Raw genomic sequence first — 69,569 nt, forward strand, 5'->3', positions numbered from 1 at the left:
CTGCAGTGCAGTAGTTTTAGGGGCTTAAAATCAAAACTTTGAAAAATATTTTACCAAACAACTTTTAACTTAAAAGTAGCTTTTAAGCTATTAAAAAATGAAAACTGACAAACAACTTATGTCTTTTTTTTAAATATCTTATTGTAAAGTTTAAACTTAAAAGTAATTTAAAAGCTGCGAAAAAGCAGGGCCAAACGATACCTTAAGCTCAAACTCTTCTATTGCCCAGAAATTTCCTTCTTCATTGCTCAGAAAATTCTGTTTTTATTAAATTCCTTCCCTCGATTGATTTTCATTAGTGGGGGATTGAGAGATAATGAAAATCAGACATATTTAATATGAATTAAAAACTAATTTAGTAGAGGAAATAACATATCTTCATTTACGTAAGAATTTCCTAAGACATAAATCTTAATAATAACTATTCAATCACCATGATTTTCATCGGTTTCATTTGCCAAATTCAAGTGGGCATTATGGCTGTTAATTGCCATTGATTCTCCTTGTCCCTGTGCAAATGAATTGGCTGTAATGGAACACGAATATAAAAAGAACCCAGCCATTGTTTTTCCAGTGTGGGTTAACATTATTCACTTTTCATTTCCTTTGCCCTATTCCTATTCTTCTAGGCAATATTTTGTGAAGGCTCCAAGGCTTTCTACTCCGAGTGCATGAGTTAGATTGCTGGCTGTATTAACCATGGGAAGCAAAACCGGCAGTTCGGATTTGCACCGGAGTCCGCCGGAATTTTTGCGTTAGGGCAGTGGCTTGCCACGACACATGAATTCCTCTCCTATTTCCAACATACTCCTGATCTCTCACAATAGTGCATGGTCTTGAAAGATCTTCTGACATCGTGGTGAGGTGCTGACACAACAGAGAGAGGTACCAGTAAAGTCACTCTGATGCTCAAGTCAATTTATGAGAGCGTTGAGAGCGAAGTTCAAAGTCATATATAGCAAAATGAAGATCAAACTTGTATTAATTATAGGCGTCGTAAGGGTTGTACCCAAAGCATTGAACTTTTGAAGAAGTCTTTAGGTCCACTCGGATGTAAAGTGGACGAGGCAAAACTCGTTTCTGGTCATCTTGGCTGGCCAACATAATGTCCATACCTAATAAATCTTTTAAACCGACCAAAACACTCGTGATGAAAAAAAGTGAAATATAAAAGAATGAGAAGAAAATGAGCTACATAGAGTTTAATTGAATTTGGAGACAGGTCAAGGGCTTTGGGGCCACATGACAAGCACTGCTAATCGCTTCTCAACTTAAAGCACTACTACATGTAAAATTCATTTGCTTGAAGAAAATCTTCTCTTTTTATTTATCTTTGGCAGCTTGTGTCTTCTTCACAAAGCTTGTGTAGTCCAAGAGGGAGACATTAGAACTACATATATCACACTCGAAGACAATTTGTACACTCTTTTGTCCAAAAATTCTATCTCACCTAGGACCCCATCTCCGTGTACAATTTCAATTCGACATGACATTGCATTAGAAAATTTCAAGTCCATGTACCCTTATATTTAAGAAAAACGATGACAGAAAAACCACACATATTATTGCCACTAAGTTACGACAATTGTTGGGGTCTAGTTGAACACTTATGAGTTTCTACTGACCTAAATTATTTATTGCACTTGGTACTTTTCTTTGATAATTGATTTGTGTTGGTCATCTGCTATTTATGATTTACTGTGATATAGGCTTCATGGATTGAAAATGATTGAAGAAAATGGTCTTGCGTGACAGTGTACATGTACGCCTATAGCTATCTTATTCTGAAATTTTGCTTTCTTCATTAGAATAATGGAGGAAATAAGAATAAAACTCTAGAATCTTTGATTATAAAGATTCTCAGACCACTGTAAAAAAAAGAAGAATATTCTGAAACCTTGTAACTTTGAAACTGTTAGTTGTGGACCTGAATAATTTTATACTATCTAACAGTTTGAGTAATAGTAAAAGGGTCTACTCAATTCAATAATGACCCTTGGAAAATATCAAAAAATAGAGTAATGTAAGTTTTTGTGAATTTCATTTGTGGGTTAAATCCATAAAGGAAAAAGATGCTTGAAACACTGAATGGTGGTGATATCCATTGACAATAACTTTTAATTGCAGCTGTTTTCATCTGTCAAAATCTAGAAGGTAAAGTGTTTTTCTACTTTGTAGAAGTTAAAATTGTCACAAAAGTGAGCGTAGAGATGCTCTCAGTGGTTGATGTATCTCTACTCTATGCTGATGCAACTTTACATAACTGAAAAAGGTTCCGCATTAAACACTACACATACCACATTTTTTCTCACATCATATATTTGATATACTTCTCTCTCTTCTTTTCCTTCCTATCCTCACTCTGGGCATGCACTATGAATATACTTTTATTATGGTTGCCGCGCGGCCCGAAGTCAAATTACATGTTCACAAAACATATTTAACATATTCAAGAAAATAATTTTGAAACCATCAGACAATGTTGACATTCAATCGACATATGCAAATTCTAGTGGATAAAAACAAAATGAAATGTGTTAAGTTAAAAAAACACTACAAAGAACTAATTTTTGGAATGCATTTCTAAATTCTAGGTTATATACTTATATAGTTTCCAAAATGTCATTTTAAGAAATACATTTCTCACTTTAGTTTTTTATAGTCTTTGTTACAGTACACATTATTGATTGTCAAAAATGGCCAAAAAAATTCAAATGTTAATTGAGTGTCAAACTCACCATATTCAAAAATCCGGGACCTTAGTAAAAATTGTGCATATAAACAATATTCTTCTTGATAAGATATTGACATAATAGATCGCAAAACAAGAGGGAACACCTTCATAAATATTTGTACTCATAACTTGCCTTCCCTACATTTAGATTAGTGTAAAATTCTTTTGTCGTTTAGGGGCAAATGAAACCAGCTCATTCTTTAACAAGAGTGGGGTTTGGGGGTTGGAACCATGTGATGAAGAAAAGTTTGGTATGGGCTTAACCTTAATTAGAACGTTGGGAATCATGTGCTAAGAATAAGGACGTAAAACAGAAAAAATTAAAGACCGCGCGTTTTATTTCAATTAAAGATAAGCAATGTTAGAAAACTTCAATTTTGAAAGTCTTCAATTTGCACATGCGTTGATTTCGTTACAAGAAGTGAGTCTCGGCGCAACAGTAAAATTATTATCGTAAGTCTTTGCAGTAATATATATAATCACAGGTTCAAAACGTGGAGTCAGTCACTTGTAATGAAAGATAATGTAACCTAAACTCTAAAGTACTAAATCCACAAAATGGATCCGACTGATCTCTAAACCTTGCACATAATGAGAGTTTTCTAGTATCATGTTTTTCTTTTATATGTATGATTCCATTACCTATAGAACACCCTGTGTGACGCTCAAAAGTGATGTAAAGAACTTCCTAAATAAAGAGAACACCTTTCACTGCCTTGGATTCTAATTCAGGTCCAAAAGAGGCACGTGTGTTTTGGAGTACAATTGACTCTAAACTCAATGGTTTTAAATTGCCAGGCCACATGCTAGCTATACTTCAATTGAAGCTACACTGTTGTGGTTTAGGACTCCCATTTAATTGTGATTTCAGTTACATTTTCATGCAATTTCTATCAATACAACTACAATAGTAATTGCAAAACACAAGGCATGTCCCCCAACAGTAACTACAATTTACAAGTGTATTAGTTAAGATCTTCTGTCTTAATTTTCTGTCCCATTTTTATGTCTAACCAATGAAATTTTACCGTGTCAAGTTTAAAGTATTTTTGTAATTAGTTTGTAACCAACGCATCCAGAATTTTTAAGTGACTGTTAAAATTTCACTCGTAAAATAGGAAATGAGATAATCCGTCATAAAAATGTTGTGACTGTGTAACGAAGTAAAGATGGAGTCAATTCCAGCACTCTTATAGCAATGCAGAACTGTTTGGTTCAGAAGATCATGTACATGACAACTCAAGTGTGGTCAGAAAACTATGAGTGTTCAATGGGTGGGGGAAAAATGCTTTATCAAAAGGTGAAATTAATTTTGTTGAATACATGTCATGATCAAAATTAAAAAAAAAAACTTTCCAAATGAGGTAGAAGTGATTTTTGGCCAAGTTAAAAATGCATGTACTCAGTACTGTTTTATTCATAGTACTGATAAATTACTAGCTAGCTTGCTTCCACTGTACATTTTACCTAATTATGATTCTTTATTTTTGCAACAGTGACATCCATCTTCAACTTGTAAAGAACAAGAATATGCGGATTTGTATAGCTTTTGGGTGAGGTTACTTTCTTTCCTTCCTTTAATTTCTAAACCAGTAATGATATACATACATATTATTTTTATGTGACATTCAATAGCCGTACATTTTACTGGCGGTTTTATTCCTTACAAACATTAATTATTTTCTACAAACATTAGTGACGGTTAAAAACTAGCACAAATCTGTGTGTTGGAAACTGATCGACCGAAATCGTATATCCATAGATCATTTCCATTTCTAGATCCCATAAAAATTTAAGTTACTTGATTAAAATTAGGAAATTAGCTTACATACTGAGGATGAAAAAAATTCTTAATTATCCACATAAAATTGCATATTAGTGTTTCCTTCAATCTATACCAAACTTCTTTAATTTTTTTTGTCAAATATACCAAACTTCTTGAAAGCACATAATAGAAACACTGAACAGATTATAATTTGAAAATCTTAATGCAACAGCTGCAAAAGAGAGTCTTCATGTAAGTATTTCACCTACTTCAAGTAGGCATTTAACTTGCATGTTGAAGCAATTCTGTACTATATTGAGTGGCCATCACTGGAGGACTCTAAAGTTTTGAATAACAAAATTCTATTTACACCCAAATACACTCACAGATCCAAAGAGAAATAGAAAATATAGGAGAATGAACTGAAACAAATGATAAATGATATAACAAGAAAAGAAAAAAGAGTAAACATAAATGAAATGAAAGAAAAAGTTTATGTGAATCAAAAAGTTTATAGGTGAGGTGAGTACTGTACATACACTGATCACTGACAGTTTTTTGACATTCATGAAAAAGCACACTGCTAAATTATATTATACAGCAGCCATAGGATGAAAGGCACTTGGTTCCAGAATAACAATCATATTACTATAGTAGCATCCAGTCCCTCTTGACTGAAGAATTGGATCTGTGTGGAGATTTCAGATTTGAGATACTAATTCAACCATGTTCATCAGTCATCAGCAAAGCATGAATATTGCAGTCATCAAGATAAAGCCTATTTTTGCAAAAATTAAGGGTATATATTGGACTCTGGAAGAAAAGAAAGAAAGCTAAGTTGTATCTAATTGTATGTTTGGATCAATCTCTCTTACTTCATAATTAATTATGTTACCCGGAAGTTTTCCCAAAATTCATTTTAATTTTAGAATTAATTGTAGAAAAATTTCCAATCTCGAACGATAAGTTGAAAAGAAAAAAAGGAAACAGGAAGAAAAAAAAAAGACTAAACTAAATTGTCTTGCCCTTGGTTAGTGCAAGAGTATAACAAGGCAAATAATATAAACTTACATGAATTATGCCACTCTCTTTCATCTCCATAATGCAGTTTTGCCATGGGAAATGCTTTGAAGTAAATGGAGTCAGAGTTTGTCCACCAGAACGATCATAGTAGAAGCCACCAGAGGATGAATCCAAAGGGATAGCATGATCTCAAATATTGTAAAAATGGAAAAATAGATCAAGATTTGGGATCAATGCGATCCCTTTGGATGCCTCCTCCAGTTGCAGTTGAATTGATCACCAAAACTTCACCTCTTTCACACCTTCTTCTCAATTCTTCAACAGGGTTCACAACTATATATACACAGGCAAGCTCTGGCTTTTGTGTGTGAAGGAAAGAAAGAAAGTGTATGGCTCTGAGTTTTAGGCTTTTTTGAAGGAGAGGCTTTCAATGTAAAAGAGAGTTGGTGCTTATATTAACAACAACAACAACAAAGACTCTCTTTCCATCCATCATCATTTCTTTTCTTTCTTTCTTTTTTTCATTCAGAATTTCCATAAATTGGTTATATTCATTATGATTTGCAGAATAATCTGCAAAATGCTTACACAAAATTATGATATTTATTGAGATGTAGACCCCATTCCATAACAATTCAGACACACGGAAAGAAAATTTACACGACAATGGGTCACCATCCATTATTGGAAATTCTCCACATCTTGGGCCAGCAATGTATATTAGAATTTTATTCTCTGTCTTAACAAAATTATAAAAAGTGATTTTATTCTCTCTCTATTTTTTTTTGTTTCCTCTTTATTTAAATGAAAGGGTTTGTGGTCCAATCCATGTTCTCTCTTCCCACTCACACACACATCGAACACTTTATTAATACTTTTTTCACAAGGTATACATTATAAAATTTAGGTCACATTATTTATACGCATAAATATACTTTAGCAATGATATGAATGATCATATGATAAGAGATACTTGAAGAAATCGGTTAGAAGTCCCACATTGGCTAGAGATAGAGCCAAGATAAGCTTTATAAGGGTAGTGCAAACCTCAACTCTTGAGCTAGCTTTTGTGGTTGAGTATAGGCCTCCCAATTTCTAATATGGTATCAGAGCCTATCCTAGATCCATTTGTTGTGGAGACCACCCATATTTGGGTCACCCGTTCCATTTGTTGTGGAGACCACCCATATTTGGGCCACCCGTTGTTGATCCCACGTTCCAGTCTGTTCAATCCTGGACGTGAGGGGGTGTGTTAGAAGTCCCACATTGGCTAGAGATAGAGCCAAGATAAGCTTTATAAGGGTAGTGCAAACCTCAACTCTTGAGCTAGCTTTTGTGGTTGAGTATAGGCCTCCCAATTTCTAATAAAATCCAAGTTGTATACAGGTCAAAGATGCTTAGTTAAAATAAAGCATATGACTAATCACTTAATTAAATGTTACAATATTATAATTCATTAGGCTGTATATTTATTTTCTATGGCTAATGATCACCTTATGTTGTATACAGGTCAAAGATGCTTAATTGAAATAATACATTATGACTAATCACTAATTAGATGATACATTATAATTTGTTAGGCTGTATATTATTTTTCACTATTGCTAATGACCTTATGATTTTGTGCTGCCTAACTTCTTTTTAAAAGTATTTGATACCATGTTCCATTTCTAGTAAGTTCCAATGTCCACACTCAACTATCTTTTTCTCATCCACTTACATCAAAATCTAAGATCTCATTATTTTTAACAGAAAAAAATATACTTTATTAATTGATTTCCTCTGTTTTTCTTACTTTAAATTCACTTGTGTATTTGTTTTTTTTGGGGGGGGGGGGGGGGTGTAATATCCACTAGAGATCAGAGAACATATGGGAAAAGGTTTGAACCAAATTATTGTTATTAATTACTTTCAACAATATTGAGGCATATATAATAATTAATATATAAATAATTGCACATCTTGTTATATTATCACTTGTGTTTTCTTCAACTTATATTGATTGTTTTTCATGGATACAGTAACAAAGCTATACTTGTAGGCATTGGGAGCTTAGGCCCTGAAATAGGTTCTTTCTATGGATGAGTCCAGAGTTCAATATGGCTATCACATGTCTAAGACAAAAAAATTAATCATAAGCTAATATTGGAATTTCCTATTTTTATAGGGAATTTTTTTTTTTAAAAACATAAATAGTTAAAGAATCACTTCAAATAACCATAATGCATGTGATTAGTTCAAATGGTATAAATTAGATTTAAGTAAATTCTTGAGGTCCTCATAGAATAGCTCAACTGGTAAGAGGTAGGGACATAAGGGTTGAGTGCGATAAAAGGTGCATGATCCATGGTTCGAACCCTGAGGAAGACTAATTTACTAACATTACTAACAACTAACATTTCCTTATAAGAAAAGTAAATTCTTGAGGTGCGGATCAGTTAGTAACACAGGTCAAGCTTGTGGGAAGAGTTCTCAAGCTCGATCCTTGCACAATACAGAATCTGTACCGGATAATTTTACAAAATAATAAAAATTAAGAAAATGTATTAAGTTCAAGTACACTTTTAATGGAAAGAAATCACACTAGAAGAGTTAGCCTCATGAGAATTATGTGAATGTTCTAGACTGAAATAAGATTGCATCATGCGGAGAATATGTGTGTTAGATGAAAAAACACTTAAAAAATATTATTCATAAGGAAAAAGAATATTTTTTTTCTTAGATCTCTCCCTTTTAATGGGCAGACAAATACAAGGGGCACCCCAAAAAGAAGCATTTGTTTCCTTCCAATTCAATACTGTAAATTTGCACATGGGTAGGCACCATTATGTGTATATTAATCTAGGTGTGTAGATCCTTGCATATCTTTTCCTTTCTTTCTTTATATCTTCTGTAAATATTTTCTTGCACATGATCAAGGCTAATAATCAATAGGTCTTAAAAGAATTCAATTTCTTCAGCCAACAGTCTCATCATACATGCTTGTCAAATGTTCCTTTCATTCGTAAAGTTTGAGGTCTAAATTTGTCTTCCTTTATTGTGCAAACAATGAAATCAACGACTTCAACTTTTATCAAATTAATCTTCACGTGAAACTGTCCTGTGAGTCTATACTATTACCCATGTTTAATTCTGCAAAATTATGAACACTTTTTTTTTCTTAAACTCTCAGTGTGATTTTCATTCATGTCTTGCGTGATCTTCCTTTTGTTAGAGGAAGATATAGATTATCATTTGCACAAGACGGGTAGAGCAGACGTATGCAAATCTTCAACATGTAAAGGCAGAAGCCAGAAAGGACACAGATTGAGATTGGGGCATACAAGGTATATAATATATATCCAGCTGAATGTTGAGAACAATGGTTTGCAAATGATTTTAATGCCTACTTATATAGTTGGCACTCAAAAATGGTTATTTCATAACGGCTACAAACGCCTAAGTCGAAAAGACACGCTAGCCGATTCACGAGTAGCATGTCTCGCACACAGTTTGCTAAGTCAGAGCAAATAGTCGAATGAAAAAGAATCTCGCACATGAATGAGGTTTATGAGCGAATGAGCAGTGGCGGAACCAGAAACTTTAGGAAGCCTAGGCAAATTTTTAAACCGCAAATTCACACACACCACAATATATAAATAGTTATAAACCCAAATAAAAAAGACTCGTCATTTTACCAATAAAAATATAGCTAATTTTGGTTCCATTTCGTTAGACAATACAAGATAAGAAAAAGACACGTCCAAGAAGACAATACAAGAAAAAATAGAACATACCAATAGTGTGCTAAGTTTTTAGAAAACTATGAGGCAAATGCTCTCTTCGAGTCTTCTTTGCGGCAAAAGTTCGAAGAATATCAAGATCACTAACTGACTTGAATATCTCCCGCTCGGTGTAACATATCATCAAGTCATTGAACCACTCATTGTTGATCTTGTTGCGCAATTTAGACTTGATAATCTTCATTGCTGAAAAAGCTCTTTCAACAGATGCTGTCGACACCGGCAATATCAAAGCCAACTCAATAAGTTTGTAGACCAATGGAAATAGCAAATGTTTCTCAGTTTGAACCATCTTCATAGCCAAACTTGCAATATCATCACAAGTAGAAAAGGAAGCATGCCTTTTCACTTGAAGTATATAAGTGGCAAGTTGCTCCTTTATTGTTCCACGGTCATCATCAGAAAAGTCAGCATGATAAATAGTAGCAAGACGAGCAAGCTTATCAACATTAAACTTGGAGAAAGAGTTATTGGGGTCAAGACATGAGAAGCAATCAAGCACAATATTAGTTCCTTCACTAAAACGGTGATCCATCTCCACACATATTTTGTCAATAGCAACATAAAAAATCTCTGCACGATAATAGTGAAGATTAGTGATAGTCCTCCCTTCTTTCCTTGAACGACCCCGAACCGGTATTTCTTCATCCATATTTGGCACCGGAATACATTGATCACCACAAAATTCTTGGACATCACCAAATAAATCATCCCAACCACTATCTCTCAATGTCTTCAACCTAGCTTTGACATCATGAACTAATTCTATGGCAAGCACAATATTAAGATCTTTTTGTTGCAAGATTTTTGAAAGCTCATTTGTGATACCAAACAACTTTAACATAAGCTTCAAAATGAAAGCAAATTCAAAGCTCTCCATTTTTAATATCAAACCTGCTGCTTGAGATGGTCCACGTGCATCTTCATCAACCATATTAAGCACCGTTAACACAGAAGACCACATTTGATCCAAACGAACCAAGGTAATATGATGTGAACCCCATCTAGTATCGCCGGGTCTAGCGAGATTAGATGATTGGTGCAAGCCCCTTCCTGTAGATATGTCACCTTTCTCAAGACGAGTCAAAATATCTTGGTGTTGTGACTCCCTCAATTCATCCCTTCTCTTACAAGATGCACTTGTTGTGTTCACAATCAAGGAAATGTACTCAAAGAAATCATGAATAGCTGAACAACTACTAGCAACAGACACAACCACCAATTGCAAACGGTGAGCATAGCAATGAACATAGAAAGCATAAGGGTTTTCATCTAGAATTTTTCTTTGCAAACCATTAAATTCACCTCTCATATTTGAAGCTCCATCATATCCTTGTCCTCGTATCCTTGAAACAGATAACTTGAAACGATCAAGAATACGATAAAGAGCAACTTTTAGTGCCTCGGATGTAGTATATTTGACATATTGTAGAGCAAGAAATCGTTCCACAATCTCCCCTTTGTCGTTCAAAAACCTAAAACAAAAATACAACAAGGTTAGTTGGCGACATGGAGAACAATGAGTGTAATAGAAAGTACAACTACTAACCTCAACATCACCGCCATTTGCTCTTTGACGGATATATCACGTGACTCATCAATAAGCACAGAGAATTTTCTATCACCAAGCTCTCCCATAATCTTAGTGGTAACTTCATTTGCACAACACATTGCAAGCTCCTTTTGAATGGCACCGGAAGTCATTGTACAATTTTTTTCACCACGGTCATAAGCATCTCTCACTTTTTCCAAAATAATTTCTCTCCATCTACTGATCCATTCCCAATTCCCTTTTCCCAATCTCCAAACAATTTTCCTTTTCCCAATTGACAATTCTCTTCTACTGATCCATTCCCAATTTCTCTCCATCTTCTCAAGTAAACACAATAGCAACCCTCACGGCCTCACTCACTCTCTGTCTCATCTACTCTTCACTCACAACCCTCTCTCACACAGCCACCCACCCACCGCCTCACTCCCTCACCTCACCCACACGGCCACCCATGACCCACCGTCCCACCGCCTCACCCCTCCCTCACGAGTCACGGCCTCACTCACAGCTTCAGCGACACACACAAACACAACCCTCTTCACTTACAAGTCACAAATCACAGATTCATAGACAGAGTCAAAGAGGTTTTACCTCTCAAAGAGAAAGAGACTTGCCACAAAGAAGGGAGCAAGCCACCAATCGATCAACAGCAGTCCACAGACAGAGGTGAAGGAAGCAAGCAATGAAGCAGTCAATGGAGAGTGAAGGAGCAGTAAGCATCGATTGATTAGGGATTTAGGGTTACTTTTTCCCCTTTCTATTTCTGAAGAGTATAGTTTTATGATTAGGTCCCTGAATTTTGCTCCTACCTTTCAAATTTTGCCTAATTACTCTTTTTTTTTTGGCCCAAAAGCCTACCTGGTCCAAAGAAAATTTTTTTTTTTTTAATGGAGCCCAGGCACAGGCCCGAGCACGCCAGGTGGTAGTTCCGCCTCTGCAAATGAGTAATGCTTGTTGTTATAGGAAGTCTGAGCCACGACGGAACGTAAGAAGTACAATGTGGCACTGTTAGAGTGATTTGGATTTCATGTATTCTTATATGCTTAATTATTTTGTGATTGGTTGTTTTATCATTCTTTTGTTTTGTTTCCTAATGTTTACCACTACTATGAGCAAACACTACTAGAAATTCGCTGTTTAGCGACGGATTTAGCGACCGAAATATTTCAGTCACTAATAGCGACCGACTTTGCGACGGAATCCATGATATTTTGGTCAAACTCCAAGTTTGACTTACTAGCGACCGATTTAGCGATCGAAATATTAGCGACCGAAATTTCCGTCACTAAAAAGTAAAATAAACATAATAAAGTAAAGTAGCGACTGAATTAGCGACGGATTATTTAGTGACCGACATATCCGTCGCTAGTAGCGACCGATTTACCAACGGAAATATTAGCGACTGAAATTTCCATCGCTAAAGTAGTAGAATAAAAATAACAATGCAAAGTTGAGACCGATTTAGCGACCGAAATTTTCATCGATAAAACGTAGAATAAAAATACCAATGCAAAGTAGCGACCGAAATTTCCGTCGCTATGAAGTAGAATTAAAATAACAAAGCAAAATAGCGACCGATTTAGCGACGGATATGTTAGCGACCGCTATATCCGTCGCTATTCTATGAAAAACATATACTTAAGTGTGTTAAAACTCTGAAACCCAATCTAATTCCCAAACACCTCTCGATTCTCTCTCTCACGAAACCCTACCGCCGCTGCAACGAGCTCGACCTTGTGGAGGAGATCGTCGTCGCTCCTACCGATCTCGCACTCACTCCTCTCTTTGATTTCGCACCTCCGTCGAGACGTCTCTGTTCGCGACCACCATACTCTCTGTGGCATCGTCCTTCGTCTTGCCGTTCTCCGTGGCGTCGTCTTCCATCGTACCACTGCTCTACATCACGTCGTTCTCTATCATGCTGTTACCGTTCTCCGTCGTTGTATCTTGTATGCATTTTTTGCTCTTTCTCTATCTCTCGCTCTCTGACAGGTTCTCTTTATTTCTTTGTTAGGGTTTCAAGTGAGCAATGTTGAAGATGCTCCGAGTGAGGGCAAGTTTGGCACGTCCCCTTCAATCTGGGTCTTTACTACTTTATTTGTCTGATCATATTCTTTTTTTGAGAGGTAATTTTTCACTTTCAGCAATGTTTTATATACTTATTTACACAAGATCTGTTGTTAAATGTTTGAGTTTGTTGAATGGGCTTCTAATTGAATTTAGTGATTAAAGTAATTGAGGCTTTGGCTTACTATTTTCCAACTGGTTAAGACTCAAGTTTGTTTTTTCAGCTTTGTTGTAATCTTTTCAAGGTTAATGAAAATGGCATCCCTGGAATAATACATGAACCCCTGCCTTTCATTTTTTTTTTAGTTTTCATGTAAAAAGAGAAGAAGAAAAAAGCATGACGTGGATTCATGCATAGACTATTGTCCTCTACAAGTTTTCAGGAGGAATATGCTTCTGATTCGAGGCCCCAGAGTAAGAGAGCTGCCCAACTAAGATAAGTTGGGATATGCGGTTATGAGAAGTTTGTATTAGCTTTAACTTATGGTAGTATTGCAACTGATATAAGTACTTAATTTAGCTCGGCATTTGTCTCTTGAAACTTTTGTTTCGGTGCATGGGATATCTCGAGTTTCCATAAGATTGCGTTATAAACACTTCCCGAGGTGACTGATTGCTACTAGCTAGTCTCTAATATCTCCAAGTGCAAGTAGTACCGGTTCACTTTTGAGTTTTTATTTGTCTATCCCATAGTTTTAGATATTTTCTCAATCTCCTTTAACCACAATTATGTTGCTTTAGGATCAGATGGTTATGCACTCTTCCGATGGCTTGAGTGGTGGCAGTAGCCATGTCCCTTGCAATAATTAATGAAGCATATATACTTGTTTTTATATTCAGGTTCAGGGAATGGGACATTGGGCTGGGATTTGAGGGTTCATATAGCTCTTTAGGTGTAGCAAGAGACATTGAGTATCTTCATGATGGGGTAAGGTACAATGTGATCTGCACTGAGATAATTCTGTTGTCTTCATCTAGTAATGATTGTATATGTTGTCAATTCAGGAAGTTCCTCCTTTAATCCATCGACATATCAAATCTTCCAATATTCTTTTGGATCAGTCCATACGAGCTGGTAAGCTCTCTACCTCTACTAGCCTTACTAAAGATATTGGATTTGATAATATTTTATTTGGGTGATATTTCATATGGAGTGGTATCTCATTAATTACAAGGGACAAGCAAGATCTGTTGGAAAGGAAGATATCAGAGCAATTACAAGGGACGTTCTTCGGTAATTGATTGAAACTTCAATGATTAGTTTCAGTGTGCTCATACTTGAAATTATACTGGAAATAACTTTTTTTAGCAGTATATAAAATTTGTTCTTCTGCCATGTATCAGTCGCTGAAGCTTCTATTAGATTTGTTGTTTCAGTATCTTCACAATATACAAGTAGAGAAACTTCTGCCATTTCTGTAGTAGTGTTTCTAATTTCTAGTTTCTTGTAAACTTAAGGTGAACCTACCCTGCCACCCACTAATTTTGGACTTAAACTACTTATCTGTTTCTAGTTTCTAATTATTTTGATAAGCACTAACTTAGTGAGTTTGGTTAAAAGGAAAAATAGGGGACCATGCATATAGTCTTCAATGTTGAGATAAGTTCTATTTTTCCTCTAAACTATGCCTCTTTTTTGATATAATACTGCTTGTGTTTACAGGTTTTGGGTGGATGAGAGTATGAATGCAACAACCACCAAGGCCAACCACAAATCAAGAGGAGTTAGAGACTTGGGAGGATCTTGAAGAATTATTAAAACTTTGCCACACTTTGTTTCTATGTTTAATGTAATAGACTATTTTGCAACTACTAGACTAGTTTAAGTAGTGCATGGTATATTTTTTGTGATGATTCGGTGATAAAGGTGGATAAATTAAAATTGAGTGTTTTATTGTTTCCAAACATTTTGATGATTTTGGTTATTACAGGTTTGATGTGAAATTCATATTTCTGTAAAAAAAATCCGTCGCAAAACTAATCAATTATTATTGTTAATTTTATATTTATTTCCGTCACTGAACTCATCACTAACTTCCTGAATCCGTCGCTAAATCTGTCGCTATATTATCGTTGAAACCGTCGCTAAATCGGTCGCTAAATCAGTCGCTACTTTCCATCGCTAAATCGGTTGCTAATTTCCGTCGCTAAATCGGTCGCTAATTTCCGTCGCTAAATTGGTCGCTACAAATCGGTCGCTACGTCGGTCGCTAAATCAGTCGCTAATTCGGTCGCTAAATTTAACGACGAGGGTTATACCAACCATCAAATTTCGGTCGCTAACAGGTTTAGCGACCGATTTAGCCCATTTAGCGACCGATTTGGTCGGTCGCTACAAGACTGTTTTCTAGTAGTGAAATACAGAGCCTATGTCTGAGGATGTGAAGATATTTTCAAGTATGAGATCAGGATTTACGTTTAGACACAAGGAAATGTGATATGGTAGTATGGTACCACCATCTATATATGTAGGAATAATTGTTACAAACTTAAGACCAACCAATACAAGGAAGATCAGTCTTCCAAACTAATTAATTAGGAGTGAGAGGCGCCAATACTCTACAATTTATAGTGGGGTGCGTGGAAATAGGACGTGAATTAGCTAGTGGTTATAGATATGAATAACAACTAGTCTTCTAAGCTGACTAGATAAATAATTATTTGTACCAACACAAAATCAAGCTATGAATCAAAATACAAATTTCTTGAATACTCTGTTTTTTCCGGTTACCTAAATTTATCTCAGCCTTTATTTATTTCCTCCCTTCTTTACTTTAAGTTTTGTGTTGATTTATTTAGCTGTTGTAGTTATTTACTAGTCGCTTTTCTCCATTACTTTAGTTAGTATTCAACTACCTTATTCATCATCTCTCAATAGCAATGATTAAGAGTTTTTTTTAACATCTTAGGAACCTGCATTGAGAAACACAATCATTTCCTTAAGAAATCGCTTGTTTTAAAAATTATTGCGTTGATTTCAAAGTCGACTCACAATAGTCCGTCTCTATACCTAAACTTATTTGAACCCACATACATACTATTGTTGCGTAAATCGCGATGATGTAAAATAAAATAGGGATCTATATTATGTTAAATGATTCATTAAAACATAAAAAACTTGGTTAAAAGGAATGCAACTTCTTTTTTGGGCATCATCTATTAGAACTATTTAATTATTTTGATGGTTCTTTTTGAATTTTTTTTGTTAAATTTGTGATTTAAATAGCTAGAGTGCATAAGTAAGCAATTTCAAGTAAAAAGTGTGTCTAGTTTCTAACCCCTTATCTCAAACACTATTCCTCATCTAATATTGAATCAAATAATCTCATAGAATATGTTAGACAACCCCTTATAAATCTTACGCGAAAGTAAACATGTACACTAAAAAGAACACTAACGATTTAGGGTCATCGTCGGGGTTCACGTTAAATGGTTAGGCTAATGTCGTGGCATGGGCGATAAATGCGGTGAGCACTAGGTGCGAAGATGTGGCAGCACAAGGTCTTGACGAAGCGGCGGAGGAGAAAGGTTGGGATGAGGCATTTAATGTGTGAGGGTTTGAAGGGGAGAGGTGGGGGTGGTTGGGAAGGTGAGGGTAGGAGGCGACGTGGTCGGGCAGAGACGGAGAGGCGAGAGTAAGAGTGTGAGGGAGGAGAGGGTTTGAACAATCGAAAAAGAAAGATTGAGTGGAAAAATCATCGAATGTTAGCGTCGACTAAACCAATACTAACTTTTGGCATAAGAGATGGCCTAATTCACTTTTCAAATTAGTGTTGGCCTTAGCAACACCATCGTTAAGTGAAACATAATTTGAAATCGACATTTTGTGTTGGTTATGCATCAGCTAAGTCTACCGAGTTAGAAAAACAGTAAATTAAGAACCACCCAACTAATAAAATTCTTACATAAAACTACTCCGCCATTGTTTTTGGGTTTAATGACATAAAACCTACATACTCTCACCCAATAAGGATAGGCCACCTCGTATGAAATCTACTGCTTGTATCCATCAGTTGATGGCTACAGATTATGATGGATGGTGTTAGATTTTGTCCACACTAATGAAGCAAAGAAACGACCGCATACCATAATGGACTGCATCGACCCATTTATGGTGCTCAATAGACCCTACCACCATATATAAACATCTTACTATGCTCCCTGCACTAGCTGCTGCTCTTTCATCTCCTGTGTAACTGGTGCGCCCGCGTGTATATTTTGGTTGGATCAGGTATTTTCACATTTGACAATCATGCGATTAATCACCTCAAAATTTTGATATCACATTAAGTTAATAAGTCAACTAGTCAAGTAGAATCAATTAATTGTAAACACCTTGTGTGTATTTTTTTTACAATTTTTGAAAAAACAGTATTAAGGTGTTATTTACTAATTAGTATGAATTTTTTAAAGACTTGTATTATATGTGAAAGTCTATCTCACACATACATATATACACACTCAAACAGCTGGGAAAATTTAATTAACACCATACAGTACATGCCTATGTGATATAAAAGTAGTGGGGTTTTGGTTCAGGTGTTACTTAAAGCATAGGACAATACATGTCTACTATTGAAGGACACATACATTAGTTCCAACCTATCTTTGTAAGCTATTGAGTGGAGCACAAAGGGCCTTCAATCACAAACCCAGTTCCACTGCTGCCTCTGCCCTCTATGTTTCTTTCTCGTACCTTACATCAATCCAACACAAACAACTTTTGTTTGGTGCCAAATTCCACTCAAAGATGCTTTTTTTGCATGCTTTCCACCATCCATATATGAAATTGATTGTCGAAAATACCATTTTGACACACACCTTTCAGACATATATCTCTTAGTATTGTATAATTTTCTAGCCACCGTAAAATTTTATGGAGGTTAAAAACCGCTTCAAAATCTATATGTTTGAATGGTGCCATGTGTGTGCTTATGTATAACCATGCATATATTAATTATTTGAATTAGTTATTTTTCATAAAATTAATTAATTTTGGCATACAAAAGCTACTAATCAGAGAAGGTTCTTTACCTAACTAACTTTGATTTGAGATTCTATTTTAAAAGAATTTCTAAACAGGTATTATATATTGGGATAAAACATTGTCATATAGTACATTACCTATCGCTTCCACATAAGGTCACGACTACATTATGTTCAAATTAACGAAGATTAATTCATGACTTTAATTTATTCTAAGGATATATGTATGTATAGGTTATCTGCTTACAATTTACTTATGAATCTTCTTTCTTTTCCCCCTTTCCAGTTCTTTCCCTTTCTTTTTCGTAGGGAAGTAATTGTGTCATTTTAAAGAATTTATTTGGTGGTCCTTCTATATGGCTAACTACCCCTTCTACCATTGCTTTATTAATTGAATGCCCCATGTATGGACCACAACTGCAACTCTACCTTTAGTTTTGATAAAAAAGAAGCAAGAAAAGAAATTAACAAAGAGAAAAGTCTATTGCTACAATGTATACAATTGTAGTGGGCTAAGTGGTTTTTTGGGCTGACCAAAACCAGGGGCGGATCCCGACATTATATATCGGTGTGGCTAAATATAAAAGAAATTATAGACTAAAATACAAAGTAGAAATTATATTAGGTAGCAAGTAAGAAGTACTATAATCTCACATGAAAAGCACAAAAGTTTATCCAACCATGAAAAGTTAAGACTAATTTGTGCAGTAAAAAGGATAAATTTTGTTTCTTTGGGAAAAAACATTACAATGTTGCTAATTTAACATTCCAAAGTTTGCAGGCACGAATCAAGACAGGAAAACTCATCAGCAAAAACAAACGGAGATAGCTCCAAACCCAACATGGTTCCACAAAGAACTCAGATCTGCTGAGTTCACAAGCGAAAATTCTCACCCAAAAAATCGTTCCAACTCAACGCATGCAACAAGTTCATAAACCAAAAAAAAAAATCTTTAAAAATTGAAAATTAAAAAAAAATAGAAATAGGAAAAGATCATCCAACATGAATTATATGTAGCGTAGTAAGGTGAATTACAAAGTTGAATTACCTGAGAGACAATGAATCAATTGAATTTCCTCTTGAATTTTGGTTGATTGGTGCGGTGATCAGGGTTCTCAATGCGATGAGAAATTTAGGAAGGTGAAGATTGGTGGGTTTTCAATTTTTGGGGAAAAGGGTTTTAAGTTGATGAATGCCGAAAAGCAGCAATGGAAGAAAGAAAGAAAGAAAACCACGTTCTAATTTGATATTATTCGTGAATTTTGGTTTTTTTACTTATTAAGCTATGGCAGCGCTTTTGACTGTCGCCATACATTAACACAAAACTTTTTAGCGGCGGATCTAGAACCGCCGCTATATATGATATTAACAAAAAAAAAATTAAAAGAACTGGTGTGGCTATAGCCACACCCATCCACAGCGTGGGTCCGCCTAGGGGTGTTCGCAGATTGGATTGGATCGGTTTTGAGGAGAAAAATAATCCCATCCGATCTCATCGGTTTTATGATTTTGTCATCCAATGGATTTTTTACTAAATTCAAATCCGAACCAATCTGATCCAATCTATAGCTGTTTGGATTAGATTAGATTGTTCGGTTTTTGTTTCACTTTTTTATACTTTGAAATTGTGTTGTATAAATTTTAAAAATATATAATATATGATAAATACAACGATACATAATTTATAACATTAATATAACATTCATAAATTATAACATAGTGAACATATTTTTAAATTATGATTATAATTGTTTACTTTGATGCATGTATATAGTTCAAATAATTACTTGAACTTTTTTTATTAAAACGTAATTTTATAAATAAGCATGTGTGATATAATCAATATATATATACAATAAATATGTACTATGTAAGTGTAAATGGAATGATATATGTATAACTAAAAGTATACATATCTGTGAATGTTCGGTTTGGATTGGATCGGTTCAGTTTTGGAAATCAAATCCGAAATCCGATCTGATCCAATAAATAATTTCGGTTTTTTCAATTTTCAGTCCGTTCGGTTTTCGATTTGATTGGATTTCGATTTTTTTGGATCGGTTTGTCGATTTTGTTTGGATTGGTTCGGTTATGAACACCCCTAGATCCGCCCATGACCAAAACATGTATGTATATCTCAATATCAAAACAATTCACCATGAGAAATTGAAAGCCAAACAAGATCTTGAATATCCCAAGCATTGTTGTTCTTGCCTTGACAGATTTGAAGGTTATGAGGATGCTCAAGCTCTTGTGTCAATGTGCAACATTAATTTTTTAGCTGTGCTCGTAACGGGAACCCCACAGTCGGGTTTGATTAAGATAAATGTAGGCACAACAAAAACAATGATTGGATTGGCGAATGGAGTTGTAATTCACGATCGATCATGAAAGTATTGTCAAGGCTTCTCCTATTTCAAAATATTTCTCAGAGTTGAGGGTGGATTTGCATAAGCGGTAAAACTCAGAAAGAGGTTGCAGCTGGCGGGCTTTAGATCAAAGTTTCCCAAATATCTGTGTTGAATCTGATTGTGAGAAGGTGGTTAGGGCCATCAATGTTGTAATTTGCATAATTTGTACTTATCATTGATGAAAGTTTTTCAAAATCCTACTCCCTCCGTTACTTTTTAAGTGTCGTTTTAGAAGATATTTTTTGTTCCTATTTAACTGTCGTTTTGATGTTTTAAGGTCCATTTTGTCAATTATACCCTTACTAGTAAGTGGAAATTAAATTTCCATTACATCAATTCAAAGTCTTGTCTAGTAAGTGGAAGTTAAATTCCAATGAAAAGTACCCAAAAGAGCTTTCAAAGTTGCATAGAAAAAAGGTGTTAACATTAAAAATTGGAGGGAAGTTATAAATTTTTATTGCTACAAGGGAGTGAAGAATGATAAATTGTTTAATGATATGAGAGAGAGTGGAACAAAAAATTAATTATCCACTATTTTGGTTGGAAAACTTTATAACTTTATGATTAGGACGTGGGAGGGTAGAATGAAAAAAAAAAAAAACTCTAATAACCCATATCTTGGTTGGAAAGTTTTTTTGCTAGAATGACACTTAAAAAGAAACGAAGAGAGTATTATTCTTTTCAATTTTCAGCATAACTCGGGAACCTAGGCAGCACTTGCTGACTTGCAGCGTTAGATATTACTCCCTCCGTTCCTAAATATAAGACCTAGTTTCAAAATTTTGAAGTTCCTAAATATAAGACCTAGTTACAATAATCTAACAAAATGTTTTGTACTCTTCCATTTTTACCCTCCACATTAATTATATGTTTTCAATTCCCAAGTTTTGATTATCACTTACCATTAATTAATGAGAGAAAATGACAAAGGGTAAATATGGAGGAATGTATGCATTTTTAAAAAACCAATACACTAATTGAACACATTTAATGTTTTCTTAATAAGCACAATTTTTTGTATTAGGTCTTATATTTAGGAACGGAGGGAGTAGTTTTGTTCAAATGGTGGCCTTAATTAGATTCTTAAGTATATCTAATGGAGGAGATGGGAATCTCTTTTATTATGGGGTCACAAGTCACAACTCAACTATAATGATAACGATTTAACTTGAAAGTTCAGCACTGGAAAATTAAAGCGTTTAAAATAAATATGCTCGATATCCTCTAACGGATTAAGCTCAATAGTCTACACTCTATCTTTGTTTGACATTATATGCTTCAAGAGATAATGATGGGCCATTAATTCATGCTAACCCTTTCATCTAATCTTTACACTATTTATTTTTGTATTATTCTAGTTTCTAGTTGGAAAATATTCTCTTCACATTTTTTCCACTTTGCACGTTTAGAAACATATTTGAATAGAAAAGAGACAAATGAGCGATATGATGATGCGTTAGAAATTGAAAAGATATATAAAAAGAAACTAACAAAGTGTAGCATAACCGGTAGATAGTTGAGTTCCTTAAGCATCTAATCATGGTTTGATCCCTGAGCGGAGAAACATTTGTTGGGAGAGGCCTTCCCACTTAATGTGATATCAAAATCTTAGAGGATTAGTCTCATTACTGTCGATTGTGGGATACCTTAAAAAACAAAAACAAAATAGAAAGAAAAACATATGAAATTGAGATGTAAGAGAAATATGAGCCTGGGCATATCACCGCTCTTTTCTAGGTTTTTAATATCCTAGCCTTTTATGCCTAGAAAAAACAAGAGTAATGTTTGATTGACACTCCAAACAAGCTTAAGCTTACGCCTTGCAAGATAATGATCAGAAGAAACAGAAATGAAACTTATGACAGATCATAAGATATGATTATATGAAGGCTTAATTGCACATTTGCTCCCCTATCTTTCACCATTGTGCAATTTTCTTCCCTCATGTTTAAAACGAGCGAATTTACTCCCTCATGTATGAATTTGTGAAAATTGGCCCCTTCCATTAAGTTGCCATCCAAAATGAAACGAAATTGCTTATGTGACACTGCTATTTACACCACCTTAACCTTTCTTCTGCACCACTTTACTATTTATACCACCTAGACACATAAGTAAATAAAAAAGAAAATAAATAAAACAATTTAATTCAACAACCAACTTAAAATTAAAGCACAGTGCTGCTGCTACTCAAGCTCCACGTTTTTTTGCACAACAGTTTCATAACATCAAAACTTCCAGTAAGTAACTTGAAAAGAAGTGATTTTTCAAGCCAAGTGCAAAAATCAGTACTTAATTACCCATTTTATCAACTCCACCGGTTTGTGTGACTTCCGGATTTGAAATGACTCTTTCATTTTCCGAATCTGATCTGGTCTATATATACCACAACTGAATTCACATAAAACCCCAAATAAAGAAACATTGAAAGATTGAATTTTTTTAATATGCACCCAGGAACAAAATCACCGTCTTCATAATCAACATCGTCCTTGCCGTCTTCCTCTGCTAGTCCTCGTCGTCCTCATCCTCCAGTCTCATCAACCTCGTCTGAATGTTAGTGGGTCTGACCCAGAACCTCATATTTTCCTCCTTCATCCATCGCGAATAGCCATTGGATCTGAGCTCAGAGATCGCTTCCAACCCAGATCGATACCCAAAACTCAAAGGAAGGTTGATTTTGGGTTGTGACTGATGATTTTGAGGTGCGGAGGAGGAGAAGAATTCTGGATTTAAGAAAGCTTTGATTTTTTTTTCTGTGTTTGGCCAAGTCCTGTGGCTCTGATGAAGAGGGGAGAGGATGGTGATGGTGGGTCTGATGACTTTGATCAAGATTTTGTGTTTATGTTTTCATTTTTCTGGAATTTGAAGAAGGGGATGAAGATGATGGAGATGAACATAGTTTCAGATTCAGTTTTGGATCTGTGAATTTGGGACTTGTTGAGACGTCAGGTACAGAAGATGAAGGGATTTTGTACAAGGAACAAAGGGCTTTGGATTCAATCTGAGATTATTTATCTAGGTTTGGAAATTTTTCTGGGTTTGAACATAGAAGAAGATGAAGTTTTTTTTTTTATAGGCAGAAGAAGATGAAGATGATGGTGATTATGATTTATTAGAGAGTTAATAATAATGATGATTAGGATTTGTTTAAATTTAAATGAAATTTTTTTATTGATTTTTTTTTTACTTACATGGAGTCTTAGTGGCAAAAATGTCAGAGCCACATCATTTAATGACGTCCACATCAGCAACCTCCGTTAACCTTCAAACGGCTCACTAACGGAAGAGGCTAATTTTCACAAACTAGTTTTATACCCGTGCAATGCACGGGGTAATATTTATAGATATATAAATGTATTTGAAAAAGATATACATATTGAAAAACTAATGAAATTATACTTAAGTTTATTTTTATTTAAATTTTAAAATGATTCATGTAAAATATTTCTTTCAGTAAGAGCTTTTTATCATGTAATTTTATTTTAGGGGGGAAGGAAAATGAAGGGATTTGCAGGGTGAAGGGTCAGGGTTCGAATCCTGACAAAAGAACTAATTTACTAACAATTCACTACTAACATTTGCCAATAAAAAAAAATGTAATTTTATCATTTATTAGCATTTAATCTTAACCACTCATGCTAGATCAAACGGTCACAATTTAATGCTCTCATCTCTCACAATAAACATTGCTCTCACTTGATACGCTCCAAAAAAAAATGAAAGGAATAGTAAAAAAAAATTTAATTATTGGACAAATAAGTACACAAAACCTGAGAGCGTCTTCTTAGCTTAGGCACCAAAAAAAATGAAAGGAATAATCAAACATCTCTAACACCTTGTTAGGAGTGAGTGTCTACATAATTCATTATTTCTCTTTTCTTTTTATCACATCAAACAACCTCTAAGATATACTATTTTTACTTGTAGTTTTCTCTACTCATCTTCTCTCCTCTCTTTACCTCTCATAAACCAAACAAAGCATAAATGATACATCAATTTAAACAATCACGGAATATACTCTATAGTAAGTACATGACTAATTCAACTTGTGACTCCCTGAAAAAGACCATTAATTAATGTGTTAGAATAATCAAACAGGTCTAAAGGGGACATCAATATTAACCATATCTACATAAAATTTAAAGACCAATATAAATTATACTCCCTCCGTTCCTAAATAACTGATACTTTAAGGTTGTTACACAAGTATTAAGAAATAGCAATTAATGTTCTTGTTTTATTAAAATTACAATCTAATTTCCTACTATACCCTTTATCTCTCTTATTAATTCTAACTTTTCAATTTTTCTACCACCAATAAATGAAGGGTACAATAGGTAAAGTATAATTAATGCACAATTGAACTTTGTAAAGTGGAAGATAATTAGAAACAAAATTTAGCTAGAAATAGTGTCAGTTATTTAGTAATTGAGGGAGTAGTAGAATAAGTACTCTATGACTAATTAATATGATAACTTACTTTAGACCAGAAAAAGTGGAAAGAAGATTAAACATGCTTAAAAAAATTGATGACGGTTATTTAACATTGACAAAGAGACAAAGAGAAGGTTAGGTTCTCATAATAAACATAAAAAATGTATAGTGGCAAAGAAACTGAAAAAGGATAACTTAAGATCAACTCCAAATAACATACCACACAGATTGAAGAGAATGAGGAAGGAAGAAAGTTATGGAAGTTCAAAATTTTTTGTTAGTCATTAAGGAAGACAGAGACACTAACAAAGAGAAAGGAAGAAACTGAAAAGATGACGGTTGGGACAAAGTCATAGCTACTTTGCTAGTCTGAGTAACATATGATGTGCGGGGTGCTAAATCAATAACATGACCTAAGCACCAAGATGATGCGCAAATAATGAGTTTAACATTCTACAACTCATACTAAACATTATGTTACCAATAATCCTTTTTCCAATGCTGATGTTTGTTCCAAAGCAAAAGTTCCAATACCAAGAGCAAACGATAGGCTAATTAAAAAAACTTGCACATCTCCACTCACTCACAAAGATATAACATTTCCATCATCCATTTCCTAAAATCCTCAAGAGAAAAAATATAACAAATAAGAAATAGTTTACAACAACATATGGAAAAGAGAGAAAGAGATAGAACAGTCCCTTACAATGGCTCTATTATACTTAGTTTCTCTGAAGAATGAATCACTGAGTAACACCTGCACAGTGAAAATAACAACTCAATAACCAACAAAAGAACTTCAATAAATTGCAGACATTGAAACTTCAATAACAACTCAATTATGTTTCCTTTTTTTAGAGGTACGATAATTAATTAGTAACTTTCATTGACATCAATTAATCCAAACAAAGCATGATGACATTTCTCGTTTGTAACATTTAATATTAAGGATGAAGGCTATTCAAGGTCTGAATGGGTTTCGTTTGGGGAGTGCTTCCCTGTCGGCTTCCTTGGCCAGAGCCCCTCGGGACTGTGGCTATCCCCGGAGCGGTTTTGGGTTGAGTTCTCAGGCTTCCTCTGATCAGGGGCAGAGGCTCGCTGCGCGTGTTTCTTGGCGGGATGCTGTCTTGGGGCAGAGGAAGGTTAGTGGCGTGATTCCTTTTCCTGAGGATGAGGTAAGGATGATTGGTGGTGTTGGATGTAGGACTGAAACGATGCCGAGATTGCCGGATATTTTCCTCTTCCCAGAGATTTCCTTTACGGGCTCCGATTTGGATGATGAAGCGAAGATAGGAGAAGGGCTAAATGATGTCAGTGTTGGTAGTTTGGCGCTGGTTTTGGCTGGGGACGAGTGTTGGCATAGAGACGGTTTAGCTGTTGTTGAGGAGGCGGAAGTGGTTGTAGATCAGAGGGGTGCTTTCTCAGATGTAAATCTTGCAGAAGTGCGTGGTTTTTGGGAGAATGGTTTGTCTTTTCTTCTCCAAGGTTCCTCGGTTGGGAGATGGAATCGTAACCTCTCCTACGGTCCTCGCTTCTGCTTGTCTTTTGCTCCCTCTCTTCTGTCGGTGGCTTTGGGTTCTTGGTGTTCGACGGCTTTGAGGAATTTTCTTCTCTTGCGTCTGCATCCGGATGGTTTGAGTAGTGAGAGTTGGGTTTGCCCCAATTCTTCTGTTTCAGTCTCCTCAGGCTCTGGATCTTCTGTAGTTGGGACCTCTCCGCTTCAGGTGGTCTCGCCGGCTCTGTCAGGGCCTCTTCCTTCCGCGGCTTTGCCTTTCGCTGAGGCGGAGGAGGTCGCTGGCTCTGTGCCTGTTGAGGGCCTGGCTGATGTGGTGCCTGCTCTGTTGCCCCGTCGGCGTGGTCGACCCAAAAAGATTCCCCCTGCTCGCCCCCTGGCTTGCGTGGCGGTGCGGGGTGTCGACGAGGGCTCTTCCCATTTGGCTTCGTTGGCTTCTGTTCCGGCGAGCGGTGGCCCTCACTTCACTCGGTCAAAAAAGACGTGGCTTCTTGGCAAGGTTTTGGGGCTTGAGTTTGAGGGAAGCGACGTAGAGGCTATTCGAGGTTTGGAAAAGGTATACGAAGATCACTTCAAGGCTTGATTTGTGTAGTTTTTGGGCTATGTTTTGGGGCTGTCCTTGGGTGTGTTTTTGTTTTCCCATTGATGTCCGGTTTGGTTGTTAGGTCAGTGTTGATCCCTTTTTTTGGCATAGAAGGGTTATATTTTGTTCTTCTAGATTCCTCGCTTTTTGGGGCTCTTTCCTCCCTAAGGGTGCTGTCCTTAGGGGTTTTTTGTGGTTATGATTATATATTCCTTTATCTTTCAAAAAAAAACATTTAATATTATTCAAAATTAATGATTAGAATTCACATTCTATAACGGCTAATATTGATGACATTTCTCGTCTGTAACTTATGTACCTTTACTATCCACTTACAAACTAATCCAAGATTCTCCAAAAATCGTCTCTGACTGACATTGTTTCATATTTAGTGAGTGATGTAGATTAATATTTTTAATATAATAAAAAATTAAAATTAATTAATAACTCATTGCACTTTATGTTTGTAACTCATTATCTAATGTTTTCTTCATTAAAAAATAACTCATTGTTTCTATTGTATGGCTAGAATAATGACGGTAATTAAAAATCCCTAATACATTTTTGGTTTGCAAAACTTACGTAAACTAGATTAGGCATATAAAACTTAGAAAATTGAAGTGCATAGGTAAGAGAAACTTGAATGTAAGACCAATCTCATAATGTATTTATGTTTGGTGGGCTAGTCTCTATGACTTGAATATGAAATTTAATTACTGCACTCTCTGACACCTTGATTATCTTTAGAAAACAGTTTGACTGAGGAAATGAACATGAAACTGAGATAAAAACACCTAATGTTTGGGAGGTGGGAACAGCCACAAAAGTTGCACCTCTAGATAAAGTATGGATTGTGTGATGGATCAAAATAAAATATTCACATAATTTACAATTTTGTTTGAAAAACAATGCATGAAGATAGTCAAAATATATTATTGTATGAAATATGTGTGAGCTACATATGCATTTCTAGTCTCTCACAAGTCACAAGAATGTCATCAGTATCTCTGAACCCCTGTAGAGCATGACAATTTTCTCAAAGTATAATATGATCTAAGCTTTGTATCTCTGAACCTTGTAAAGCGTGACATTTTCCTCAAAGTATACTATGATCTAAGCTTTGTCACATCTATAGAAGCATAGACCTGATAGCTGCAAAAGGAAGTGCTTTTGAGAACTCCAAGCTAGTGGTGGCTATCTTACTTAGTAAGGGCCTTAAAATCTTCTTGTGTCCTTCTTTTGATAGTTCACATAAATAATTGATAACACTGGACACATATTCTCTAGTCTTCTCAGTGTTATTGAATAGCAGCTATAGCGGTCGCGACACGCTATAGCGTAGCGGAATTTTGGCCCACCGCAATCGCTACGCCGTGTCATAGCGGCCACCGCAGGAAACGCGATCGCGGCCGCGAACGCCATAACGGCACTGGATCAGATGCGAAAATAGCGGATTTTTAGGAATCTGAACTTTTTTTTTTTACTTTTTAGGGTTTTTAAATAGGGTATTTCTTGACTATTGGGCCACCGACTAATCCCCAATTAATTCCCTATTAATTCCTTTTCTATATTAACGCTTCATCCTGAAGAAGATACGACATAATTGGAAAGCTTCCAAATTCTCCTTCTCTTTTTCTCCTTCGAACTCTTTTCCTACTTTCCTCCCAATTAATTCGCTATTAATTCATTTTCTATACTAATGTTTCACGGTTTTAAGATTTGTGTTTGGTTTATGTTGTTTTAAGTCCTTTGACATTTGTTTTGAGCTGGTGGCAGCCTTTAATAATTAACATTTGGTTGTTAAAAATGATATTTTATTCGGTTTTTATTGTTATGTGATAAGCTGCGGTTTTTTATGCATTTTTTAATTGTTCATTTCAAATGTTTCTGCTCTATATTGCAATAGATGTCTGCTGTTTTTTTATAATATTTTACTTATTTTAACTGCTATGCGGTTTCCGCTATTTGCCCGTGACGCTATCCGCTATATGAAATAGCGGATTTTGGCCTCGCCGCGATGGTCCGCGATCGCAATTTAATAACACTGAGTCTTCTTCATGCTTTTTCCGAGAGTGTGCAACTGCATGAGAATGAATTACACGATATTGTCATTATTATAAAATTAGAAGGTCTTGTAAAGGTGCGACTAATCTCTTTGGGACTTGTGCCTATCCATTGTAGCAGTGATGAATTCTATGTAGTCAACTGTGTCATTTCCATCTAAATCAGTCTAAATTAGAGCAAAGGGATGAAAGTTCAGAAGAATAAAGGACAAAAATGATAAATCTGGTAAAGCTTTCTGCTTCAGTAAGCTTTGAGCCAAGTCGTTGCAATCCTGCCCTCAGTTCCTCCTATATGATTTGTCCCACTTTTGTCAATGTCTATATATGTAAACATTGTATTCAAACCTTGGATATATTTTTTCAGAAAGATTTTAAGCAAGGTCCTAAAAGATTTTTCAAAAACCACTCAGTTATTTTGAATTGGTAGAGTTACATACCCTTATGGAATGCATTTCCTATGTTCATTCTTCCATCAACCGTGCAATACACGGGGGAGACATTCTTTAATTTTATTTACATAAATATAAAAAATTATGAAGTAAACACTTTAATTATATTAAGACTTATTTTTATATTAGTTTTAATATGAAAATAATTTTTCTCGTAGAAGATTTTTACCGTATAATTTTTACTTAAATAATTGTAATTGTATAGTTATATATATATATATATAGATGCACACATTCATTTTTTCCTAATCTTCGTACAACAAAATTTTTACTATATTTTTATATATGTTTACTCTTAAAATTATTAAAATATATGAGAAATGTACTTAAATTATACAAAAAATTAAATTTTATTAGTTTTACGAATAAGTTTTTATATAATATGTTTCTCCGTGTAAGATATTATTTAATCAAAAAATTATTTAAACAATTATTTAATCAAAAAATATAAATTTTCTTAACCATTTTGTTTTAAAATTTTAATGCTTTTCTATTTTTAGTTAATGAAAGTGAAATATTTATTTTTCTACTTTCACTTAGAATTTCTTCAAATATGTTAAATTCAGGTTTGTCAAAATTCATTTTTTTTTCTTAGAGTATATATTCTTCTCCCTTCCTCTAAAATTCATTAAATACAATAAAAATTCTCATAAATATTGATTTTGTAATAAATCTGACGGTGAAGTAGTTAAGTTAATATTTTATAATAACATGGGACATCTTAGCCCGCTCAATAAGCATCTCCTACAAACCAATTATTAATAGTTTGTCCAATTTATCCACACACTCTGATAACTTTAGCATCATTCTCAATAAAATCCCGAAAGGAAGAAAAAAAAGTAATGATAGAAGGATCTTCATACAAACTTAGTAATAGTAGCAATCTACTCTCTGCGTTTCAGAATAAGTGTCCACTTAGAAAAAATGCACACATATTAAGAAGTGCAATAAATATAGTTAACTTTTAAAAATATATTATTTGTTTTCCTAGTTTGCCCCTTAGAGTGTATTTCTATCTCTTCTTATCTATATGGAAAAAACATCAATTAATGAAACCTTGGAATTCAAAGTGGACAGTTATTATGAAACAAATATTTTTGCTATAAGCGGACACTTATATTAAAACGGAGGGAGTAATTTTCTTAGTTCAACCTGTACACCTGCCATGAACACAATTTGAATTTCAGTACCAAAGCTTTTTTTTTTTTGTCAAAGATGCTTTGAATAAAAACCCAAGGGTTATCAAACGACATTTACAACATGTGAGTAAATCTCAAAAGAGTGATACACAATACAGGTGCGTAAACAAATTAAGAACATGTATGCACACTCAAACAGAAAAGCTGAAACAACCAGCTGAAACCATGATGTAAAAACCCTAAAGGCCGTACAAAAGACTCTAAAACCCCAAATTAACAGATAGCAATGTCTTCGGAGCGGAGAAACTTTTATCCTCAAATTTAGGCAGTGCTAAAGCTTAGTAAATAAGTGACCAAATAACTAAAAGGAGCCATGAACACAATTATAATTTCAGTGCCAAAGCTTGGAAAATAAAGGATCAAACAACCGAAACGACTATTTATGATCACTAATAATAATAAACTTGGCTAATTATTTTCCAATGAAAAAGGTATTTGTAACAAAATGCATTCATTGCGGGTGAAGAGAGTGATGATGCAGGAAAAAAAACTCCTCTCTATCTGTTCTTGCTTCCCCCTATTACACATTAAAAAGTAGAGCTTCAATTAGGGGAGGATGGGTACACCACACTCCTTCAACCCTCCCACAATCTCCATCAAATCAACTTCTTCTCTTTCACACTCTAGAGAACCATTTTTCACATCACCACCCATCAACACCATTATCCAGTTATACCTTCTATTTCAATTCAAAATAAGCATGAATCAATTCAAAATAAGCATGATAAGGAGGAACACAATTTCAGAAATCGGAGACACATCCTTATATACTAATAGTAATTCATCAGAGCAAGAAAGATAAAGAGATAGCAGCAAGTAGTTAGGTTAATAGGCAACTAACATGAAACACAACCAACTCATTCAGCTTAGTATCTAGCTGCAGTAAACTCTTTTATAGGAACTGCATATTGGAGTCATGTGTTCCCCACAGAAAACTTTTTGGCATATTCTGGAAAACTATCGTGGATAGCTTGGTATGAAATTTTCCACCAATATCTATGTATTATACATTGGAAGCATCCTGCATGAAAAATACTGAGACTTAGAAACGTAATGCCTAAAAAAATAAGAGAAGAAAGCAACTTCATTTTCCTATTATCAAGAACATGTATGATTCAATACCACTATATATTTCCTAAATTTTTCTTTGGAATGAAAATTTGAAACTAACAAAACAGAGTACCAGAATAAAACAAATATGAGTAATATCTATGCCTTCTTCCATTTGCCCATAAATAGCCCCATCCTTGACAGTGACTGATCACCCCTCTCTTTTCCTTGTGCTTGCACCAGAGAAATCAAACACAAGAAGAAGAAAGCTTGGTGGTGACCACTGACACCACATGCAGTGTCTTTGCCCACTGTGAACCTTGTGCTCATAACACATAGTCAGATTGCCATGCTTATATTTGAATTTTTCAGCCAACACCACTCCTAAACCACCGTCAGCTCTTTCTCCATGCTCAAACCAAAACCCTCACTACAAAACTCACACTGGAGTCACACCAGTCAGACTCTCTCTTCCCTCATATTTTCTTTCTCCATCTCTTCTGGATAAAATTGCAGAGGTAAAAAATGGGATGAGAAAGGAAGCAGGAAACATTAGGAGAAAGTGAAGGAAATAAAAAATCAGAAGGACCAGGTCAGAAACTCACAGTTCAAAGAAACTTAGTTCTACACTCACGGAAAAAAGACATCCTAGAGGAGAAAAAAGACACTTTGTTTTTTTTTTTTTTGGAAAAACCAAACTTATATATTAATATGGAAAGGCAAAAGCCAAAAACAATATCCAAAAAGCTTACAGAGATATATACAAATAAAATAGAGATTTTTCATAGAGAAGCAGGAAATAAAGCTCAGGAAATAAAAAATGGGATGAGAAAGGAAGCAGGAAACAATATCCAAAAAGACACTTTGTTGGAATGAATGAATTATGGATAAAACTAATACATAGAGATATATACAATAAAATAGAAAAAAGCTCAATGACATATCAGTGGTCAAATGTGGCTCAAGCAGAGACGATCAATATCTCAAGTCTCAACTTGTAAGTTCATATAGCATAGGATCCCCAAGACTTGTAATTTTCTCTCTCATGCACTAAGATACGAGAATCCCATTATCAAGTTTGACAATCATCAGCTCCAAGCTGAAAGAGTCAGTCCTATCACACATCCAAGCTGAAATTCAGTCACTGAAATTCCATCAGTCCTTGCCCATTCAGTTAAAGGGAACCATTTAAAGGGAAGAACTAATAATCAGTGCTTATCAACAACATGCCTTTCTTGCTCCATTAATTGCATAAACTATCATGAAGTGAAATTCATAAGATATAACTAAACCGTACTAATTTTGAAATTTTTGTTATCATTTTTTGCATATATTAATAGGTTGCACAGACAATACTTTCAATCAAAACAAAGAAATCCAATGCTCACCACATCATTATCAGTTTGAGCAGGTTGTCCCTTACTTGCTGCCAAAATTGCAGGTAATTCTTCAGCCTCTCTAAACAATTATCAACATACATCAACCCTTCCCAATTCGTTTCAGTCCTTCAAGATACACCTTATTAGCTTTGGTTAGGCGAGATCGAAACTGAGCCCATGCACTTTTGCATCTGCTTCGGAGCTGAAATGTCACCATAAAAGCATAATGATATTATTTTTAAATGTTATTATAGTGGGAGAAAACAAATGCCAGTGATAGACTGAATAAATGAATAAATTCACTAATTTGAAGCTTGATGGGGGGAGTAATTTACGGTCATCAAGGAAAACACACATTTGACATCTAAGTTTCATAAGGTTATTTCAATTATACATCTTTGAAGCACAAGCCAGAGCTCCTCTTTCTTCCATTCAGACAAAAATTGAAAATTGCATAAAGCTCAAAACTTTATTAGCCATGACAGACCTGACTATCAGATGAAGGATAGTTCTGGCCAAGTCAAAGAGTTTCATGCTTAGTTCACAATAAACAGAAATAAACCATACTCCAAATAACGAAACAATACAGAAGAACTGGGTTTCAAGAAGCACTTAAAAAATTACCAATAAAGTCAATTGTCGAAGATTTTGTTAAGTTGAGTTAGGAAAATGAACACATTTATCGCCTCATTCAATTTCGCACAATAAAAAATCAATTTGATGCTAAAAAAGAGTCTTAAAAAAGGCTCCACTAACTGAACCTAATGTGTCCCTGCACCATACTTTCCTTCTTAGCAGCTAATTAAAGGGTCAATTATATACCTAATAAAGGTCTTTGTTCCCTGCAACACAACCCCAACTCTTGCTTGCTATCTACCATGTTGATGATGCCTGCAAAAATAAAAGACTGATGAGAAAAAGAACTAAGATATTTAGGCATATAATGTATTATCTTTCTTTCATCTTTTTTACTAATAGGTAGTAAGACTAGCTTGAATCATTTAGACATTTATGTAATGACATCAAACATTGGATAAATATAAATGAGAAAAGCAACTAAAATAATCAAATGTATGATGTCCTATCTTTCTTTCATTTATAGAAGAAAATAAAGGCGTGCAGTAACAAACTACCTTGAATGTCGATCTCATTTCTCTCAATTACCAAGGGCTTTGCATTCAATCCACTTTGAATGTAAACCTTCTTAATGTGCTAACTTTAGGACCTTTTGACCACCAAGTGAATTGAACAACATAATTTCTGTATATGATAAAAAGAATCAAGAACAAAGGGTGGAAAAATAGAAAGGGAAGTAGAGCAGGGTGGAAAGCATCAAGATCAAATCTACCTCATATTTTTAACTACATAAATATCAATATCAAATAGCATTTTCGTTCTGAGTGAAACCAAAATAAGACTCACATAAGCAAAAGTTTCAATACATTAATTCCTTACTGATGGAGTGGTCTAAGCTAATACACCAAAAACTGAAAATAATGATGCAAAGGATCTAGTCATATAAATTATACATGACAGTGAAAGAGCTTGTTGGCCAATGACACTATAAACCACTCCAAATGATGCCATCCCTCAAGTCCTTTCCACAGCAAAATCATCCTAGCAACATGACCCTTTCATAAAAAACAATTAAAATGAACTCTGGAGAATTATTCTCTACTGAATTAAAATGAACTCCTTATTTTATAATCAAGGCAAAGCAATTTTTTCTAACAAAATTCCCTCCTAGCATCCTGTTATTTCAAACAAAATTTATGAAGAAGGAAAATAAACTGATCAACAAAAAGTATTGATTTGAGAGCTAGAATTAAAAACACTACTCAAGTACTCATGATGATCGACAAAAGAAGGGAATGAAGTGCTTAGAAACTATCTACAGTCACGATTTACAATGGAATACGACAAGAGAATGAAACATCAAGAATAAAAGGAAACCACAATGGGTAATGCAGTACATCAGTCAAGTAATTACCTTTTTATTTAAAATTTAAATTTGAATAGAGTGTAATGGATATGAGATTGTTACAATATTGGTGGTTTCTAAATAATAAATTCACTAATTTAAGGCTTGATAGAGAGAGTAATTTAAGGTCAAGCACAAATTTGAATTCAAAAACAATAATTACTAAGTGAGGAATAAAGGGGCGAGAGTTTCATTTTGAATATAAATATCTTTGAGAGAATAATTTTCTCTAATTTGAAGCTTGATGAGGGGAGAAATTAAAGGTGAATAATTTCCTATTTTGAAAAATCTCTAATGTTCATATAAGTTGTTTCCTATTTTTTTTTTTCGAATTTCATTAATAATTATCAATAGACCAGATTGGCTTGCAGCCCAAGATTAAGGTTTTCAGTAGCTGTGCATACCATGTTGGCGGCACAGAAGGATTAAGAAAATTAGACAATGAAAATGAAAATAGTACCTGAAAATGGAAGCAGTTTCAACTGCTTCAGAAGTTCACGGTGACACCATCGAGTCTCAAGCCCTACAACTGCAAGCCAAAACCAAAGAGGGAATCAATGATTAAACCTTCTTGCTACTTGGGTTCTGAAGCTTGATCCAACTTCCATCAGACACGTCATATTTCACTTTGGAAAGATCAAACCTCCTTCAAAGCACTGAAAACAGGCACAGATGCCCGCATTGTAAATATTATTTACAGAAGAAAATACACCTTAGTGGTTGTTTAATGGTAAAAGGAACTGTTCAGATTTCACAGAAAAAAAGGTAAAAGGAACTGCACAGATTAGAACCTGTACAAAGAAACAAAGTATGATCAGAGAGGCTATGTTGGTACAAACATGCCTCTCTGTTTTATGCTGATGCTGATATTTCACAGAAAAAAAAAAGGTAAAAGGAACTGGACAGATTTTACATGAGAGAGAGAGAGAGAGACAGATACCTGACACATACCAAAAACTAATCAATTCATAGACTCAAAAAATTCAAACTTAGAGTAATTGCAAGTGATTCAACACAATGAAAAAAGGAACCCAGAAACGAAGAAATCAAGATGCGAACAAAAGCCACCAGAAGTTATGAACAACAAAAACCCAAACTTAATTCATGAAGATTTGGAGAACAAAAAAAATGTACCTTGAACTGATTATTGCGCTTGATCAACTTGTGCTTGTTGACCTCCATGTCTTTGATGTCAATAGCTTCTTCTTGAGGAAGCTCAAGATCATCAATAATCTCAGGGGCCTCCACTGGATCAACAATTAAAAAATCTTCTTCAGTAGTCCTGCAATGCAAATCAAATGAAATTAAATCAATAGATGTCAATTTTGTTGAGTGATTATTTGAATATGAAACCCTAACAAACGAAGAAAGAAAAGGAAGGTAGAGCGAAGTGCGAACCCGATCATGGTGAACTTAGGAATTGAGAGAGAGTTGAGAGAGTGGTTGTTGAGCTTGGAACCGAGTTTAGGGTATAAGAACTTCTGGCGAATGGGTAAAACGTTGGTTAACTCGCAGATTCGACGCTTGAGTTCGACAATGGTGTCGTCGCCGCAGACTCGCACCGTGTAATCCTTGCCGCTCCATTTGACCTTGAGTGGCATCTCCTCCTCCGATGTCTCTCTGACTCTGGAAATTGAATCCCTAAACCAGTTAAGGCCACCAGAAGCAGGTACAACCCAAAATCAAGACTGGAAGAATTGGAGAAAGAAAAAAAAAGTACCTGAGTCGAGACTGGAAGAGATGGATTGAGGCTTCAAGATGCGATTGGAAGGGGCCATGAGAGATGCGATCGAAGGACTCATGAATTGGAAGTGGCCATGAGAGATACGATTGAAGGTCGATTGCCATTGTTGATTTCGGATTCAAGGGCTTTTGAATATGAAAATCAAAGACGGTGAGGAAATTCTGGAAGAGATGAAGTTGAAGGTTGAAACGGTGAGGATGTTACGCTTATGAGAGAGGGGAAAACGCGTTTAGAATAAATGGGATTAAGGAGATATGAGTGAAGGATAAGAAAAAAGGTGTAGGATAAGAGGAATGAAGGATTGAGTGCCATGTAGGATTTTTCATGATATTAACCAATCAGATGATGTCACATATGTGATGACTGTGCTGAGATCTTTTCCTAAATATATATACTATGGATTCATACATGAGGGAGTAAATTCGCTCGTTTTAAACATGAGGGAGGAAAATTGCACAATGGTGAAAGATGAGGGAGTAAATGTGCAATTAAGCCTTATATGAACAAACAAGAAGTGAGTGATGGTTTTTTTTTTTTACAAGAGGGAAATCAGAAGTGAGTGATGTGATTGTATTCAAACCTTTTTCTGTCAAACCGTTTTTTTCTTGGCTTAAATGGGCCGTATGGTAGTAGTCTAGTTCAGGCCCAAGGAAGAAATGGGCTCATTATAAGAAGGCCTAATTACAAGGGTAAATTCGTAATCCACAAAATACAATCCCTTCTTAAAAATTCAAATCCTGAAGGCAAGGCGGTTATTTTTTGTCTCATCTCACCAGATAGTGGCAGTAAGGTAATTTACGATTATAATCTAGGGATAATTTCGTCAACACAGAATCCGACGTGTCACAGGTCAACAAACATTCCCAGTCAACCATGCGAACAAGCATCTCTGTCTCTTGAGTTTCCCTTGAAACTGCGTCGTTTCACCGTTGACGCTGGAGGACAAAACGGTCATTTTAGAAAAACGGTTTGCAAAAATGGGCAAATAAAAAGGCGAAACATGTTGCGTGTGCCCCAATCGGCATTGCAGTTAGTTACAGAGAACTGAACAACCAACAACCGCCATGACCGAAGTGGACCCCACCGCCGCACCAACCACCGCTGCCAATGAACTCCTCGCCACCGCCGACGAAGCAAAGACTTCCGCCGTCGCTGGAGGAGAACGAGGCGAGGGGTCGGAACTAGGGGGCGGCGAGGTGGAGGCGTCGGATGTCGGCGAGGGTAGCGGCGCCGGGAGAGTGAGGGGACCTTGGTCGCCGGAGGAGGATACGGTGCTGAGTCAGTTGGTGGCGCAGTTTGGGGCGAGGAATTGGAGCATGATCGCGCGGGGGATTCCCGGGAGGTCCGGGAAGTCGTGCCGGCTCCGGTGGTGTAATCAGCTTGACCCTTGCGTGAAACGGAAGCCCTTTACTGGTAATAGGAATCTCCATTGTACTGTGTTTAACTCTATGTTTTGTAGAATTAGGGTATAAGGTTGGGTTTTAGTTTGAATATTTTGATTTTGATAAATATAATGCTGTTATTTGTATAGATAAATTTGGATTTTGTTTATGTGTTTGTTTTTTTTTAGATTCATTGAATGTTCACAGTTGCTGCTCTTTCATTATGCAATTGATTTGTTTTCGGGTCGTGATTGCATTAGGTTAGCAACTTGGAATTTTTCTGCTTATGTTAGCAGGGGAATGACTTGTATTTTTCTAGTGGCTGGATGATTTTTTGTATACTAATCCTTTTTAATTTGGCATTGGGAGATGGAGATGGTTTTTGAATTTTGTTATTTGTGGTAAAATTGACAATGATGTGCACTTTTGTAAAGATTAGTGAGATATAAGAGGGAAATGGATGGTGGTGTTGCACAGTTTAGTATGATCATAATAGTGAAGTTTCATTTGTAACTTCTTGCTTTGTATCATTGTGATAAGTTTGAGGAAAGAAATGCTCATATTCACAAAAGCTGGAGAAACATTAAAAGGCCATAGAATATAATGACTCATTAAGGGGATTTTGTTATTTGTGGTAAAATTGACAATGATGTGCACTTTTGTAAAGATTAGTGAGATATAAGAGGGAAATGGATGGTGGTGTTGCACAGTTTAGTATGATCATAATAGTGAAGTTTCATTTGTAACTTCTTGCTTTGTATCATTGTGATAAGTTTGAGGAAAGAAATGCTCATATTCACAAAAGCTGGAGAAACATTAAAAGGCCATAGAATATAATGACTCATTAAGGGGATTGGTAAATAGAATAGAATCAGCTGATACTGATATGTTGTTTAAAAGTTATTTGCTAAAACTCCATGCCATAGTATGTTTTAGATGTAGAAACACAATGTGTCAAGTGGGAAATGGTGATATCTAATGCATTTCTTTAAGTCTTTATAGTGGTCCATTTCACAATTGATATAGATGCATTAGTGGGTAATATATTCTCTGAGTAGTACAAATTGGGAATTTTGGCTTTTCCGTATGTAGTTTATATGTAATAAGTCTGGCATTTTCTTTGAGTCTCTATTTGTTATACATTTTTCATCCTAGTTTTGATTATTACAATTTAGAAAGTGCTAAGAAGTGCATTCTATAGCGGCAAGTGACAATGCTGTGTGTTATTCCTTATGTTGAAGTTGATTTTTTGTGATTCTCCTTGTCTTGTTGATTGAGTATTGAAACCATATTTCAACCGGCTTTTGTGGTAAGTGTTGGAAATTCAAGTGAGTTGAAGTCACACATTGGTCAATAATCGACTAAATAAAGATAATATAAGAGAAGAGACCAAAATACCCATTAGGGTGTTTTTGGTGAAGATGTGATGTGATGTGATGTTCACTCTTGTGTTCTATTGCCTGGGAAATTGTCTGATAGGTATCAGAAGAGAAAGAGATAGAGGAACAGAAAGAAAGAAAGATTGTATTATGAACAAGTAAGAATCAGTACAAGTGTACAATCTGGCATTCGAGAGGCTAGGTCTCTCCTACAACAATGAGTGATTCCACAGATTGCCTAAAGCTGACTAATAAACCTTCTCTTATAGGATAGTCAGCTACTAACTACTAACCCACAACAACAACTCTTACTAACTTCTATTTACACATGTGACACAATTCTCTAACACACTCACGCCCCCTTGTCTACAGCCTTAACCTTCCTCAGATATACTTTCTTATTAAGAAGTTTAGGACTGACTCTATCATTTTTGCAAACCCCCTTACTTGGGTTCCCTCTAAACCCTACAGTAAAAAGAAATCAGAGTAGTTTAAGAAACTGATAGTGGTGTCAGTTTCACTTATCAATTTTGGCTTCATCACTACTTTCATACTTACTAGTATTTCCTTAATTTATTTTGCGCAATCAATTATCATCTCATGCTATGAGACTTCGTCTTGGTCTCTGAGAATGTATGCTTGGTTTAGAGTACCCATGAGTTTAATAATAAAATACAAAACTAATAACATAACAAATGTTTAAGCTTGAGAGCCTCCGTATTGTTGTGTTGATGTGTTAACTGCTTGAATTGAATGAAAATAATACCTTATAGTTTCTTCCTGCCTACTTTATGCAATGTTCATATCAGACCTTGTCTTATCCTTATTTTTTCGACCAGTGAATTTTCCTATTATATGCTACATTTTCTATTGAAGTAAACCTGTAGGCACTTGAATGACAAACTAGCAAACCCTTCGTGTATATTGTGCCTGTCAATTATCAAAATCTAATGAAAAATTTATTTGCTGCAGAGGAAGAGGACAGGCTCATAATTTCAGCCCATGCAATCCATGGAAACAGATGGGCAGCAATTGCCAGGCTCCTTCCAGGTAGAACAGATAATGCTATCAAGAATCACTGGAATTCGACCCTAAGGCGCAGGTGCATGGGACTGGGAATACACGTCTCATCATATGCTGATACGATGGGAGGATACAGTAGCTTTGAGAAAACAAAAGCATCCTCTGAAGAAACCATGTCAATTGGAGATATCAATTCTATGAATCCTCCAGAAGTCAGGAATGTCATGACAAATAATGAAATCAGACAGTATGAAAATAAACATCCACAAAAAGATGGTGCTGAAGTGGAGGGGCATCCAACCCTTTATCGACCAAAATCACGTCTCAGTGCATTCAGTGTTTATAATCCTCTTGGCAAGCCAACAACTGAATCAACTCCAAAGATCTTCCCGAGGCAGGGTCCTTTGTTCCAACCCCTGATACCAGACGCAGGCACCTGTAAATTATTTGATGGTGTTGGATGTGAGCCCATGGTTCCATCGCAATGTGGTCATGGCTGCTGTTCATCAGAATTGAGGGGAAGCCATGCTCATGATTCACTATTAGGTCCTGAGTTTGTTGACTATTTGGAGCCTCCCTCTTTCTCAAGTGATGAATTGATTTCGATAACTACAGACTTAAACAACATGGCTTGGATCAAGAGTGGCCTTGAGAATGTTGGTGCTGGAGTAACTGAAAATACTACTAACTTGACAGCATCCAATGGCTACATGCAATTTGAAAATGGAAGCGGCAAGTTTTTGGGTGCTATGCAAATGCAATCTGCAACGATGCCTCAACAACATTTCGCAATGCCTGCAGAAGTTTGACGCGAACCTAAGCTTCCCTCAAGTAGGTTTCGATCTTCGTTTTGAGGCATTTTGTGGTGGGTGGATATATGGTAGATGGTTTTAGTTTGTTTCATTACAGTCAATCTCAGAGTGGGGGCGTCAACCTAATTGAGTGAATAGCCCTTTGCGGCTTTTTTGTTCCTGTTAGGATTTATGATAGTTTTTTTAAGGACATCTTGATAACTCACATTTGAAAATATATATGCCAATTCGATCTAGTGAAGGACAATTTCATCAGTTGGATAGAAAATGAGACAATATTTGAGGACATAGGATCTTGATTCGTAAAGAAATAAATATTGGTAGCATTGCATTGGCATACATGTTGATAACATTTCACATTGGCATATATATTTTCCCGTTTTGGCATACATGTTGATAACTTTCTGCATTGGCATATATTATTTCCAATTAGCCCACATCTTGTTTTTTTTTTCTTTCAACATTTTGCATTTTGTGACGGTGTGAAACCGCGCAAAGTGCATGTGTTGGCCGCATATCCACAAGTGCTAGAGCTTAACAATCATTCTTATTCTTTTATTATCTTATTTACAACTCTCGTCCGCTCATACTTTCCTCATCTCATATGGGATGTATATGATATGAGATAGTGTCTTTTTTCCCTATGGAATGCTTTTCAAAAATTGTTTTTGGTCTAGTACACAAAATCTGATATCATAATGCTGAGTTAAACTCATTTGATTGTATACTTACTATCTAAATTCTAATGATCATCATATCTATATTTTACTTTAAGAACTCACAAAATACTTTTTTTATTATCATAAAAAATAGTAATTATTATAGCTAGTAAAAAGTTTGAGATATCATTATTCTCAGTATGAAATAATATCCGGCATTAAATATTATTATTCATTTTTTATTTGTGAAAATAGCTCAATGTATACAATTTTTAAAGGTTAAATGTGCACATGAACTTCTCATTTTAGAGAGATTTATAAGAAGTCACGGAGCACGGAAATCATATTTTATTCTTAAAGTCCAGATAATCAAACAATTAATACAATCACATGGCCAAGGGGGTGTTTTCTAATTTTATATTCTCTATGTGAATGATTGGAATTCGGAGAAGTTATGGCTAAATGCATGTCTTGTCATTTTAGAGGGTTTAAGTGTGTGACTGAGTAATCCATAGGAGATTCCTTCATTAGATTAACAGCAGTAATTGTTACAGACAGGCTTAGAGAGAAGTGGTAAATGCACCTTGCTTTCCACAAGCACCAAGAAGTGGTAATAAGGATGAAAAGCTGCAAGAGAGAGAGAGCATAAACAAACCCAATCAAAGAAGGAGGATCAGCTGAAATAAGTACCAAGTGACAACAAAGAGTGGTCCAAACTAGTGCCGAGTAATGCAATGCAAGACAGGGTGCTTAAGGGAACCATTGTCTACATGGTATATAAAGGAATAAAAGAGAGAACCGAGGTGGCTAAAGTGACTGGTCCATGCTTGTTGATGAACTTTTCCTTCCAAGAATATAGGCAATTTGTCTATCACATATGATTAATAGCATGTTCTTACCAAATTTTTTTAGTAATCAATTATGAAATTCAAAAGTATGCAATAAGTTTCTCTCCATAATTTTTAGTTAATTGCACAATGATCACCACCGCCACCACTACTAAGTAATACCTTGTGCTTAACATTTTCCATTATCGTTGCAACCACTAGATACTTTCCACCACTGCCACCACTACTATGTAGCCTATACCGTTTTCACTACCCGACACTCAACCTCACCACTGACACCCTACCGCCTCTACCTTCACCCCCCCCCCCATGCTACAACCATCAAATGACATTCTCCGTTATACCACCATCACTTGACACCCACAACCACCATTGCGAACGCAACCACTCAACCTCTAACATTGCCTTCCATCCATCCAGCACCTCCCACAGCCATTGCACTCCACACTCTCGACCTCTACAAGAGACAATTTTATTTAAGTCAGACAATTTTATTCGAGCCTGAAACATTTATATCTTAGTGCGGATAGTTTTTTCAACAAATTTTTTTTCATACAAGTTTCAAACTCGATATCTTGCTTACAGAAAATCAAACATATATCATTTAAATCAACCATGCTAAAAAATATTAACCCATTTATCTTCATCCTCATACATTCATACTTACATTTTGTTTCTAAAGTAAGTAAAGCTGGAGAAATTAAGAGAATTAAAACATAAAAAGTGACAAAAACAAGGAAAAGGAAAAGTAGTGAACACAATAGAGGACAAAGAATTTTGTGCTTTTTACAAATTTATTCAGCTTGTGCCAGCTGCAAAAGAAAGAGCTTTTTCAGATAGCCTGTATCATAAGCATCCTCTTTCAAGATCATTCCCAATTCTCATTTCCCTTCTTTGTTCCATTTTCACTCCTCTGGCATCTCATAGTAGAAACAAACACTGTATTTTCCTCCCTGAACTCATCAAGAGAAAGAGAAAGGTAGGGCCCACCCTTTATCTCACATCATAAACTCACATCATGTCACTTCACCATGACCCGTGTTGGAGAATCTCCTCTATTTTTAAGGTTTCTTATTGCTTGTTATTATTATTGTTATCACGGTATGGACATGGATATGGAGAAAATAACATCATTAAATAATTTTTCAAGTCCCTGAACTTTTCCTAAATTATATTTTTCACCCCAGAAACAAACAAAACAAAAATGGAGGAAAAGGAAAATTTTGCTAAATTTCACCCATCAGATCACACTGCAATAATCATAATAATGCTGTTTCTCTTCCAACATCTTTTCTGAATTCTCATCACTCTCTCTCTCTCTCTCAAAAGTCTTGTGACTGTGAGTGACACAAGAAGAGAGAGATTCAGATCACCACCTACCACAGTTGAGTTACACACCTTGCACACAGTTCTTCACATTTTGACATTACCCTTTTGCTTCTCTGTGAAAGAGGTTGACAAAGATTGAAACTTAACTCATCAAAGCTTGGTGGGTATTGATCATTTTTGTCACCTTGTGTCATTACATGAAGATTCTCAACTTGGGTGTTCAAAATGCTGCTCAATGAGGATGAAAAGTTGCATCATGTTGCTGTTGATATAGACAATGGCGGTGGTCACCGGAGCTCTGAAGGGTGTTCCGGCGACCGGGAGGAGGAGGAGCGAAGGGGGTGTTCTGATGGTTCTGGTGCTGAGATTGTGGGAGTGTGTGAAAAGGAGAGAGGAAGAGGATCCTCTGCTTCAGATTCAGAGTGTTCTGTGGAGGTGGTGGATCTGGAAGGTGGTGGAGAGGAAGTCACAGATGGGAAGGTGCATTTGGCTAAGGTGGAGAGGGATTGCAGGATTTGCCATCTCAGCATGGATATGAGTATGAGCAATCAGGAATCTGGTACTCCCATTGAGCTGGGGTGTTCTTGCAAGGATGATTTGGCTGCTGCTCACAAACAGTGTGCTGAGGCTTGGTTCAAGATCAAGGGTAACAAGTGAGTATGCTTACAAAGAAACTTGTATTTGTGTGTGTGTGTGTGTGTGTTTTTTTCTGAATGGTTTATGTTTTGGGGCAGAGTATTGATCCTTCTTGTGTGTGATGAATTTTGAGATTGATGAGTGCTGTTAACTATTTCAAGTGCTGTGTTTTTGTTTTTGGGTGAAATTATGGATAAGGCACTTAAGTGGCTCTAACATTTAGATGCTATTTTTCCAAATCTGGAGCTATTTGTCTTGTCTATTATACTCTATTTTGTTGCTTACCCTAACCCTTTGCATATGTGGTGCGCATAATGTGAAGAGAACTTGGAATAGTGCTTGATGAAGTGTCTTTATAGTGGGGTGTGAATCTGATTCTTCTTTTGCAATATTAGACATAGTGTGAACTAATATAAGCTACATTATTGCAAAAAGGGTTTTGGTAAAAAAATTGTTGGAGGAGAGGTGAAAGTATCCTCCTATTTGCAGGTCAAGGATCCAACTGTGCAAGCATACTTATCAGTGTTTCCAATATTTGTTTGATTTGTTTCTCCACCTTTCTGAACAGATTAGGTTTTGACTACCATAAGTCAACTTACATGGACTTTCTTGTGAGGCTCCACCATTTATTTATTGAATAGGTCATCATTCTCCTTAAGAAAAATTCAATAAACAGATGTATGATCAACTTAGGACTTTTGAGATGTATGCATTTCATGATAGTTTCTCCCAGTGTTATCAAATATCCGCCATGGCAGTTTCTCATGGAGGTTTTTTGGCTTTCCGCCATGGCCAATATCCCGCCATATTTCACCATATCCTGCCATATTCCGCCATTATTTGTCATGTATGGTGGGATTTCGGCTTTCCGCCATGATCCGCCATCCTCAATTAACAACACTGGTTTCTCCTATTTTTCATCTTTAATTGTATACGGGTTCTGGTAATTTGTGAACTCCAAAATCAACTAAATGATAGTCAAAAGTGGTGGATATGCCCAATGAAAGAAAAAGGTGTGCTTGGTTAACTAGTGAAAAGACTGAAGAGTGTTACCTTATTGCGAAGAGGAAGAAACAGTTTAGTCACTTATGTGCTTATTTATGTCTGGTACTGTTATGGTGGAGTGCATGCTAAAATATTGCCCTAGTCAAATTATACATCTGCCAAATCTGATTTGATCTGGCTTAGTGGCCTTTCACTACTGGTCAACTCCAAATTGATTTGACGGCTAGAAAGTATATAACTTGGTTATATAACCTTCATCTTTTTATTTCTTATTCTTTATTTGCCAATTTTGGTTTCTAGCTTTTCACTCTGCTCTGTTTTTGTGGTCTGAAGCCTTAAAAATAAGCCGATATCTTTCATTTTAGGGATCCCACATGTTAGTTGTTATTGACCTTCAAAATCAGTTTTTATTTTGTTTTTGGAACCTTTTACTTATGAGTTAGGCATTGCATTGCTTTCTGGAATATGTCTTAGTACATTCGGACTTTCAGGAAGACTTACATCTCTGCTGTAACTTACAGCAGAGCCAGTGTCTTCCATATCTGTTGGTCTTTGGCTTTGCAGTATTTTGTAGACTGGCCAAATATCCTGTTTAAGGTGGAATTGTGAAGAAGAAAAAAATCTGTTATTTTTGTTTTAGAGAGTTTTTGAGCTTTGAGATTGTAAAAGCAGATGTATGTGCTTCTACTTTGTATAATCTTCAGCAACTCCTAAGGGACATTGAGCTTTTCACATCTGCATCAAGCTCCTGAAAACCTAGTAATAAGGCAAATTTGCATAAATCTGATGGTTGAGCCATAGGAAGAAACATTAAAAAATGCAGGGTCTAGATTGTTCTCCTGTTCCTGAATGATGCTTCCTCCTTTCTACAATTCTATTTCTCAGCAAAAGAAAGGAAAAGTTTTTGGGGTGGAAGAGCATAAGAACAAGTCACTAACTTGAATTCAACAGGGTGAGAAGGAGATAGGAGCCACTGATAATCAGAAAAGAAAAAAGATGTTCATCAGGAAATTTTCTTTATGACATCCTGTTATTCTTGGCTTTTCCTTATAAACATGCTAATTGAATTTAAAGGATTAGTGCATTAAGTGCAAATAGAATTTGTTAATTGTTATTGATAGAAAGTTCTAGTTATTTGATGTTTGATCTGAGTTTATGACACTTTACTCTCTAGTTTATTTGTGCATGGCCGTATATTTACTGATATGGAATGAAATATTAAGTTCTAAAGAGTTTTAGTTATTGTAGAGAATAATATTAAGATGGAAATAATGGCTAAAGTTTCTTTTTTCCTTTCTAATTCACATTGTTTTCTTATTCTGTGCTAGTGAGTAATGACAACGTGTCTAATTCTAAGCATTTAGTTTTAGCTGGATTTAATGGCTACTCTCTATGGGATCAAAATCTAGCAGCTTCTTTCATCTGATGACAGTTTTGATGATTTCTAAATTACTTGTGTTGCAAATTGGTATGACTCTGATGTGCAGTTGAGCTTTCTGGCTTCAGTTTCCCTTATTTCTGGTTTTCATGATTCACTTTAATCTTATCTCTAGTTAAGAATATTATGGTCAGGAATCTGGATCTTCTTTTCTTACCAGACATATATTTGCCTTAGATCAATTACTCTGTTTTACCTTTATCTTTATGTTTGGAAGCTCTCTAGTAACAAAATCACATCAGGAAGTCGGGCACTATGAAGCATTGAAGCTTCAAGATCTTTAACAATGAATTGTTGGACAATTCTATGTGCAATTGTTAATCCCTATTTTTCAAGATTTGAATAGATTTACTTGTTTTTGGGTAAAAAATGGCTCAAGATCAGTCACTTTCTGGTTTGAATAGATTTACTTGTTTTTGAGTAAAATATTGCTCAAAAGATCAATCATTTTCATTATAAGCATCATCAATATATTGGTCATGTAATTGCATATATTGTTGGGGTGGGGAAGGTTGGAGTGATAGATATTGTGCAACTATTTTCTCAGTAATCATACTTAGGCATTTAAGCAGTGTAGACACGCCATAGACACCATGTCTTTCTTTCTATCTCATTTTTCTTAACACATTCATCATATATCACAACCATTACTTCTCTCCCTTTTCTTCCTTTCTCAATCTGGGTGCTTGTTGCGCTTCTACACTACGTGAATGTCTGCAAATCATTTTCCTTCTTTTTTGAGATTTTTTCATTTAGGAAAAAATAATTGAAGGCACTTTGATGGGCAGGCTGGTGTGCCTCCATCTTTTAACTTTTGGATTAACACATTGAATGCAGCTTCTACTAATCCATGCAACTGGTTCACTTCCACATGTGTATCTAAACCATTAGAAAATTTCTTGACTTATGTTTCACCTTCAGTTTTTAACTCCACTATTATTCTACTTGCATGATTAACAGAACTTGTGAAATCTGTGGATCAATTGCACACAATGTAGCTGGCGCTATTGAAGTTCAAATGACAGAACAGTGGAATGAGGCAAATGATCCTTCTTTGGCCCCACCAACTGGACCTGCACCCCCGGCCGAAACTCGAAATTTCTGGCAAGGTCACCGGTTTCTGAATTTCCTGTTAGCCTGCATGGTCTTTGCTTTTGTTATATCCTGGCTTTTTCACTTCAATGTTCCCTCTTGAATTCCAGAGGATGAAGCAGGTAAGATGATGGAGGGTTATTTAGAACACACTGGTATCAAACTCAATACCATGTGTCTCCATAGTTGTATTAGTAGCTGGTATTTTACATGTATGATGTTCATATGTGTATTTTTCCTGTACTTTTCTTATTTTGTTCAACCAGGAATGGTATCATGGATGGTTATCTTTCTTTCCTGAGTTAAATTTGTATATCATTGTAGTGTTTTCTCTGCATCATGTGGAAATTATATTGGAATGGATATACAAGCTGGACATGTGGAGAAAATATATATTTGATGTTTGTGTTTAGTGTACATATTAACTAAGTATTAATAAGGAAATGAAGAAAATATATGAATATTTACTATGGTAATGGGCACTATGGCAAGACCTTGGAATCTTAATTGTTGTCCTGATAACTTTGAACTTTCCATTTAAAAAAAAAACTTTGAACTTTCATTAGTCACTTTGAAAACAAGAGGCATTGAGAGGGGAAAAATTTACTTCACATGTTAATTTTCTATCTAAGGCCGTGACGGGAAGTGGTTTTTTGCTAGAAGTGAAAACAAAAAAATAATATCGAAGCAACATGGAAATTATAATGTTATTTATAAATTTATCTCCTTCCATTACCAATTACGGTCTATTTTGATTTATCAAATAATTTTTTGGAACATTAAAAAGATAAATTACAGCTCTCAGTTGATCCATGAACCTCCCTTCTCTAACCCATACAGTCATACGTCTACCAACTCATACTGCTTGAATTATCATTGGCGAACAATTTGTCAAATATTAAAACAGTAATAGTCTAGATGCATAATTTATCATCAGAGATTTTACATAAATTTAAAACAGTAATAGTCTTGATGCATAATTTATCGTCAGATTTTACATAAATTTCAAAGTAAATTCATCTAAACCAAACGGTCGAAGTAAGATTCCTAATATTATGGAAGTAGTAATACAAATGATGTTAAATTCCCCTAGCTCAGTAAAATTTTAGTTGATGGGAAACCTTATTATTCATGGAATCCTCCGGTGCTCTTACTAGGAGTGAGCCTATGCTGACCTCCCCAGCATGTCACTGGCACCCTGCTCGTAGTCTGGAGGTGTTTTCTCTTTGTTCTACTATTTAAAAAAATAAATAGCCAATGAGTGTCAAGATTGGGGAGTTTTTTTTTTAGATGGACTGGGCGAGCCCCTAGGGGGCCTACGCCCAGGGTTACCTGCCAATCGGCGGTCGCCCAGCCTGGAAATTGGGTCTCCCCTAGCGAGGCCCAACGAGATTCAGTTACCATTTGTAAGGCCCAACCGGCTCCCCCACTATAAATAGTTAGCTATTACCATTTGTAAGGGACTATTGGCTCATTTGCTAAATAGCACATGAAATTCAGTTATACTCTCTCTCTAAGTGCAATCTCTCTACTCTAGGGGTTATACCCTCTCTTCATGTTCATAGCAAGAACAATAGACAAATGCTAGTGGTTAGTTGTTAGTAAGTTAGAAAAACTCTTCAAATTTTTCTTCCAAGATTCGAACCCTGAATCTTCCCCTCCCCAACCCTTATGCCCCCTATCTCTTACCACTTGAGCTAACCCTTGGGAACGTCAAGATTGGGGAGTTGATCATGTCAAATAAGGACAAGAAGCGTTAATTGTGCCGAGTGGCAGCAACTTGTGCATTACTGCCTCAACTAAACCTGCTACCAACTTATTATTGATCATATGATTCTAATTACACCGTTTCTAGTTTACAAAAAATTACACTGTTTCACTCTCAAATATAGCACCTTACTATCAGTGGCGGATCCAGGACTCAGGGGTCAGGGGTTCAAATTTTTCAAATGAACGCATCCGTAAAAATATAATTAAAAACAACTTTAATATGTTTATACATCAGAAATTATACAAGTCATAGTTTTCCTCTACGTGATTTCATATTCTGAAATCGTTGAACATTAAGCTTACAGTCAATGTTATTGAATACATCACTCTTAATGTAAGTAACTAAACAATCGTTCATCAATGTATCTCCAATTCGGTTACGCATCCTATTCTTCACAATATTCATAGCAGTTGCTACTTATTTTCCAGGTTAGCGACTGATTAAGGAGGTAACAAGACACTTAGTATTGTTGTGCTGGTGCATACTGATCACGATCAAAATAGATAATGGCATACATGGCATAAATTATACCAAAAATATAGCCCAAAATAGTAAGAAGAAAGAAAATGATGAATTCAACGTGCATAAAACCAATAACAATCACGAATCTGTCAAAACTCAAATACCAAATCCACAAACTAATAGTCTAATACTATCATACTAGATATTATACCCGTGCGTTGCACGGGTTTATTTACAATATTTTTTAATATTATATGAAAATTACTATAGAGTAATTATATAAAATTATAAACCACAAATATTAAAATATTTCTTAAATATAAATATAATAGAAAAAATATTGTGTTTAGACATATAAATAGAGAGTATTAGAGTTTTTTAATGCATTAAAATTCTTGTATTAGAGTTCTCTTTATGTAAATAAATGATATTACTCAAATTTAATAAATTTTTGGGTTAATGATCAAATTAGTAACTGAGTTTGTAAGCGAGTTTGATTTTAGTCCATTTGAAGAAAAATTACATTTAGTGGTAGTCATTTTTACAATCACTGGCAATTTTTGACTGCCCTAAACGTCATTTATCTCTAGAGGGACTAAAATCAAACACGCTTACAAACTCAGGGACTAATTTGACAATTAACCCTAAATTGTTTTGAAAAGGAAAATATTTTTAATAACATAAGAAAACTTGAGAAAATATTTTTACTACTATATAATAGGTCAAAAAACACATTTGAAAGTATTTTTCAAATAATACACGCATGCGATATATTTAATAGTAAATATCTTATAGAGACATTTATTTAATTTTTAAACTATTTTTATCGAGTGTTCATTTTGTCTAGACTATTATTTAATTTAAATTATTAGTATTTTCTACATATAAATATATTTCTTTATTCTTCCCTCAATTTATGATTGATAACTAATATTCAAACTATTGTTAAAAACTACTTAATAAATTATTCTTTTGTATAAGAAACTGAAAAGTTGACAATTAATAGTTAATAAATTTAATAACATAAAATATTAATCAATAATATATTATTATCATTTTTAGAAAAATCACAAGTAAATTTAACAAAAAATTATTTTTTTTTGAACGAAACATATTTTTTTTAAATAACACGTAACCACATTATAGTTAATTTAAACAACATACAAAATCATTTCATATTTTAAAAGTAAATTTCAAAATATATATTTACAAAAAGCATTCAACCATTAACTAATTTCAATATCTAACATGTTTATCTTATTTAAAAGATATTAGTTTGTGCTATTTTTGTATCTTTTATTTTTTTTCAACCTTAGGTTGATAATTAATTGAAATGAAAATGAAAATTAATTAATCTTGCCACAAGTCAAAAATTATGTTATATATATATATATAACTTATTAACATGATATCTAACTTTAGTAAACTTTCTACTCCCATTCACGTGGATTGATTGTGCATGAAGTTACCTCTGATTGTGATTAGGCAATTCTCTGGTTTTCCGATTTTGACTCTGTGACTAGTGTTGGTTCTCCGATCGAGTTTGCATCGTTTCTGGTTTGGATGGAGACTCGACGCAGGAGGCAGCATCATTCACCAATGCGGCAGCGGATTTCGCCGCCTCGACGGCCTCATCGGGTGGACCTGGATTCTCCGGTACGAACGACAGGAGTACAGTCGCCTTCTCCTCTTCCATCACCACCACCTCCTCCATCGCCTTCACAGGTAGGATCTCTGGAGCGCTCACCAGAGAATTCACCTGCTCCGGAACAACAGCCGGCGGTGACACAGGAGCAATGGCGCCATTTGATGCGCAGTATTGGCAACATCCAGCAGCGGAATGAGCATCTACAGGCTCAGTTAGATTTCTACCGTCGCGAGCAGCGAGATGACGGAAGCAGAGAAGCAGATTCCGTGGCTGAGTTCCGTCCGTTCTCGGAAGATGTTGAGAATGTGGCGATCCCGGATAACATGAAAACGTTAGTTCTGGATTCTTACAGCGGAGATTCCGATCCGAAAGATCATCTTCTGTATTTTAATACGAAGATGGTGATAATTGCGGCGTCAGATGCGGTGAAGTGCAGGATGTTTCCATCGACGTTCAAATCGACGGCGATGGCGTGGTTCACAACTTTGCCGCGTGGATCGATTTCAAATTTCAGAGACTTCTCATCCAAGTTTCTAGTGCAATTCTCGGCAAATAAGAATCAGCCGGTGACGATCAATGACCTATACAATATTCGCCAGCAGGAAGGGGAGTCACTGAAAGAGTACATGGCAAGGTATAGCGCGGCGTCGGTAAAGGTAGAGGACGAGGAGCCTCGAGCTTGTGCTTTAGCATTTAAAAACGGTTTGCTGCCGGGAGGGTTGAACAGCAAATTGACACGTAAGCCGGCGCGCTCGATGGGAGAGATGCGTGCTCGTGCCAGCACTTATATTCTGGACGAGGAGGACGACGCTTTCAAAAGAAAGCGCGCGAAGTTGGAAAAGGGCGACACGTCGCCCAAGCGCGTGAAAAAAGATAGGAGCGGCGAGGATAAGGGGGACGGCAAACAGCAGAGGCCAGGTGAGGGGAAGTCGGTATTCAAACCGACCAAGGAACAGTTGTATCCACGGCGCGATGATTATGAACAACGTCGGCCTTGGCAATCTAAGTCTCATCGCCAGCAGGAGGAAACTGATATGGTGATGAACACAGATGTATCGGATATGCTCCGAGGGGCAAGCGACGCAAATCTAGTGGATGAGCCGGAGGCCCCAAAGTATCAGCCACGGGACGCCAATCCCAAGAAGTGGTGCGAGTTCCACCGATCCGCCGGGCATGATATGGATGACTGTTGGACTTTGCAGCGGGAGATTGATAAGTTGATTCGGGCGGGATATCAAGGAAATCGTCAAGGCCAGTGGCGCAATGGTGGCGATCAAAACAAAGCGCACAAGCGGGAGGAGGAGCGAGCGGACGCTAAGGGCAAGAAAAAGCAAGAATCAGCGGCTATCGCCACAAAAGGGGCTGATGACACGTTCGCTCAACACTCAGGACCGCCCGTCGGGACCATCAACACCATCGCCGGGGGATTTGGCGGCGGTGGCGACACTCGTGCAGCGCGTAGGCGCCATGTTCGTGCCGTTAATTCCGTTCATGAGGTCGCTTTTGGATTCGAACACCCTGACATAACAATCTCGATGGCGGACTTTGAGGGGATAAAGCCTCATAAGGACGACCCGATTGTGGTGCAGTTAAGGATGAACAGTTTTAACGTTAGAAGGGTACTCCTGGATCAGGGTAGTTCGGCTGATATTATCTATGGTGATGCATTTGACAAGTTGGGACTAACTAACAATGGTCTAACTCCATACGCGGGAGCCTTGGTAGGTTTCGCGGGGGAGCAAGTAATGGTGCGGGGATACATTGATCTAGACACAATATTTGGGGAAGACGAGTGTGCTAGGGTTTTGAAGGTAAGGTATCTGGTTCTCCAGGTGGTAGCATCCTACAATGTCATCATTGGGCGAAATACATTGAATCGCCTTTGTGCTGTAATTTCGACAGCCCACTTAGCGGTCAAGTATCCGCTAAGCAGTGGAAAGGTGGGAAAGCTGAAGGTGGACCAGAGGATGGCGAGGGAGTGTTACAATAATTGCCTTAACTTGTACGGCAAGAAGAGTGCGTTGGTTGGTCATAGATGTTATGAAATCGAAGCTTCGGATGAAAATCTCGATTAGGCGGTGAGCAAATTCTGGCGAGCACGTTTGCTTTGGCGATGGAGTTCGACGGCGAGAGAATGTCGTTGGCGTTGGAATCTAGTAAGCGCGTTTTACTCCGGCGCCTGGTGGGCACGTTTTGTTTTGGCCATGGAAGTTTGGCGAGTAAAGCGTTGCTATGGTTAAGATCGCTGGCCAACAAATTTTTCCAATTCCTTCAAACTTTTCCTTCATCTTTCATTTGATTCCCTTCTCAGTTGTTGTATTTCCTAATTTTCTTATTTTGAAGTTGGTATTAGAAGTTATATTGTCTTCACTGGTTTTGATTCAGACAGAGAGGAGCAAATCGGATCAAAGAGAAAGAGTGGGTGAATTGAGGCACACCATTAAAGTTTTGTGAAACTTGGAAGACTCTTCCATAAGCGGTTTGTTATTGGGTGGGACAAGCTCCTGATGGCGCGATTTAGTTACAAAGTGAAACAAGTTTCACGATGAACTAAGTTAGCCCCGGAAAAGCCCACGTAACAACCGGATTCGTTGGCGATGTGTGGGGTACAAATTGCCCATTCTACTGAGCACCGCTTTGGTAATCCAACTGGCCATTGGAACCCAAAGCATTGAGTCCCGAAAAGGGACGATCACACCAAGGGTGGCGACCTACCGCTAGGGTGGTGACCTCATGCCAAAGGGTGGCGACCAAACGCTATGGGTGGCGACCTGTAAGACTCAGTTTAGACACACAAAAGTCGCCAAAAGGGTGGCGACCTCGCGCTAAGGGTGGCGACCTACCGCAAGAGGGTCGCGACCTACCGCAAGAGGATGGCGACCTACCGCTAAAGGGTCGCGACCTACCGCCAAAAATGAGGGTAGCGACCTACCGCAAAATGGTGGCGACCTACCGCAAGAGGGTCGCGACCTACCGCAAGAGGGTTGCGACCTACCGCCAAAAATGAGGGTAGCGACCTACCGCAAAATAGTGGCGAGCAAGTCAAACTAATTTCTTATAAAGCTAAAGCAAGATGGTGATGACGATGCGGCGGCGACTAAAAAATGTATGGCGGAAGCATTCCAACATGATTTACAAAATATCCAACGGCGATATAAAAAGCTATGGCGAAGGGTTGCTTAAACATAGACGAATGGCGGAAAAGTACACTACAAGGTGACAGTAAAAGCTAAAGTAATGTTAAAATTACATTATTCATTGTTTTCTTTCTCCTGTTCTTCTTCTTCCTCTTCTTCTTCAGTCGCTGTCCAGAGGTTTTGGTCAATCAGGGGAGGATCGTCGGGACCAACCAGTCCTGCGGCGGTTATTTCTTTCATTACTCCCATGGCGCTAAAGTCAAAGTTCGGGTACAAATGTTGGGCCTGATCTTTGGCGAGGTAGAAACCGCGCTCGCGGTTGTCAAGGGCGATGTCAGCGGCTTGTTCCCTCGCCTCAATGGCTTTGGCCTTCTCCGTCGCCAGCTCGTCCTCTAGACTTTTGATCTTTGCTAGTTGGGAAGCAATCTCAGCATCTTTCGTGGCGAGGGCCTCGGCGTGGGTTTCGGTCGCTTTCTTGATCTCCTCGGACGTAGCCTGCATCACCGCCTCCATGTCAGATTTCGCCAAGGCCAAGGACTCCGCAGACTTTTTCTCTTGCTCCGCCAACGCTTTTTTCACTAACTCCAGCTCAGCGCACAGAGCGGCAAACTCTGACTCCTTAGCAATCAGTGCCTCGCCTCGGGCGATCAAGTCCTTCTCAGCTTGCTCTTTCTCCTTCTTGCAAGCTTGAAGGCTTGCATCAAGCTCATCTGCTTCTTCCTTCATCAGCGCCAGCTGATCCTCCAGCTCGCCGATTTTAATCCCCGCCGTGCCAATCATCTTGTCGGCATAGACTTTGTCTTTTCCTGCCTGCGTCGCTAGTTTGTCGAAACGCTTTTCCCAAGCAGCGGCGGCTTCTTGATGCTTAGCACTTTCGGCCTTCAACCGCTCAGCTTCAGCGTTGGCGGCATTGAACTTCTCAAACGTGTGAGCAAAGATGCACCCAGCGCGTAGGAGGCAAGCAAGAGTCTCCTCCTTGGTATCATTCAGGCCCCGACTCAAAACTTCTTTTTCTATGACGTCACGGTTGAGACCAGCAAGTAAGAATTCTGAGGGTTCAATGGCGTTGGGGAGTATATTATAATAGCTTGAAGAACCGACCTCGGGAGCAGGGGCTTGTTCAATTTGAGCCGCTTCAGAGGTAGTGGCAGCGCCAGGACAGGATTTTTCCCCTTGATGAGGCGGGGAAGGCATGGAGCCCGCATCACGTGTTGGGGGCGGGCTAGGAGGCGCCTCTTGGCGAGGGGGAGACTTTGGGGTTTCATTTTCTTTTTCCTTCTCTCCAATAGGAGTGTCGGAAGACGCAGCAGCTTTTGTGGCGTTAACGCCGGCGGAGGCGGCTGTGGCGCCAACAGAGGACTCAGCGGCAACAGCAGCGGTCGCACCGGCGGAGGCAGGAGTAGAAGCTGGTACGGCGGTTGGCTCGGTAGCTGCGGCGACGGAGGCTTCAGCGACATTTTTGCCTTTAGGCGCAGCAGCAGTGGTGGGCTGAGCGCCAGGGTTGGATGTGCCAGCGCCGGAGGAGGCTTTGACCAATCTTCTCCTCTTGGGAGCTTTGGTGCTCTCGGCTTGGTTCTCAGCACCGCCCCGTTTTTTCGCGTCGCCCTCAGTGTTGAATTTTGGGGAAAAGCGAGCCATTCTCCTCTCGCGGGCCTTCAGGAGCTCGGCGTTCGTGAAATTCATATCTTCTGTAACAATAAAAAATACGATCAGTGACAACATAGGAGACGAGAAAGGAAATGTCAATAATAAAAGTGAGCTATGGGCAACCTAAGTATTTGGGAGTTCTTGAGAGGTCAGCGCCCTCAAGGACTGTTGTGCAGTCAAGGATGGGAAGTGGGGCAAGGAGATTAAGAAAGGCTTTATCGTTGGCGGACAAGGATTCCTCTGGAGGATCGGTGATCCCGTTGGGCTTCTCCGTCCAATAAAGAGGAAAGAGGGCGGTCCCGTCTCTGAGGGTGAATGCCTCTGGGTAGGCGGGATGAACCGCCACACGGAAGTACTTTCGTGCGAAGGAGGACTTCGCGTTACTTTTGTGAGGATGCAAACACTTCCGGCCGGCTCGGGCCTTCAAGGAAATCCATCCTTTGTTTTTGATGGACTTGGGGTCGACGTCGTAAAGGTAGAAGAAACTGGTGGGGGATGGGGCGATGCCGACGGCGGCGCTTAGGATTTCAAAACATCGAATGAAAGCCCAGGCGTTAGGGTGGAGTTGACAGGGAGCCGCGTTGATGTCGCGGAGGACGGTTTGGACAAAGGGCGAGAAAGGAAGCCTGATTCCAAGCTCGCTAAACATGTATTCGTACGCAAAGAAGAAATGGGATCTCTTTACGTCGCCGTCTGGCTTGTGAAGCCAGGGGCGATCCCCGGGACTGCAAACCCAGATCCTGAGTTTGGCGTTAAACTCATCGTCATTGGACAAGCCACCCAGGGAGTTCACGAATTGCACAATGGGATCGCTGTCTTGGAAGATGGAAGGTTGATCTATAGCCTCGTGTTTAGGGGCTACTTGGACTGGAAGGGGCAGAGTGGCGTAGGTTTTTAGTCGGTGAGCTGGGATCTCCGGAACCTCTAAACGGAGGCCGCCGGCAGCGGTGGAGTCAGGGTCGCTTTCGGAGGAGGAAGAAGAGCGATTAGGGGAGGTAGGGTTTGAAGCCATTTTTAGAAGACAGTGAAGTGAAAGAAAGGAAAAGATCAGTATGTGTGCGATGTAAAGATAAGGACAGGGGGACTCACCGGAGTAGGATGTGAAGAGTGGGTAGCGGAAAGGGTGATAAGCGACGGCTCCGGAGCGGAAGTGGGCAGAAGGAGTTTGGTAAGCGATTAGGGAAGTGAGAGGGGTCTCGGAAAGGGATGACAGTGGGGAAGAAGGGTTTTTATAGGAGAAGGGGAAAAGCTGGAAGGGTGACGCGTGTTGGACGCGTGTGGAAGGTTGGAAGTCATGATGGTTTTGGGGAGGTGGGTCGCGTGCAAAGGGGAGTTACTGCGCACGATGGGACGGTTAGGAAATGTGAAGTGACGGTTCCGGAGAAAGAGGGAAATTGATGTAACCAACACATCACGTGGGGCAGCCACGTGAGGCAGATTGAAATTTGAAAGAGTTTTAAAATAAGGGAAAGCGCGGAAAGCCTCGCCACTATAAGGATCAAACGCCATCGCCTGACGATTGACACCAACAACGAAGTTCAGTCGCTCGCCGGGGTCACCGCCAGTCAATGATTGAATGATCGGCACATGACCCATGCCTGCCACCTTTCCCGCCGGCGAGCGATCATACACCTGCTCCAACTTATCACCAATACAAAGTAGTCGTTCTCGCCGCTTGCGGACTTGTGGACTTGCCAGCTCGGTTTGCTCGTCAAGTCAGTGGACTGGGTAACTGAAAATGCTAGTTTCCTTTTGCTCACGCCATGTTGGCGATATAGTTAACTTCTCTTTTCTCAAGCCATGTTGGCAGTGTAGATTCCGGTGTACGATAAGACGTGTAACAGCATTTAAAAGACACCCTTAGCTCTCGTACCTCGAGCTCGGTGTCTTGTGGACTAGTGGACTGGGCGAGCCCCTAGAGGGGCAACGCCCAGCATGTATCCCGCCCTGAGGCGGGGCCCTGGACTTCAGATGGGCCTTGATCTTGGAGGCCCAATTGGCCCAATAGGTAGTACCCAAGCTCTATAAATAGGAGGTAGTTATCAATTGTAAAGGACTTTTGGCTCATTTGATAAAATAACACATGAAATTCAGCATTCTCTCTCTTACTCTCTCTCTCTAGCACAATCTCTCCACCCTTAGGTACTATACCTTCCCTCAATGTTCATTCCTAGAACAGTATTTACATTAAAAAAAAACTTTAGTATTTAATTTGTCATTTATACATAAAAAGTAGTAATAAGTTTTATTGGTTAATTTTTAAAATTCATCAACTTATGATTAATAATTAAAATTAAAATAATAATTTTAATTTTAACATATAAGAATTTGAAATTTTTTACAATTAGTTATAAATGACAAAGTTATTTTTACTATAAATTTTTATTAATCTAAAGGTAGTCAATTTAAATTATTAATATTATTAAAATTTCGTCCTCAAGTTATAATTAATAATTAAAATTTAATTAATATTAAAAATTATTTTAAAATATGGGAAATTGAAAAGTTTAACAATTATTAATTAATATAATGAATAATAAAGTAGATGTTGTTTTTTTTAGTTTTGTATTTAATTATAAAATGTATTTAATACAAAGGTAAAGTAATCAATGCAAAATTTCAAGTGTGCTTTACATATATATATATATAGATAATTTCAGCTTGGTCAATTAATATCCAATTAATTAAGAACTCAATTTATTTCACAGCTTCCATAGTTTTAATTCACTCAATATTCGTATCAAAACCAGAAACGGGAAAACAGTGAAAGAGATTAAAAAAAACCGATTTTGAGAAGGGAAAAAGGAAAAACAAGTCAAAGGGGTGTTGTTATGGAAAATTAGGGCAGATTATACATACAGTGCACAACAACCTGTGAAGATCGACGAGGGAGGAGGGTGGGAGGCGCAGCGTGATGGGCGAGGACGAGGAGGGAGGCGCAGTGGACTGGTTTGGTGGCTTGGTGGGTGCTTGGGTAGTTGGGCGGGAGCCTGTGAAGGACTTAGGGTATGTCGTACGCGAGAGAAAGAGAGACAGAGTGATTGTGAGAGAGAGAGAGTGAGAGGAATAAGTGAGTGTGAGTCTTTGGTGCAAAACTTTGTCAACTAGTATAATTTAAAATTTTCAGTGGGTTCAAAAAAATTTATATACAAAAAAAATTTATATAGGGGGGTAAGTGCAATTTTTGTTTGTTCTGGGGGGTTCAGATGAACCCCCTGAATGCAACACAGGTCTGCCACTGCTTACTATCCTAATTGATTGCCCTCCATTCATTTTTATAAGAACCAAGCTAACTTTGCACATCCCTTAAGAGTTGGTCAATATAGTTTTTTGCGTTAAATTTATTCTCAAATCTTATCTTATACTACTATATACAAATTTCGAAGCCAATAAGTGGCAACTTTGACACGTGTCACCACCACATCCAATGCCCCTCTTGGTCACATTTCTCTCTCATACTATTTTTGGTTGCTGTTATATTTGTGTTTTTATATTTTTCAATAATTTAATTAATCAATAATAATTAAGTGTTTTAAACAACTTAATTGTGACTTTTCTACCATTATTAGACATTTTTAGTAAAGATATTTAATTTAATTTATTAATATTTCACTTAATAGTTATTAATGACATTAGAATAATTAATAAAAGTCAATAAACTACTGTATCAATTTGATATTAGAATGATTTTTCTTCCAATAAAATATATGCTGAAAAACTCTTTTTTTAATCATTCGGTTATTTTTTATATTAAAAAATAAAAAATAAAATAAATGTAATATCTTACATTTAAAATGATATCAAATATGTCATAAAAATTTGTTGTCAAATAGTTTTAAATGATTCATTTAGAAATTAACTCAAATTTTTTATATTTTATATTTTCGTATATACATCTGGAAGATTAAAATTATTTTGGTATATTAATTCAAAGCATAATAAATTAGAAAAAAATTGGAATTAGAATTAGAAAAAAAAACTTAAATATGTGATATACGTATTTAAAAAAATGAGAAAGGAAATATGAAAGGACATATGTCGACAAAATACTCTTATTCCATCCGTGCATGGCACGAGATCAATACTAGTGTTGTTGAATTTCCAAAGTTATCCTTAACATACTTTTTTTAATCTCTTTCCGTCATTAATACATTTCCATATTTCTAGAATTAAATAAGGGTAAAATTGTGAAAAGTAATGAATATGACAGAGCTTTGATAGGACAAGAGCTAGAAAGAGAAGGAAAAGGAAAGGAGAACATAGAGATAAGAGAATAGAGGAAACAGAGGACATATCATTCAACAACATATCAATTACATAGTGTATACTACCTTATATAGCTAACTAGACTCCTAACCCAAATGCACATGTAACAAATTTTATCCGATTCTTATAAAAAGGAACACCCTCCACCCCTCCTTTAGATCTTATAAAAAAAACGAGGGAGTATAATATGAGTTAAATTGTGATGATTGTAAAATAATTTTACATAAACAATCAATCATTATATACTACGAAAGACTCTCTTTGTTATTAAGCATAAAAAAAAATTATATATTACGAAAGAGGCAATGTTACATTTATTTTAATTAAATGTAATCAATTAATTGTGAAATATATATAGTATAATAAAAAAATAAGACGAGAAAAAATAATATTTTTCTAATTTTAATAATTATACTTTAACTATATATACGGGAAATTGAGCAGTTCTATAACATAATGTAAAAGTCCTTAATGAAAATTAGAATTAATTATTAATGATCATTTATTATTATTGTAGAAATAATCAATTTCTCATATATATGATTAAAATATATTGGTAATAAAATAATTTAAAAAGTAATTTACTTTTATATAACTAATAACAATACTAATTAATTCAAATAAATTATTAATTATCCATACAATAAATAATATAAAGTATAATTGACAACCAATTCATATTATGAATAATATAAATTGTTTTACTATTCTCGATTTATATATTATAACTATGTCATTAAAAAAATTCAAAGCATTATAAAAGAGTATAGTAAATAATATAGTGTCATTTAAAAAAATTAAAATACTTTTCTAAATATTTATTAGCAAATAGAATTTATAATATTAAACCTTTTTTTAAACACATTAAATCTTTTTAATGCTTAACATATTTATTATATATAAATTATTACTTATTTCATTTATTATTTTTAATATTTCCTCAAATTGTGATTGGTAATTTAGAACTTAGTTAATTTAAATTTAATTTTTTAATTATATATACGCGTAAAATAAATGTTCATTTCATTAAAGTTATTACTTGTAATAGTATAAATGATCATTAATAATTTACTAGTAATAAATCTTGTAGCTTTCTAAAAAAAATTACTAGTATTGTGCACCAGTTATGACCTAGGGTTTTTGGTCTTTACTGCTATTGTTCTTTGATTTTTTCTAGACCATGAGGCTATATATATTGACTCTAATGACATGACAATCTTCATGAGTACCATTTTTTCAATTATATGTTTTGTACAATCAGCATCACAATACTACCTAACCATTTTCTTATTTAGTTTTCAGTAGAGATATAAAATGAAATAGTATTTTCACCCCATGCATCTGCTTTAGAAGAGTCTTCCTCGATAACATCTTTTTTAGAGATCTAAGAATCATTTTGGAATCTTTTAAACTCAGCATCTTGTTTTCAACTCTATTTTGTCACCAATTTGACAAATCATTTGCTTTCGGTTTGTTGTAATTTTTTTATCACTCCAAAGGTTGAAAACTTAGAAGAATCTTCTTGGATAACATCAGATTCAACCTATTTCTTTGATATCCATGAATAATTTGGCGCTCTTCTAGACCCAAAATGTTGTATTTCATCTTTATTTCTTCCCCAATTGGAGGAATCATTCAGCTTGGGTTTAACTCTTTACTAGTTTGTCTTAGAAGAGTCTTGTATAACATCACCTCCAACCTTACGTTCAACTATCAAATTTTGAGATCTCCAAGAATCACCTTGAGCTCTTTTAGGCCCACCATTGTGTATTTCACATTTATTTCCCCTCATTTCAAACTTCCTAATTGCTTGAGTTTGTTCTTATTTGATCTGTAGTTGAGTCTCACGTTTCAATCTAGATGAGTCTTTTCGTTTCGAGAATTCTCTTTGGCTCTTTCACATCACTATCTTGTAGAACAATTTTTTTTCTTTCCAAAGATGATCAATCCATACGTTTCTCATTATTTGACTTACAAACACTAGACTTTGAATATCCGCGAGATGGACAAGTTTAAGTCAAATACCGAGCAACATAATGTTTGGTCAACTTTGGAAAAAAAAATATTTTTTTCTACAAGGTAGTGGGTGTTAAAGAGCCTAAGATGATTCTTGGAACAAAAAAAATTCGTCTAAATTGAAACCGTGAGACTCAACTACAGATTAAAAAATAAAACTCAATCCATTGGGAAGCTTGGGGGAAAATAAATGTGAAATACATAATGGTGGGCCTAAAAGAGCCCAAGATGATTCTCGGAGCTCTCAAAAATTGAAAGCTGAATGTAAGGTTGTGGGTGGTGTTATCCACGACTCTTCTAAGCCAACCTAGCAGAGAGTTAAACCCACGTGGAACGATTCCTCCTGTTAGGGAAGAAATAAAGATGAAATACAAGATGTTGGGTCTAGAAGAGCCTAAACTTTTTCATGGAGGAGATCTAAGAAATAGGTTAAATTTGATGTTATCCAATAAGACTCTTCCTAGTTTAGCTTTTGAGGTTGTAACAAAGATACAATAGAACCGAAGGCAATGATTGGCCCAATTGGTGACAAAATAGAAATACAAGATGAAGGGTCTAAAAGTGGCTAAGATTATTCTTGGAGCTCTTAAAAAGTTGGTACCCGAGAAAACGCTTCTAAAATTGATGCATGATAATACGCTATATGTATACGTAAGTGTACGATACGATCGAAGTATATAAAGAATTTTAAATTCATAGAGATTGTGATACAAACAAATTTGCAAGGAGAAATAGTTGTTTAGAGCACAAAAAAAGTAAAATATATATATATATATATATATATATATATATATTCAGTTTGAAGTGAACTTGATTATGAAGAAAAAAATGATTATGATAAAAGACTAGCACTTGAGTTTAGTTTCATCAATTCATGTTATGTTCAAGACAACTAAGAGTGTATGAAGCTCTTGATATTCATTCTATGGTTGATTTAGCCTAAGCCTTTACAGGTTATTTCCTTAAGACAAGTAAAGCTTTCAATTCAATCTCATTAGTCTAATTTCTTAGTACCTATGAATGATTCAATTGAAGATTAGAGTTCTTTATCAGACCACCAACTATTAGTCACTACCCTTATTCCTATGGTGTAAGCACCAAATCAATTTAATCCTAGGTCCCTTATTCAAAACCGAATTTCCGTTTGTAGAAGAGGATAAACAAAATAATGTGTATGCATTCAAGCTAATATTATAAAAGGGAAAAGATTCATAGAAAGAAAACCTTGTTCATACAAACTCAGAAACTAGAACTTAACAACGAAAATGATTCACATCCCAAGTGCTACAAGAAAATTTGTCAAGCATGGGTAAGAATTAAGAATGACATAATCAAACCTGGAACAAGGCCTCAAGAAAACTTTAAAGACAATACTCCAAGATTTTGTTCAGAAAAATAAAAATATATTTTCTGAATTGACAGTGAACTAATTAAGAGTAACTCGGCCAATAGTCACCTCATTCTTGTAGTTGTCTCAATTGATCCTGACAGACAAAATAATCCACGGGCTAAATTTTGGTTTGTATTTTCTAAGGTCCTGCCAGGCGAAAGATTAAAACAATAAAAATTAGATTGCAGAAGCTAAAATCAAATCTGACTATGTAATGGACACTAAAAACATAATTTTTGGTTACATATGCAAAGAATAAAGAAAACACTAAAAAGGTAATTTATAATTGGGGTTCACGGGTTGCCAAGAGCTTAGACCGGCAGTGCTTTCATGGCGGAGGTTGGCTGTCGAGCTCAATCAGGTTACAACATGCTCTTAAATTGGGATACCAAAGTGTGGTGTGTTTTTCTGACTGTTTGAATTTGATTTCGACTCTCTAAAGCAATGCTGATTTTAGAACTTTCTACAATTTTTTATTTATTGTTATGAATTTAAAGTGTTAATAAAACATTTGACTTTCTTTGCTTAGTCAAACATCATGAAGATGTTTACTTTTTTGCGCTTTATTATCAAGAAGTTCTCAAAAACAATAAAAACTTGCAGCGACTTTTGAATTTTTATTTGGAAATTATACTTCAAACCTTAGACGATAGTGGTATGTAATAAAGAAACTATTGAAATTGGAAGAAAGACGCAATTCAAGTTAGTAGTACTTCCCAACTATATCTATTATTATTATTATTAAGTGGGATAATTATTTTTTAATTACATGAGGTTTTTTTGTTAACTTAGAAAATACATGAAGCATTCTTTAGAAAATACACTTAAAGAAAACAATTCGATCCTGAGCTCTTAAAAAAAATTCTTTAGCATTGTTGAATGTTGAGCATTTGACCTTACCATGAGCAGTCCAAATATAGTTTAAATACTCGTGTATGTATGTTTGTGTGCGCGAAATTCTTTTGAATGGATGTATTTATTCACAAGTTTATATAAGATATGATATGAATCTTGTAAAACAATCGATTATCTTAAATTTTTTGGTAAGACTTTTATATTACTATCTCCGTTCTTTATTAACTCTTCATTTTTAAGAAAAAAATGTATTTTTATCTGTCCATTTAGCATTTAAAGAGAAAATTAAAAAATGTTTTTGTCTAATAGCAATAAATGAGGAAAGATAAAACACATTTTAGATGGTAAAATAAAAAAACAAGTAATAAATTTCTGAAAATTAACAAAGTTAATTGTTCTCCTTAATATGTGTGTTTTTTCTCTTCCCAAACAATTCAATAGAAACGGGGGTAGTACATTAAAAAATAATTATTTCAAGAGTTCAAATTATTAAGTGTCACATGAATAATTTTATATTATTATTTCGAACAAATTCCTCTTAGGTAGTAAATCAATAATTAAAAAAGGAAAGTGGTGGATGATTGCTAGATACAAGTATATATTGAAGTTTAGTTAGATGCTTATTTTATCATACAAATTCAAGGCCTGATTTGATGTTTGTTGCGATTTTACTCTTGAGATTCATGAGTAAACCGTACATTAGGGGTGCACATGGGCCGGGTCAACCCAATGAAACCATCCAACCCAATCTGATCCAATGGTAAAAATGCGGGTTGGATTAGGCAAACAGGTCAATCGGATGGATTTTATTACGACCCAATCATCTTTGGATCGGATGTCGGATTCCATTATAATCCATCCAACCCAACCCGAAATTCAATCATATAATAATAATAATAATAATAATAATAATAATAATAATAATAATAATAATAATAATATACTATTAATATATATTTTCAATAATTTTAATTTTTACCTAACCTACTAGTACGTTATGTGATTTATGGAGACTTTGAGTCCTACTACTAGAGTGATTTTTAGGATACTTTGGGGACTAATTTGTTTGTAATTATTTGTCATATTTAAAGACTTGCAGTACTTGTTTAGTTATGTGTTGTTGTACGGAAGTGTGTAGATGGTAGTTATGAATTTATGATGTAATTGCATGTTGGAGACTTGGAGTACTTGTGTTTTAATATTTTTCAATATTTTAGATTTATTTTTATTTTAATATAGCGATCCAATCAATCCATCCAAACCAACCCGAAGATTGTCGGATTGGTTTGGTTTGGGTTCGTAGGTGAAATTCATGAAATCCAACCCAACCCAACCCAAGCAATTTTGATCAGTTCAGATCTTGATTAGTCGAAAAATTCATCAAACCCAACCCATGTGCAGCCCTAATGTACATTTTGGGGGAAGCAAAAACGTGTCAAAAATATGCCATGGAAACCATGGTGTATGAAATTTGATTTGAGAAGAATTCTAAACTTGAAACTAAAGGCTACCGTGATAGTGATTATGCTGAAAGTGTTGACAATATGAAGAGTACTTCAAGTAATTATGTAGGCTAGTTAATGGTCAAATTGGTCCCTGTATTTGTAGTGACTTTTGACTTTAGTCCCTCACCAGAAAAAACTAGCCAATATCTCACTGCAGTTGCAACTTGCAAGCATTTTGGTTCTAGCCCCCACCTGGCACGCGGACGTGTTAAATCAGTCTTAAGTGGAATTAAAAAAATAAATAAAACCTAAAAAACCCTAAATACCCTTCCTTCTATTTCACACCCAAAATGAAGATGTTAATTTTTGGGTTTGATTCCTTTTTGCATTATGAGCTGATTTGGGAATTTAGGGATAAGGAGAGATTTGAGGGATTTGGGGAATCAGGGGTTTGAAATAGAAAGGTATGTAGGTTTTAGGGCCCGTTTGGTATGTTGTATAATATAAGGCCTGATAGTATAAGACCTGATAGGATAAGACTGATAAAATTTTAATACTATACAACATTTGGTCATGCACTGTATAATTTGGTGGCGATAATGGTGGTGGCGGTGGTGGTTGTGGTGGTAGTAGTCGCGATGGTGGCAGTAGCGGTGATAGCGGTGATGGTGGTAGTGGTGGAAGGTGGTGGCAACAGTAGTGGTGGAGGGTGGTGGCAGCGGAGACAGTGGTGTGGCAGTGGTGGTGAAGGGTGGTGGCGATAGTGGTGATGGAGGGTGGTGGTTGAGAGTATATATTGTGGTAGCAGTACTGGTGGTGGCGGTAGGATGTTGGTGGTGGTCTCAGTGGTAGAGTAGTGGTTGTGGTGGTGGTGTCGATGGTGGCGACGATGCATTGGTGCTGACGACGGCGTGGTGGCGGCAGTAGGGCGGTGGTTGTGATGGTAGTGAAGGAGGACGGTGGTTGTGGTAGCAGTAGGATGTTGGTGGCAGTGTTGGTGGTCGTAGGGTGTGGTGGAGGAGAACGGTGGTTCTAGTGGCGATAGGGTGGTGGTGGTGGTAGGGTGGTGGCGGTGGAGGATGGATAGTAGTGGTATCAACAGCGATGGTGGTGTCAGCGTTGGAGGGTGGTGGTACTAGTGGTGATGGAGGAGGATAGTGGTCGTGGTGGCGGTAAGGTGGTGGTGGCAGTGCCAGTGGTAGCGCTGACGTCGATGATGGTGTCGGCGATGGTAGTGGTGGTGGAGGGTGGCGGTGGTGGTTGTGGTGGCCGTAGAGTGGTGGTCTTGGTGGCGGCAGTGGCGACGATAGTGGAGGATAATGGCGGTCACGGTAGTGGTGGTGAAGGGTAAATGGTGGAAGTAGTGGAGGTTAGTGGTGATGGTGGCTTATACGTCAAATTTTATCATGCTTTATCAATCACCTACATGGTGCATTAAATAATACATCATTTTGATGTATAAGGGTGAGTTGATGCATAAGTTTATACAATACTGTACAATGTTAGCACCAAACAATAGATAAGTCCATAATGTATTGTATAAGGCTATACAATCATGTCTAATACGGCATACCAAACGAGTCCTTAATTTTGTCTTTATTTATTTATTTTAAAAAAATTCCACTTAAGACTGATTTTACACATCAGCGTGCCAGGTGGGGCTCACCGGAGCTCCATCCTCCGGTGAGGACTTAGAACCAAAATGCTTGCAACTGCAGGGAGATATCGGCTAGTTTTTTCTGGCTAAGGACTAAATTAAAAAGGCACTACAAACACATGATCAATTTGACTACTGAGCCAATTATGTATTCACCCTTGGTTCAGGTGTCATTTCTCGGTGCTCAAAGAAATAAGATACTTAGTGGTCGGTTTGACTCAACAATAAGCACTTCTGTAGAGAAAAGTATTACAAGACATTCGAGAGAATTAATAGGGAAGTCTTCAACTTTATTGTGATAACAAATCAATTATCACTATGGCAAAGAACTTGTTTTTCATAGTCACACGAGACACGTTAACATAAAGAATCACTTCATTTAAAGTGTAATGGAAAAATAACATGTGCAGTTAATTTTCTGTGGTTCACAAGAGCAACTAGTTGATATTTTCACTAAAGCACTATCAAGAAGAATATCTCAACAAAGCAATGAGAGTTCAATAACAACACATTAAATGGGAGTATGTTGAGTAATTAATATGCTAATAAGTTAGCGAAAATTAATTATTGTAAGTGAAGAGTTACATGGATTTATAAGGGGTGTACAAGACCTGACCCTACCCGCCAACCCGTCCTGGCCCAAGTCTATAGGGCCGGGTTGAACCCGGCCCGATCAATAAAAGAGACCGGGTTCGGGTTGATCTTTGAGTTACCCGACTTCGGGTAGGGTCGGGTTCGGGTTGACACTCGGGTCACCCGGACCGTCCCACATATATATTTTATAAAATTTTAATTTGTTATAATGATTAAAATGTGATACATGGTGCTCAAATTTATCTTACCATGTGGATGAGAATAAAATGTTTAACATCTACCTTATGAATCCATTGATCAAACTATGGATACTTTCATGCTCTAACAAGAGAAAATCATTTGTGTATTATGCACATGTG

The 69,569-nt window shown here is 36.4% G+C and overlaps 3 protein-coding genes and 2 long non-coding RNA genes across 6 annotated transcripts; 2 read left to right on the plus strand and 3 right to left on the minus strand.

Moving 5' to 3' along the window:
• Nucleotides 1-2,971: 2,971 nt before the first annotated feature.
• Nucleotides 2,972-6,146, minus strand: LOC130733637 (uncharacterized). Of its 2 annotated transcripts, none has more exons than XR_009017514.1 (2): nt 5,571-6,146; nt 2,972-5,277 (listed from the first exon to the last, which is right to left on the minus strand). It is a non-coding gene; the product is annotated as an uncharacterized LOC130733637 (long non-coding RNA). The 2 variants fall into 2 exon arrangements; XR_009017515.1 differs by having other exon boundaries at nt 2,972-5,312.
• A 3,117-nt stretch (nt 6,147-9,263) lies between these two features.
• LOC130733638 (uncharacterized) lies at nt 9,264-10,640 on the minus strand. The gene has a single exon (XM_057585868.1). The coding sequence runs from the start codon at nt 10,614-10,616 to the stop codon at nt 9,309-9,311; it is 1,308 nt and encodes a 435-aa protein (XP_057441851.1). The 5' UTR covers nt 10,617-10,640; the 3' UTR covers nt 9,264-9,308.
• Nucleotides 10,641-30,857: 20,217 nt separating this feature from the next.
• LOC130733639 (uncharacterized) lies at nt 30,858-36,952 on the minus strand. The gene is made up of 8 exons (XR_009017516.1): nt 36,696-36,952; nt 36,374-36,601; nt 36,110-36,257; nt 35,436-35,631; nt 34,128-34,254; nt 33,817-33,885; nt 33,004-33,196; nt 30,858-31,586 (listed from the first exon to the last, which is right to left on the minus strand). It is a non-coding gene; the product is annotated as an uncharacterized LOC130733639 (long non-coding RNA).
• A 774-nt stretch (nt 36,953-37,726) lies between these two features.
• On the plus strand, nt 37,727-41,556 carry LOC130733640 (transcription factor MYB1-like). Its single transcript, XM_057585869.1, has 2 exons — nt 37,727-38,132; nt 40,453-41,556. The coding sequence occupies exons 1-2, from the start codon at nt 37,784-37,786 to the stop codon at nt 41,310-41,312; spliced, it is 1,209 nt and encodes a 402-aa protein (XP_057441852.1). The 5' UTR covers nt 37,727-37,783; the 3' UTR covers nt 41,313-41,556.
• Nucleotides 41,557-44,002: 2,446 nt separating this feature from the next.
• On the plus strand, nt 44,003-48,734 carry LOC130733641 (uncharacterized). The gene is made up of 2 exons (XM_057585870.1): nt 44,003-44,804; nt 48,191-48,734. The coding sequence occupies exons 1-2, from the start codon at nt 44,377-44,379 to the stop codon at nt 48,423-48,425; spliced, it is 663 nt and encodes a 220-aa protein (XP_057441853.1). The 5' UTR covers nt 44,003-44,376; the 3' UTR covers nt 48,426-48,734.
• The last annotated feature ends 20,835 nt before the right edge of the window (nt 48,735-69,569 follow it).

Source organism: Lotus japonicus, chromosome 1 (assembly GCF_012489685.1).
Source record: "Lotus japonicus ecotype B-129 chromosome 1, LjGifu_v1.2".
Classification (NCBI taxonomy): domain Eukaryota; kingdom Viridiplantae; phylum Streptophyta; class Magnoliopsida; order Fabales; family Fabaceae; genus Lotus; species Lotus japonicus.

Bases quoted from the DNA above. Each gene is read 5' to 3' on its own strand.
- LOC130733641 (XM_057585870.1), top strand. From the start codon at position 44,377: ATGCTGCTCAATGAGGATGAAAAGTTGCATCATGTTGCTGTTGATATA. The intron at 44,805-48,190 runs GTGAGTATGCTT...CATGATTAACAG, and splicing joins TTCAAGATCAAGGGTAACAA to AACTTGTGAAATCTGTGGAT.
- LOC130733640 (XM_057585869.1), top strand. From the start codon at position 37,784: ATGACCGAAGTGGACCCCACCGCCGCACCAACCACCGCTGCCAATGAA. The intron at 38,133-40,452 runs GTAATAGGAATC...TATTTGCTGCAG, and splicing joins GAAACGGAAGCCCTTTACTG to AGGAAGAGGACAGGCTCATA.
- LOC130733638 (XM_057585868.1), bottom strand. From the start codon at position 10,616: ATGAGAGGTGAATTTAATGGTTTGCAAAGAAAAATTCTAGATGAAAAC.